We start from the raw sequence: 66,412 nt of genomic DNA, 5'->3' as shown, positions 1-66,412 counted from the left end.
GGTAAGCGTCATAAATTCTCCAAGCCAAGCGTCAACCAGTATGTGAACCGCTGAAATTCCAAGATGTTCAAGCTGCTTTTTAGAAAACGCAGAGGAAACCAAGAGTCACATGGCCAACATCTTTGTGATCATCGGAGAAAGCAAGAGAGTTCCAGAAAAACAACTCTATTTCTGCTTTATCAATTACTCCAAAGCGTGCTGCAGTGCATGGGGTTGGGAAAGCATCAAGACATGACTGAGCAACTGAACTGATACTCCAATAAAACAGCAAAAATTAAAAAAAGAAGGGCAGGTATAACAAATTAGTCTTGGTTAAGTTTCCATGACTTGAAACTAAAGTGTTGAAGCTATGGTTGTGGATTCAAACAGATATTTCAAAAGAGCCCAAATGTCTTTTCTCTTGCAAATCTTGCCTTTGGTCTATTCTACCCTCTTTCTTTCTGCCTCCACTTGGAGTCAAGATCTCATTCCTAACCATTGCCCAATAACTGGGCTACATTGGTCTTTGAGTCTCTCTCTCTCTCATCCAATACCAACTCCATACTGGTGCTAGGTTGGCTTTAATTTAACAAAGAAGGAAAAAGCTTTTTGGAAACCGCAGGCAGTCAGGATGCCCAATAGCAGGAAAACAATGGAAGCACTTTGGTTTATCCACGTGGGAGAAGTATTTACTGTATAGCTATTGAGGGCTCAGCTATGGAAGAGTTCTTCAATACCTGGGGAGTGGCCCTCATAAGGCACCTGGTGACAGAAGTGGTGTGGCTTATGCCACCTCAATCAAGTAACCTGAGCTCCAGGGCTTTCTTAGCTTTTCTAAAGCTTTTATTGCGACTTCCCCGGCAGTCCAGTGGTTAATACTCTGCCCTTTCAATACAGGCACCTCTGGGCTCCCAGGCATAGTGTTGACTTTTCAACCTCTGCTTTTGAAAACCCCACCCCAGAACCTGGGATGGACTTCTTTGGAATGCAGCTCCTTTTGGCTTTGTCAGGCCTTGAGATCTTTCTTCTTGGGTCCCTTACACTCCTGCGTGCTGGCAGTGACCCATTCAGCTCATGTTAGCTGGCCACTTGGAATGGTTTTTGGATGTGTGCAGTACACCCTCTTCATGTTAATGGCTCCGTGACATTTTTACCCCTCAATCATCAGGACTGCTGCTGCGCTGCTAAGTTGCTTCAGTCGTGTCCGACTCTGTGCGACCCCATAGACGGCAGCCCACCAGGCTCCCCCGTCCCTGGGATTCTCCAGGCAGAACACTGGAGTGGGTTGCCATTTCTTCTCCTCCATGCATGAAAGTGAAAAGTGAAAGTGAAGTTGCTCAGTCATGTCCGACTCTTCGCGACCCCATGGATTGCAGCTGCTACCAGGCTCCTCTGCCCATGGGATTTTCCAGGCAAGAGTACTGGAGTGGGTGCTGTTGCCTTCTCCAATCATCAGGGGCTATAACACCCCAAATTCTGGAGATTACCAAGCATCTCTTAATGGGCTGGACAGGAATGGATGGATCAGGAGTTCACACTGAGGGAAGAAAGCAGGGCACAGCCTGAGAGACAGACATCACAGGGGAGACGGACATTCATCACTGGCAATAAGCAATGCCCTTTGCACCGTGTCATGTTGAGCTTCCCAAGGGACTAAGACTAGGTGTCTAAGGGAAAATGCAGAGACTGGTGGAGTTGTGGTCCTCTGTCTTGAGGGTTTCAGGAAGAGCCTGGGGCAAAGATCCCGGCTCTGCTTTGTGCCTCTGAACAAAGACACCCTGGGGAACAGATGGGCCCTCTCCCCCCTTTCAGCTGAAGATGTAGCACAAAATGGTTAGGGAAAATACTTAGGAGCCAGGAGGAGTAACTGGGGCTTGGGTTTGGCAATGTTCAGCACAGAAGCCATGAGAAGATGTAGAGTGAAAGGTAAGAAGAAGGAAATTCACAGGATGCAAGTGGAGTCTCAAGGACCCTCAAATTGTCAGGGCGGAAATGAGTAGTTCTGGGATTCAGATGAATTTTGAAGGTTTGGAGTGTGACTGGTACTCCTCACTGTAATGAACTTGTTTCTTCCTTTGGGGCATGACCCAATGCAAGCTACACGTGGAACAAACCCTCAATCGAGGATGATCTCTCCCCTTTTTTTTTTTTTTCTATTCAAGGCCCATCCCTTCCCAAAGATGAAGAAAAGAACATCTGCTTTGCCGTCTCCATTTCTCCCAGAGGTGGTATACTTTTGAGCAAAATGTGTGCCCCTGGACTTCCCTGGTGGCACAGTGGGTAAGAATCCGCCCGCCAGTGGGGGGACAAGGGTTCAGTCCCTGGTCCAGCAAGATTCCACATGCCTCTAGCAACAGATCCATGCACCACGGCTACTGAGCCCGTGCTCTAGAGCTTGAAAGTTGCAACTCCTGAAACTCAACGTGCCTAGCCCCTGTGGTCCGCAACAAGAAGGAAGCCAGCACAATAAGAAGCCTGCACACCGAAACTAGAGAAAGCCAGCACACAAAGACCCAGTGAAGCAAAAGGTAAAGAAATAAATTGTTTTTAAAAGATCTTGTGTCCCTTACAGCAGGTAGGATTCTTCTATGACACTAATTGAGTGAGATTATTTCTTTTTCCTTTTTTAAAATTGTCTTGAGATGGTATTTATTCACTTGGCTGTGTTGGGGCTTAGTTGCAGCATGTGGGTTCTGTTGTTGCAGCACATGGGCTCCCTAGTTGTGGTGTGTGGGCTCAGTTTCCCTGTGGCTTATGGGATCTTAGTTCCCTGACCAGGGATGAACCTGAATCCCCCGCACTGCAAGGCAGATCCTTAACCACAGGACCACCAGGTAAATCTCCGGTGAGACTGTTTCTGTGCATTGAAAATCAGAAGCAGATCAGTTGACTCCAGGAGAGGGGGATGGGAGGACTGTGGCCCAACCTTAACTGATTAGAATGACCATTGCTAGGATCCAGGTGCATGGAAACGCACTCTTTCTCCTGGGTCCAGGTTGTACCAGCAGGCACTCAGGCCCCATGACCTCAAAGAAGTCAAATCATCCTCTATTCTGCTTATAGAGTGAGTGGCATTGTCCCTTATATGAAAGCCATGATTTGTTTGTTTGTTTTTACGTAGACAATGAGCTTCTTGACCATGAGGTGAAGAATTAGTCTCATGTCATTGGCCTCTAGTCTTCTTCCCTCTAAAAGTTAATGGGTTGTTATCTTTGGTTTTCACAGTAATTCAAAGCAAAGACATTCATTCATTTCACGTCTTACAAATCGAGCATTCTTGACTCTGAAATGATTTTCTGGGTTCAGTGTCTCAGAACCATAATAATTGAGTTGGCAATATGAAAAGTCATTTACAATGAAAGTGTGATGAGGCTCCTCTTCATTTGATACTAGAAATGTCTTCTATAAATCCAGCTTATTAAAATAATGAGTCTTTCATAATATCCATGCAATTTTTCAAAAGAGATGGTCATAAAATTGTTATAAAATAATTAAAAGGTCTGTTCTCTGTTGCATCTGCTAACCCCAAACTCCCTGTCCATCCCTCCCCACCTTTCTCCCCTTTGGCAACCAAAAGTCTGTTCTCTATGTCTATGAGTCTGTTTCTGTTTCATAGATAAGTACATTTGTGTTATATTTTAGATTCCATATATAGGTGATATCATATTATACTTGTCTTTGACTTATTTCACTTAATATAATCTCTAGGTCCATCTGTGTTGTTGCAAATGACATTATTTCATTCTTCTTTATGGAGCAGCTCAATTCTTGATGCTGAGTCAACCTGGAGGACAATGCTCTCAGAAGATCAAGGTGGCCCCAGGCCCGTTTGAACTTGGCGTTGACAGCAGCCACAAGGCAGAGCGGTGAAAGTCCTTCCCTTGAGGGGAGCAGCCTGGTATATGTAGGGTGGTGCTCAATAGACTGAGCCCAGATCCCTCGGTTTAAGTCTAGGTCAGGAACTTCAGAAGAAACACAAAGCCCTAAAAATATTATGTGCCCCTCTCCATACATATATGCTCTAATTCAAAATAAACTCAACTTAAATTGTAGAAATAAATACAAGGAAGCATAACAGAATTCTGAATGGTTCCATAATAACAACTTCAATATTTGAACTGCTTGTCCCCAAATTAATACTCCTGCTCTGCCTAGTGCCCCAAACACTAGTCCTGTTAGCATTCCTACCCCAGGATCTGCCACTTGTTTATTCCAAGTTCATCAGTTGATCTCTTTTGGCTCCAGTTAAAATAGCAAAGGAAGTTAAACTAGTCTAGACCCTAGACTTCAGATAATTGCTATGATTACTTCCAGCTCTAAGGTTCTGTGATTCTTCCTGCTCTATTAACCAGCCCTGATGTTGGAGGATGAAAGCCTTCCCCAAAGAAATTCTCAAGGTGCCCACGGTAGGACACACTGCTGGCTTCTCACCAGCAGTTGGAAACTGTGGGTGTCCAGTCCACCTGCCCTTGGTGCTTCCTTCATTCCCATCCTAACTGATGGCATCCAAATTCAAACACTGCAGCGCTTTGCCTGAGATCTTCCTCTGACTCTTGACAGCCTGTATGAGGCAGGCTGGAACTACCATGGAGTTAATATTCCCGAGAGCAGCCCTCAATCAACAGCGACTGAGAGTTGGTCTATAAACACCCCTGTTGTCTGACCCTCAGTTGGAGTAACTCCAACATGTTTGCTCTCCACTATCTCCCAGAATTCCCCAGCAGGACTGAACCTCAGTTAACTAACTTGGCAATATACTCTCTTTTGGCTTCCTTCATTTCCCTATCTTTGCTCTCTCCTCCCCAACCAATATTTCCTGAGATCACCTCTCAATCCTCAAATCCTTGTTTCAGAGTTTGTTTCTGGGGGACCCAAGCCAAGACACTACTAGCCATTCGTTTCCACACTTTCTTCTCCCTCTAACCACACCTTGTTTTGGTTTAGCTGTCTACCCTGCAAGAAAATGGATTCCTACATGATAAATTCAGTCTTCTTCCCAGTGATGAGGTAGGATGTGATCCAGTGCTAGCTAATGAGATCTGAAGGGAGGACTGGAGGATTCTGGGAAACAATTTCTTGCTCTAAGAGATGTCTCCTGTTCTTCCACTAGGAGTTGATATGTCTGAATGTGAATGCCCCAAACTGCAGCCACCAATTTATGACCAGGGAAGCCAACCTGGAGGGAAAACTGACTCACTTAACATGGAAAGTGGACAGATGGCAAGATCCTGTCTCTTTTCAAATTATTTATTTATTGGCCACACTATGTGGCTTGTGGGATCTTAGCTCCCTGACCAGGGATTGAACCTGGGGCCCTGAACAATGAAAGGGCAGAGTCCTAACCACTGAAGATCCTGCCTCTTTGATGTGTTTGAGCTTCTGGAGCCCACTAAATCTCTGGACTTTTTACATGAGGTAATAGATTTTGTGGTATTTAGACAAATTTCCGGGGATGACAGAGGACAAGATGGTTGGATGGCATCAACAACTCAATGGACATGAGTTTGAGCAAGTTCCGGGAGATGAGGAGGGACAGAGCAACCTGGTGTGCTGCAGTTCATGGGGTCACAAAGAGTCGGACATGACTGAGTGAACAACAACTGTAGGAAAATTCTGTTGCTTGCAGTTAAAAATACCCTATCTGATCAACCTTCCCAAAGATTTCAGGAATAAAACCAAAGTTTGTTTTGGAACTTTGCCGCTTGAGAAATTAGATCCTGCATAATTTCTAACAGATGCCTTAATAACAAGGACTGGTTCAAGAAATTATGGCACATATTATACATCCATGAAAAATTCTCCTTTAGGAAAAATAATGACACAAAATTATTTCAGTGTATTTTTAAGTTAAAAAGCAAGTATGGTATAAATGCACTGAAAAAATGTTAAAGTCCATTCCCAGAACCATTAACATTTAATTTTTTTTATCCACCAAGTTTCTATTAAGATGTATTGCTTTTAATACTTGAAAAAAAAGGACAGGATATTTGAAAAAGTAACCTAGACTCCTTCAAGTGTTCCTTCTCTTTCCTCTCCATCAGGTAAAGAAGCAAGTGTCCAGCATCAAAGTACACATTGAAAGCAGAAAGTGATCAGAACTCTTTAAGAACCTAAATTTCAAAAGGTCAGCTTCATGAGCTGTTCAGAGCAGAGCTTTCACAGAAGTCATAAAAGATAACCATTTCTCTTGCTACAAGGGTTACAGGCAATGTAGAATGACTTCCAAAAGCCTGTTGGAGATATCTAGGTTTGCATTCTTGCCTGAGCCACTGACCTTTGGGAATACTACAGATATATAAGAAAAGAATACCTGATCACCTGGTTTCAGGAGAGGTGGCAGGGTTTGAGGAACATCTTCTAGGAGCTAATTTACTAAAGAGGAAGTAGGGTTCTGTTGGGTTTTTTTTGTTTGTTTTTTGGGTTTTTTTTTTGCAGGATGAAAGGAACACATCCAAAAAGGAAGCCAGAATAAAAAAGCAGAGAGAAATCAAAACCAGCCTCACGAGGGTGATGGTGAATGGAGAAAAACAACACAGAGGGAAGCAGGAAGAGAAACAACAGCCAAGAAGCCCAATGGCTGGCAGCCTCCCCTAGGGTGAGCCCTGGACATCTGAAGTTGCTGACACTTCATGATAACATACAGATAGTCACAGGCACCAGCAATTCATGCATTGGTCCCGATGAGTAGAGCAAAGACGGCACAGGCTGGTCCCACATGATGGATTCAGAAGGATGCCGTGTTCCTTGGGTATATGGCCAATGTGGAAAGCCTTCTGAGAACCCAGTGCTGCTTCTGCACATTTGGGAATGCAAGTTAGACTCCCTGAAACCATCAGTACAAACTCAAACCACATCTTAAGAGGCCTTGTCATAGAGAAGCTGGTACACTGTGTTACGCTTCAGAGGAGCTGAGTTCAAGCTTCAGGTCTGATATGTACCAGCTGTGTGACCTTGGTTGTCCACTGTGTGTGTGCATGTGTGAGTGCTGAGTCGCCTCAGTCATGTCCAACTCTGCATGACCCCATGGACTGTAGCCTATCAGGCTCCTCTGTCCATGGGATTCTCCAGGCAAGAATATTAGAGTGGGTTGCTGTGCCCTCCTCCAGGAGATCTTCCCTACCCAGGGATCAAACCTGGGTCTCTTATGTCTCCTACAGTGGCAGGCGGGTTCTTTACCACTAGCGCCACCTGGGAACCCCTAGTTGTCCATTAAACATCTCTAAACCTCAGTTTCCTCATCTATAATAATTATTATTAGCTTTGCATCCTTCATAAGTTTCTTGTAAGAATCTAGTGGAATAATACATGTGATAGTGCTTTATAAAACTACAGAAGTCTCCACACTGTAAGGTACTATTAGTGATTTTGAAGTCCTAGTCAGGAAAATCTTAAAGTGGGGAATTAGGGATGGTTAACATGCTAAGGGAAAAAAATTTTTTAACGATGGTCATCCAGAGAAGAAACACAAACATATAGATCTACAACCTTGGAGCAGATGGTGCTGACAGAGAGAAAGCTGAACACCATTAAGTTGTCATGTTTTATATCAAGGGAAACAATTTTAGAAAGAATTTTGAGAAAAGAATCGAAGCCCAAGAGAGCTGAGGGAATTATGAGATCTCTTCCTTGGGACTTCGTGTTAAACAAATTATTTTTGTTCTCCCCCTACCCTAAAAAGAGAAAAAACTTAGACATTTGATCCTAAGACCAATGTCAGGAGAGCATAGAAGAATCACGTTTGTGTCATTTGGGCCCTCCAGGAAGCAGACTCTGAGAAGCAGCTGAGAGTGCATGAGGTTTATGGATTTGCAGATGCCTGAAGGGAAAGATAAGGGGAGAGGAAGCAATTTGGGGCAGGGAGCACCTCAAACCATAATGCATCTCTGACAAGGCCTCAGCCACCCCAACAGGGAGTCCTGGAGCACAGATTTCCCCTTTAAAGGAATTCTGATGGGCAGGGGCAGCCAGACCTTGCTACCTTCACTGTGCTCAGTCATTGACTAGGGGCTGCCCAGAAACAATGTAGCCTCAGCTCAAAAGTTGAGCTGGATTCTGAAGTGCTAATAGTTGATAGGTTCGATCCCTGGGTTGGGAAGATCCCCTGGAGGAGGGCATGGCTACCCACTCCAGTATTCTTGCCTGGAGAATCCCATGGACAGAGGAGCCTGGCCAGCTACAGTCCATGAGGTCACAAAGAGTCAGACACGACTGAGCGATTAAGCACAGCGTAGCAGTTGGAGAGCATCAGCTAACCGCACTCTTCAGCATGGATCTGCACTCTCTTTCATGAAAAGAGATGGAGCAGTGCATCTCCACAGCTGCCACAGTGCTGACTAAGGGAGATGCCAAGAGATCAAAGATATTCAGATACACTGGGGTTTTTTTTAGGGTGGCCTCTGGAAAGTCTAGACTGGACTACTGAGCAAAACTACTGTTTGTGAGCACTTAACAACAGGGAGTGGAGATCAGTAAAGGCCAATAGGGTTCATCAAGAAAATACCTACACCCATGGCTGATTCATGTCAATGTATGGCAAAAACCACTACAATATTGTAAAGTAATGAGCCTCCAATTAAAATAAATAAATAAAAATTTAAAAATACCATAATAGCTCATCTCACTGTTTTGTTGTTGTTGTTATTGTTACTTGTTTCTATTGATTTTTATTCTTAAAATATTTTTTATTTTATATTGCAGTATAGCCAATTAACAATGCTGTGATAATTTCAGGTGCAGGGCCGAGCAACTCAACCATACATATGCTTGTTTCCATTCTCCCTCAAACTCCTCTCTCATCCAGGCTGCCAGGTAACATTGAGCAGAGTCCCCTGTGCTATACAGTAGGTCCTTGTTGGCTAGCCATTTTAAATATTGTTTATTCACTAGGTCATGTCCAACTCTTTTGCTATCCCATGGACTGTAGCCCGCCAGGCTCCTCTGTCCATCAGATTTCTCAGGCAAGAATACTGGAATGGGTTGCCATTTCCTTCTCCAGGAGATCTTCCGGATCCAGGAATCAAACCTGCATCTCCTGCATTGGCAGGCAGATTCTTTATCACTGAGCCACCAGAGAAGCCCATTTTAAATATAGCAGTGTGTATATACCGATTTCAAACTCCCTACACTGTTGGTGGAAATGTAAATTGGTACAGCCACTATGGAGAACAGTATGGAGGTTACTTGAAAAAATAAAAATAGAGTTGCCATATGACCCTGCAATCCCTCTCCTGGGCATATATCCAGGGGAAACCCTGGCCTGAAAAGATGCATGCACCCCAATGTTCACTGTAGCACTGTTTACCACAGCCAAGACACGGAAGCAACCTAAATGTCCATTGACAGAGGAATGGATAAAGAAGATGTGGTGCACATATACAATGCTTTGGGGTTTTTTTTGTTTTATTGGGTTGTTTTTTGTTTTTTGGGCAGTGCTACACAGCTTGCAGAAACTCAGTTCTCTTACCAAGGATGGAACTCAGGTCCTTGGCAGTGAAAGCACAGGGTCCTCATCACTGGAATGCCGGGAAATCCCCTCATTGACTGTTTTTTACATCACTAGTCTGACACGCATACATCAGGCGAATGTGAATAATACAGTATAACCAGATTTCAGAAAGATATTTACTGAAATCTAAAGCCATAGCTTTATCATCAAGATGGAAATAGGGGAACTGGGTAATAATTTAGTTGGGCACATTCTGATATTCTAAAGCAATCATGCCCATTGAGATCGATTAATAAGACATACATAAGCAGTTAATGTTTTAAATTCAAAGATCCCAAACCAGGATTTTTGTCTTCCAACACCAACTCTTCTTCCTCAATCGTGACATCTGTCAAGAATATTATATTTTCCCAGACATCCATGTATGAAAACTCTGAAATTCCGTGACTTCTTCCTTCTCCCTTGTTCTCTTCATTGACTCAGTTTCCAAGTCATGAAGACTATATCTCTTATGACCTCTCACATTCATCCTTTTGCTTTCATTCCTTGGCCTTGAGCACCATTTCTTCAAATCAACTCCGTGTCATGGCCTGCCCAGTGTTCTTCACACACTAATCCATCCCACACCATTCACACTGACCTTCCATGCCACTCCAAATTATTGGCTTGCTAGCCAGGGCCCCTTCAGTGGGGTCCTTCATTTATGCTTCTCATCTTACCATTTGCCCATGTGTCCCACCCCCTAATGGCTCAGCTGGTAAAGAATCCGCCTGCAATGCGGGAGACCTGGTTTCCATCCCTGGGTGGGGAAGATCCCCTAGAGAAGGGAACAGCTACCCACTCCAGTATTCTGGCCTGGAGAATTCAGTCCATGGGGTCCATGGGGTCGCAAAGAGGCGGACATGACTGAGTGACTTTCACTCACTCACTCCCACCCCTGGGATTAAACAAATCAAAGTACTGCTCTTACTGTGCCTCCTGCTGGCTGTCAGCTGCCTTGCAGATTTCTTCAATCCTGAGTCACACATTTAAAAAAAAGAAAAAATCATCAACGTTTCTGAAATTAGGAAGCACCTTATATTCAAGATCATACAAAACTGTCAGCCTCCGAATTAAGGCAGAAGTGATGACAGGCTCCTTGCTGCCTGTGACTGAGAATTTCGCAATATGTAAAAGGGATCGGTTCATCTAATTGTCATTGCAGCTGTATATTAACTTTGGATAGCTAATTTTTACTTAAAATGAGGCAGCATATGCTATAAACTGCTCTGGATACTTGAGGCAAAAGAAGGGAAGATCTCTGCCCTGGTGGAGCATATGTCATGAAGAACTGTTGCCAGGTTCTGAAGACTCTGTCACAGGATCTGGTGGACTTTTAAGAGAAGATCTTTAACTACTAGTGACAAATAACTCAATTAGGGGAAAAAGTGAAACTATGGTTCCACCAAATAAGTCATGAAGCACCATCTGTTATACTTTGTGTGACAGAAAATCATTTGTAGACAGTAACCTGTGTTTTGTTACCCTTGTCCTTTCCTCATTCTTCCCCTCCCACCAGTTCAAGCAGAGAGTTAGTCCCTTTCTCATTTACTTGGAGGGAGAATATGGCAGGGAAGAAAGCAAATATGGCCTAAAAGAGAGGGAATCTTGGCTCTACTTCCTGGTGGTACTAGGAACAAAAGGGTAAAGTGAAAAAGTGAAACTGTTAGTCGCTCAGTAGTATTTGACTCTTTGTGTCCGCATGGACTGTAGCCCTCCAGGCTCCTCTGTCCATGGAATTCCCCAGGCAAGAATACTGGAGTGGGTAGCCATTCCCTTCTCTAAGGGATCTTCCTGACCCAGGGATTGAACCCGAGTAAGGGAGTGGCAAAATTCCAGAAAGAAAGTGACACTCAAGGTACATCTAAAGGCGTGATGGGCAGTCTTGCAGGCTAAAGCATGTGTCCCAAGTAGAGTTTGAAGGGATTAAGAAGAGAAAGTGGTACCAAATATCTCCATCCAGTGGCTGAATGTTGAGTAAATCCCACGGAGCCAAAGAGAAATTCCAGAGAAGGGAAAAACTGAAGAAATAACCATGCTAAGTTTTTCCAGCAATCCAGAATGGAAAGCTCAAAGTAGAAATCAGGTTGAATTATAAAATGTAAAGTTGTATGTCTTCACATCTGAACAAACAAACTGAAAATCTTACCTGCTATACTTGCCATGTCACTGAATTAAATGTACCAAAGAGACCGAGAATCATGTGAACATTATGAACAGCAGTGAGTCCATGGAAACAGCAACTCAGGAAAATGTTCAGACTCCAAATGTGAAAAACACTTTCAAAATTTGGTCAGGATTCGAAAAAAGGAAGTAGCAGATATTTAAAGTTATAAGGGTAATCTCGATCATTTTTAAATGGATACTTGATATCATGTTTCTTATATTTTTCCTCTAAAAAGCTGCTACTTCAACTGATACTGGATATTACAATTCATGGCATTTTCGAAGGGAGGAAAAAAATCTGTTTTTCATCATTCTGAGGAATTTCTGCTGTCGAAATCCTACCCATCAGCAACCAAAGTGTCAAAAACAGGGGATTTGTTAAATAATTGCACTATATCTATATAGTGGAATAGAGTATTTATAAATGGTCTCATAGAAGAATATTTAATGAGTGAGAAAATGTTAAAGTTAACTAAATTTTTAAAAACCTCTGTGTGTGTATGTGTGTGTGTGTGTGATACCTATAGGTCTGCTTCCAAAGTGTCTCTCAAGACCTCCAACCTTTAATGTTATCTTTTAGTCTAATAGCCAAATGGCACACCTGAAATGTCATCTCATATACCTCGTATGGGAGGTCTACCAGTACTAGGGTGATCAATCATTTGAGTTTTCTCAAGATTAATGGGTTACCTGAGATTTCAGGATTAATATCAGGACAGCCCTGGGCACACTGGAACAGCTGGCAACTCTAATCAGTGCCTGATATCAGGAGCTGAATCAAGCCCCTGGTGTAGCAAGTTACTGCTGTGCTATCCATGACCAACTTTCCTGAGCTCTTGGTCCCCCTGCTGCTGATACCATCTGCAGGACCTAAACTAAAGCCTTGAGGTAACAGTAAGTACAATATGAATGTGCACTCAGTTGCCCATGTCTTTGCGACCCCATGGACTGTAGCCCGTCAGGCTCCTCTGTCCATGGGATTATCCCAGCAAGAATACTGGAGTGGGTAGCCATTCCCTTCTCCAGGAAATCTTCCCCACCCAGGGATCAAACCCATGACTCCTGCATTGCAGGTGGATTCTTTACCACTGAACCACCAGAGAAACCTGGTGTAAGATATATTTTGTTAAATCACATTGAATCTAGAACATCATTTCTAGCACTTTCTCCAGGGATCTGTACTTAGCCCTGTACCATGTTTGGTATTTCTGTACCTTTTATAAATGCAAAAGACCCTGTTAAGAAGATGAAAGACAAGTTACCACCTGGGACAAAATATTTGCAAGCCACCTAACCAACACAGAACTAGTGTCTAGAATATATAAAGAATTCTCACAACTTCACAACAACAACAACAAAATGACATTTCATTGAGGAGGATATACAGTTAGCTAATAAGCACATGCTTAACCATCAGAGAACTGCCCTTATCCTGCTCTTTCTACCAATCTTTAGCAAAACTCCCCAGTTCTTCAGAGGCCATCCCCAGCCTCCTCTTGACTCCCTTTTCCCCTCTCTCAACCCAAGCCTGCCTTAATTAGCACAGCCATCTACTTCATGCTCTGGACCTTATCTTGGTGTCAGGAGGAAGGCCATCCTGGGGCATCCAGTCCCACCAAGTCAGCCTGGCCACTAAGAAGGGAATGAAAGTTGCTCAATTATGTCCAACTCTTTGCGACCCCATGGACTATACAGTCCATGGAATTCTCCAGGCCAGGATATTGGAGTGGGTTGACATACTCTTTGCCAGGGAATATTCCCAACCCAGGATCAAACCTAGATCTCCTGCACTACAGGCAGATTCTTTACCAGCTGAGTCACCAGGGAAGCCCAAGAATACTGGAGTAGGTAGCCTATCCCTTCTCTAGTGGATCTTCCCTACCCAGGAATTGAACCAGGGTCTCCTGCGATGCAGGTGGATTCTTTACCAACTGAGCTAAAGGAAGAGGGATTTTCAGGTAAGTGGGGAGAAGGGTAGACACAGCTGGATGCAGGCACAAGGATCTTTCTGGTGCTTTCCCCATCACACCAGAGGCCATCAGGTCCTTTCCCCTCCTTCCTTCTCAGACAGGCAAGAGGAGCTGAAGCATAAACTCTATTGAGTTTTTCTGTTTCCTAAGCCAGAGGTCCCCAACCCTCAGCCATTGACCAGAACTGGTCCATGGTCTGTTAGGACCTGGGCTGCACACAGGAGGTGAGCAGCGGGTGAGCGAGCAAAGCTTCACCCATATTTACAGCTACTCCCCATCACTCTTGTCACCACCTAAGCTCGGAAAACAAGTTCAGGGCTCCCATTACAGTGAGCTGTATAATTATTTCATTATATAGCACAATGTAATGCTAATAGAAATAAACTGCACAATAAATGTGATGTGCTTGAATCATCCCCAAACCAGCCCCCAACCCCCGTTGTCCACGGGAAATTTGTCTTCCATGAAACAGTCCCTGTTGCCAAAAAGTTTGGGGACCCCTGCCCTAAGCGGTAAAAAGGCTTCACCTTTCAAATCAAAATGTGCTGCTTAATGGTTGGTGAACTGACTTCTAGTTCTTTCATAGCCAAATATGGCTGGTGAAGGGGCACGCCAAATTATCCATGGCAGGGGGCTGGGAAGGGGTCGGGGTGTGTGTGTGTGTGTGTGTGTGTGTGTGTGTGTGTGTGTGATCCATAGGGACAGATACACCCAGAATTAAAACAGTGGAGGGTGGAGGCCTTCAGGATCCTTTAAAACTCCCAGGTGGAAACCAGGTCGGACATGCATCCTGCCTGGACCTTTCCTGCACAGCCAGGATATCCTGTGTTTGTCAAAAGGACTGCATAGGGAGGCCCTGGCCATTGTCCATCCCGAAATCTGCCCTTCAGCCCCTCCCCAGCCTGTAGCAGCCGCCCCGGGGCAGAGGAAGAGTAACTCTGGAAACAGTTTTATCAGCATCCTCCACGGACTTCCTCACCTCCTCCCCAGCCTCATTAGCCCCAAGGTCCTTAGCATCCTCCAGCAGAAACCTGTGAAGCTGGGATGGGGTCAGCGCCCTAAAGCCAGCCCCTTCTCTTTTGCCAAGACCTGCCTCTGCACAGCCCTAAGTGGGTACAGCTGGAATCCTGAGCCTGCGATGGAGCCCCGACTGGGGCCCAAAGCTGCCGCCCTCCACCTGGGCTGGCCGTTCTTGCTGCTGTGGGTCTCCAGCCTGAGCTACTCTGTCTCTTCACCGGCTTCTCCCTCTCCTTCTCCGGTGTCCCGAGTCCGAACGAGCTACAATTTGGGAAGGACTTTCCTCGGTCTTGATAAATGTAACGCCTGCATCGGGACATCTATTTGCAAGAAGTTCTTTAAAGAAGAAATAAGGTCAGAATCTCAGTTGGATAACTCTGAGGGGCAAAATGTTGTTCCCTTCATGTGATGAGGTCCAGGAATTTCTTGAAAATAAGTCAGGGTGTAGTTTTTGGGTGCGAGCTAAAGCAAAGCCATTTAATTATAGTGGTAATAGGTTAAGGTTGGGATGGAGAGGCGGGAAGGTGTGAAGTCTAATTCCAGCTCTAAATGCTAAATCCAACACTTCCTTTGGAAGTGAGAGCATAAAGTTTTAAAGTTTTCTTTTCCATGAATGAAGTAGCCCGGGACTATCGAGTTTACCAAGTTCATTTCTCATAGTAGCAGGGAAATAAAATTTATAGAAAACTTACTATGTGACGAACGTTTTTAAGCTATTGTTATTTTCGCCTCACAACAATCCTGGGAGTTAGTGATTCACACCCATTATTCAGATAGCGAACGGAAACCTAGCAAGGTTCAGTGACTGGCTCAAGGTCACCACCGAATAAGTGGCATATCTGGGACTCAAACCAAAGCAGTTTGCTCCAAAGTTTCTGAATGAGTTTTCTGTTGTGAACTGTTACCTCGATCAGAGGAAAACCTAAGTTCAATAAATCTCATGCACATGGCTCTCCCCAGAGAATGGTACCATGCTCTGGAATCAACCCTGTCAACTCATGTGCAATGAACCTTTACTATGGCCAAGGCCCAGGACGTGCTATAATGACATTGCTATAACTCTGGTCCTTGCCCTCCAGGGGTTCAGGAGGTAGGGAACAGTGTTACAAACAGCAATAAGGCCTGATCTGAGGCAGGCCAGAAGTGAAGTGTGAAGGACCTCGGGGAATTCCAGGGAGAGAATATTAATTCCAAATGGGGACTAGAGAAGGGCTTCTGAGCACAGCCATGAAGGATGATGAGCTGAAATTAAGTGGGAGGAGAGCAGCTTAAGGTAGAAGGATCAACTTAAGCAAAGGCCCAGAGGTGTGCCTTCGTGGCTGGAGCATGGGGCCCATGTGGAAGCATGGCACAAGGAGGATGTTGCAAGGGGCAGGGGGCCTTGAATGCCATATCAAGGAATTGGGACCCTAACCTGTGAGCCAGTGGTCTCCAGCCTTCTCAATATCAAAGACACTTTGTAATAGACCTCTTCTCTTATGCCCTCCCTCAAGGCTCTGCCCCTGGCTTGTAAGGTTTGGTGACCAGGCAGAAGGCATTAACTGACAATAATTTTATTATCTATATTAACCAAAACTTGAGTATTCCACTGAGTTACTAAACAGAAATAACAAACAGAAAATACCAATAAAAATGTTGAACTTCTTTTGTGAGATGGTAGATATCACAGGGAGTTGAACTTTTCCTAGTAGACTGTTTTTTAAAAATTTTTATTGGAGTGTAGCTGATTTACAATGTAATGTTAGTTTCAGGTAAATAGAAAAGTGCATCAGTTCTCTATACACATATATTCATTCTTTTTTAGATTCTTTTCCTTTATAGGTTATTACAGAATACTGAGTAGAATTCCTTGTGCTACACAGCAGATCCTTATTAGTGATCTATTTTATATATGGTAGTGCATATATATGGGTTTCCCAGGTGGCTCAGTGGTAATGAAAATGCCTGCCAAGCAGGAAACACAGGAGATGCAGGTTCGAGCCCTGCATTGGAAAGATTCACTGGAGGAGGAAATGGCAACCCACTCCAGTATTTTTGCTTGGAAAAATCCCATGGACAGAGGAGCCTGGCAGGCTATAGTCCATGGGGACACCAAGAGTCAGACACGACTGAGCACACACACACACGTGTGTGTGTGTGTGTGTATATATATATATATATATATACATATGAAAGTGAAAGTGAAGTCGCTCAGTCGTGTCCGACTCTTTGCGACCCCATGGACTGTAGCCTATTAGGCTCCTCCATCCATGGGATTTTCCAGGCAAGAGTGCTGGAGTGCGTTGCCATTTCCTTCTCCAGGGGATCTTCCTGACCCAGGAATCGAACCCAGGTCTCCCGCATTGCAGGCAGACTCTTTACCATCTGAGCCGCCAGGTAAGATCATATATATATATATATATATATACATATATATATTCTATTATCATTTTTAAGGCATTTTGAATGTTGAAAAATTGAAAGACTTCCACTTATAGGAGTTCTGTAGCAGGCAATGGTGAGGGTGTTACATAGGGTGGGGACAAGATGAGGCCAGTATTTGGCAAAGATCTTCTGGAAAGCAGTGTGCAGAATAGCCAGGTGATGCAGACCAGTTCTCCTCGTCCAGGAGAAAGATCATTGAGAACAAAGCTGGGCAGGAAGGATGCAAGTCAATTTAGCTGGAGACTTATTTTGTCGATCAACTCAATGTGAGAGGAAAAAAGATGGCGATGTGGAAAATGAACTCAAGAATTCCCACCTAAGAAATGGGACGAATAAAACCAGTAACACAGGGGAAGTGGGTGGGACTGATTCCTTAGAGAAAGAAGGCAGTGAAAATAGGGACAGATTTTAAGATAGGAGGGAGGGAAATTAAGGGATTCACCTGAGGAAGAGCTCCAGATTCACCTCCCCCTCCAGATAAGTAAATAAGAATATATTAATCTTACAGTCAACTCTTTACCAAGTGGAAAGAAATGAGGCTTTTCTCATCAGGCAAGTAATGGCCAAATTCAGGAAGCATTTCCCCAAATAGGTCTGTGTTCCAGTTTGAGTTCAGGATATTACTTCAGCTCCCTCAGAATTCATTTTCCACATGTGCCTGCCTGAAAGGGAAGCGTGCAGATCCAAGCAGGAAATCACCAGGCAGGGCAGGTTGGGGTCTGGAATGCTTCACGCTGAGAAGTCACATTCTCAATGCAAGGAAACTGAGGCCAGTGAATGGGTCTGGAAATGTAGCCTTGTTTATAGTCCTTTTCTCTACATTGTAAATAGTTATTTCCTTATTTTAAAAGTGATATATCTTTATTTTAGAATCTTCAGGAAATATCGATTAAAGAAAACACAAAATAAAGATCTCAGACAATTCCTCACCAAGGATCACCGCTTCATTAACGTTTTGGTGTATGACCCTTACTACCTTTTTGCTAAGTGTGGATTAAAGTTTTTTTCAACAAAAATGTGAGCATATTATGCACTCTTTTGGAAACTTTTATTTAACAATATATCGGTAAGATTTTTCCACATTAACTATTCCCCACAATTTGATTTTTAGCAGTTTCATGGTATTCGATTGCATCAGTCAATCCTAATTTATTTAGCTAAATCACTGTGGTAGGACAACTAGGGTTTTTTGCACTTTATGTTATTAAAAACAGTGCTATGTTGAACCTCCTCCTATGTGATGTGCATATCAGTAATTAATTCCTATAACAAATTCTAAAAGGTAAAATTTCTGGGTCAAAAAATATAGTGACTTTTTAGAATTTTGAGACATATATATATACATATCCAAATGGAGACTTCTTCCTATGGAGTTTACTTCTTGCATACTCAGAAATGTTTACTATTACTATTATTTTTGCTTTGTATATTCTTCTGAGTTGAGCCCTTTTTTCAGACTTTCTGGCCTTTTGTATTTCTCCTTTGTTAAATAGTCTGCAAATTCACATCCTTAGCCTCTCTTTCCAAAGGTGTGTTTGCTCATCTTGTTCTTGTCCATCTCCAAACATTTCTCCACTTTGAAAAATGATCATGATGCTACCTTATGAGAAAACCCATCCCAGGCTTTCAGATGGTAAGCTGAAATGCTGTTGCCAGACAAGCATTAGCACTCCAGGACCTGTCCTCATTAAGAACTGGACAATGCTTGTTGTTCAGCAACAGAGAGTGAGCTCCTGAGGCTGACTGGGTAGGCTGAAGACACATGATTGGTGGATGATGTCACCTTTCCTTCTTTCCCTATCTGTTCCCTATTGCTTCCTGGGTCAGGAAGATCCCCTGGAGAAGGGATAAGCTACCCACTCCAGCATTCATGGGCTTTCCTGTGGCTCAGACAGTAAAGAATCCATCTGCAATGCAGGAGATCTGGGTTCTGTCCCTGGGTAGGGAAGATCCCCTGGAGGAGGGCATGGCTATCCACTTCAGTATTCTTGCCTGGAGAATCCCGTGGACAGAGGAGCCTGGTAGGCTACAGTCCATGGGGTCACTAAGAGTCAGACATGACTGAAGGGACTTAGCACACAGCTATAACCCCTAATAATGTTACCAGTCTGTTCCCAAGAGCTAAGTCATAAAATGGATGATAAAGGACTAAGTAGCAGCAAAGTGGTTTAGAGTACAAGCTCTGGAGCCCTGAAGGCTACTTCCTCCATTTCCTGGCTGTGTGACTTGGAGTAAAGCACTTAACATTTCTGTGCCTCAGTTTCCTTATCTGCATGATAACAGCAGCGCTGACCTCATAGGTTTGTTGAAAGGTAAAACTGAATTAGGGTACATAAAGTGTTTAGCAAAGAGATTGCTAAAGTGATTCATAAATGTGTGTTGCTGCTATTGTTATCTAAAAGAGCCATCTGGTTGTAGACCCTTAGTTACAGGCCTTTGGGGAGAAGTGGTTTGAACCCGCATGAACAAGAGCAGTTACAGGAAACAGACAGGCCTGCCTCAGGGCCCTGCTACTGCTGCTAATTCACTTCAGTTGTGTCCGACTCTGTGCGACCCCAGAGACGGCAGCCCACCAGGCTCCCTCGTCCCTGGGATTCTCCAGGCAAGAACACTGGAGTGGGTTGCCATTTCCTTCTCCAATGAATGAAAATGAAAAGTGAAAGTGAAGTCGCTCAGTCGTTTCCGACCCTTAGCGTCCCCATGGACTGCAGCCCTTCAGGCTCCTCCGTCCATGGGATATTCCAGGCAAAAGTACTGGAGTGGGTTGCCATTGCCTTCTCTTCCTTATCCTCCCAGTGTGGAGGATCAATTCCCATGATTGTCCTAAAAATGCCAGTAAAATTGATTCCTTGCAAGTTTTTGGCGTTTGGTCTTTTTAAACAGATTTGTGGCAATGTCCTGGAATAGAATTCTGTGTGCCTATTTCCATTGAAGTTTGAACAGTCCAGTATCACAGAAGGTATTGACTGACAGTTTCTTAGAGCATCTTCTTAGAAAAGCTTGCAGTCTCTTAGGGTAACTGTGTCATGTAAGCGAGAAAAAAATACAATGTAGGGTGTGGAGCTAGTTCCTCGAAAACTCATTATCATGAGGTTGCCCAGTAATGCCCAATAATAAGAATTTAAAGATTCTTATTGAAATTAAGTTAAAAATTAGGTCCTTCTGTATAGCACAGGGAACTATATTCAATACCCTGTGATAAATCACACTGGAAAAGAATATGGAAAACAATGTATATACACATGTAACTGAATTACTTTGCTATACAGTAGAAATTAGCACATTGTAATTCAACTATACTTCAATAAAACAATTATTTATTTTTAAAAAAAGAAATTAAATATATAACATATATACCTAATTTTCATTTGCAGTATAACCCTCAATAATAATGAAGATACACAATTTTCTTAGTAATTTTTCATATATGAACGAGAAGAAGATCTAGCATTATTTCTTGATGGAAATGTTGGCACACAGCTAGAGAGATGACTGGAGAAAAAGGTCACTGTGGGTTGGGCGTAGAAAATCAGCAAATGGTAATAGGCCAGTGCCTCTCCCCCATTGTGTGGAATCACACACCTCCTGGATCCCAGATAGCTTTGAGTCTGCTGACCCTTTAACAGCCACTGTTCCCTGAGACTTGGCTGGGACCACAAACTTAAATCTTTGGACTGAAAGAAAAATTGATGGGGCCGTTTGGGGTTGGATATGAAGGGGCCAGAGAACTAGATTCCGCACGCCGCAGCTAGAACCAGGGTAGCGAAGGAGAAAGATCATGGGTTTTGCTGACAGAGAGCCCTGGGTTTGCACCCCTGCTTAGCCACATATTATCTGACCTTGGGCAAGGCACTTAAGCTCTGTAAGCCTGCTTCCACATCTGTTAAGTGGGGATGGGACATGAGGAGAATCAAAGGTACCAGAGTGTGTAAAACTGCTGCCTTCACAGAAAGCCAGTTAAGTGAAGAAGATAAAGTTTGTGTCCAGTATGCAGATCCCTCACCTTTTCTGATATCACATATAAACTTCCTTAAGCCTGAGAAAACAAAAATAGTCCTTTGACAGAAAGAGCCTTGAGCACCCCAGGCTAAGGAGAAGAAATGGATCCGGGCAGATGTGGGCCCCTATGTCCCTGTCCCCAGGCTCTGCTGGCTCTGGCAGTATGACTGGTCCCTGCCTAGTTCCTTCTCTCCAGCTCCCAGGCTGATCTGAAAATGGCTGATCCTTTTTCAGGTTTGACAACGGGCTGGCCTTACACCTCGGACCACCTCCTGACGACTTGCCTTCTTACTCTGCAAATTACTCAGATGATTTCAAAACCTGGCGCCCAGTGGAGATCTCGAGGCTGGTCAGCAAACAGCAAAACAAGATCTCAGACGGGAGAATCTGTGCCTCCGCAGCTGCCCCCAAGACCTGCAGTATTGAGCGTGTCCTGCGGAAAACAGGGAGGTTCCAGAAATGGCTGCAGGCCAAGCGACTCACACCAGACCTGGTGCGGGTGAGTGTCCTGGCTGTGAGGGGCAGGAGAACAGAGGGTACCATTGCCAGCTTACATCTCAGTCTGTCTGGGCAAAAGCAATTGTAGTTTGTCTAAAGTGGGACAAAGCAGTGTCATGAAACAACATGGCTTGTGACGAGATAAGAACTAAAGAGGTTTCCTGATGGCCCAGACAATAAAGAGTCTGACTGCAGTGCAGGAGACCCAGGACTGATCCCTGGGTCAGGAAGATCCGCTGGAGAAGGAAACGATAACCACTCCAGTATTCTTGCCTGGAAAATCCCATGGACAGAGGAACCTGGCAGACTACAGTCCATAGGGTCACAAAGAGTCGGACACGACTGAGCAACTTCACAAAGTGGTTTAGTTGTAGGGACTCCTCTCATTGTCATTCTCCATTCTCTCTGATGTGACCCTGAGGGACTCTTTGGGAAAGAGTTCCTAGCTGCCATCTCTGGTCTGAACATCTGACGGGATGACCCTCACGAACATTGCCCCCTCCCCCAAAAGGGATTAGCTCACCTACAATGTTTGCTAACCCCTAACCTGTCACTGTTCTTTTTTGGAATATTCATAACGATTTTATTTTTAATTGAAGGATAATTGCTTTACAATATTGCATTGGTTTCTGCCATTCATCAACATGAATTAGCCACAGGTATACCTATGTCCCCTCCCTCTTGAACCTCCCTCCCACCTCCATCCTTTCCCACCCCTCTAGGTTGTTGCTACTAAGTCACTTCAATCGTGTCTGACTCTGTGTGACCCCAGAGACGGCAGTCCACCAGGCTCCCCCGTCCCTGGGATTCTCCAGTCAAGAACACTGGAGTGGGTTGCCATTTCCTTCTCTAGGTTGTTACAGAGCCCTGATTTGAGTTCCCTGAGTCACACAGCAATTTTCCGTTGTCTATCTTACATATGGTAGTGTATATGCTTCCATGATTCTCTTTCCATTCATCTTACCTTCTCCTTCCTTCCCCTGCCCATGTCCATAAGTCTATTCTCTATACTCCATGTGACTGTCTTAGAATCTTCCATATACATCCTCTTTCATGATCCAGAGACCCTACTCTGAAAATCAGCTTCCTTTTTCATCTCCCACCATAAAGAAGAACCAAACCTAAGTCACTGTGAAAGCAGACTCCAATAACGCAGCTCCCTCCTCCCATTCAAGAGTTCCGACCCACTCCCATGAGCAGACTGCCTTCAGAGCTTTGGCACATTGCTGGTGACATCTTACCCTGTGTTTGTCCCCTCCTGCACTGTCATTGCTGGTATCATCTGATTTTTATCCAAACCAACATAGTCATGGACCTCCATGCACATCCAGCCCAGCCCCTTAGGGCAGGCAATGCCACCTCAAAAGACTGAGGAGCCACTCACCTTTAGCAAAGATGAGAAAGAAGAACTCACCTCAATCTTCCTGCCATGATGAGGCTGGAGGATTTGGCATTCCTCGGGGGCATGCCAAGATTGTTTCTCGAAGTCCCCAGACCACTAGCCACTTCAAATGGGCACATAAGGCTGCCCAGGTAAATTCTGAGCACTAATAGACCTTCCCTTTGGTGTGTTCAAGATGAGTCACCCAGAACAAAGCAGAATCACTGGTCCCTAGATATCTCAACCACGTGGCAAGACCATGTGACTTTGCTTTACGGTTGTGCGGAAACTGCTTAGAAATCAAGAGGAATCAAGCTGCTGGTAACATGGCCATCATCTGACACTGAACTTTACATGTGGTCCTTTTGTACTCTGTACTTTACAAATCTCACTGTCCTGGAATGCGGAGAAAATAAGCCAGAGGAAGTCAAGCTATTCCCAGGCTGGAGAGGTGGTGGCAGGACCCAGCCTAAGGGTCTTGGAGTCGGTGTGGGAGATAGGAATTGGAGACTCAGGCGGGAAGAACCTTATGGGAGCTGCTCAACACTGGGCAGAAACATGAAACAGAGGGCAGATATCAAAGCCCACACCATGGTACACACCCTAGATGTAATGGCTGTGTGCCTCTTTCTGTGCCTGCAGACACATCCTCTGCCTGCAGAAACACCCTCCCTGCACTGGCCTGGGGTACCCACCATCTGTCATTGTCAGGCTGGCCACATGGGAAGGACTAATATGAGACCTCCTGGGCTTTGCCTCAAATATGTGCTCAAGAACAAATAGGAGTCCCCAGGAAGAGTAAAACAAGATACACAAGGAATTGTTTCAGAACCCCTTGAAAATCCCATCACTTCTTCCTGCTCTCATTGTTGTCTGTTCCCTTGCTGGCAGGCACAGTTCTCCCAAGCCACCGGCCTCAGGCTATCTCCACCTGGGACCTGGACCATGTACCGAAGGAAAGAACTTCCTGGTGCATAAGATACATTTGGGATTTCACAGAAAGTGACTAAACTGGTCTTGGGCTTTGAACTAAGGAAGACTCCCTCTTTCCCTCATTTCTAGACACTTCATAATGCAGTGGAGATTATCCTAGGGGGGCTAAAAAGTCCAAAGCAACCTGCCAGGTACATCTAGTGTCACCTACCTTGATGAGTATAGATGCTGTGGTAAAAGCAGAAGATCCCTGGGGACTAGAAACTGTGGTTGAGTCCTGAAAGTAAAAGTATTAGTTGCTCAGTTGAGTCCAACTCTTTGCAACTCCACAGACTGTAGCCCACTAGGCTCCTCTGTCCATGGAATTCTTCAGGCCAGAATACTGGAATGGGTTGCCATTTTCTTCTCTAGGGGATCTTCCCCACCCTGGGGTCAAACCCACGTCTGTTGCATCTCCTGCATTGGCAGGTGGGTTCTTTACCATTATCCCCACCTGGGAAGCCCATCCATATTGTAGTCATTGCCACGTGCTGAGAGGAGAAGAGAATTAAGAGTGACTCTTTAATAGATACACAGTATCTCTTGGGGTGATGAAAATTTCTGGAGTTAGATAGTGGTGATAGTTGTACAACTAAAAGCCACTGAATTGTTCACCTTAAAATGGTCCAAATAATGAATTTTACATGATATAAAATTTACCTTAATAAAAAAATGAAAAATAAGCCATTTACAAAACTTCACCAATCCTCTGACTCCATTCCCTTAGAGCCCTGACAGGTGACAGGTGACATTAATAATTTAATTCATGCCAGGATGTTAACAGGTAATAGCATTTCACTGTAGCCCTCTGAGAAACCATATGTGTGTAAAGTCAATATTAAGATGCTCCCACCAGCCCATCCCATGACTATCTCAGACCTTCCTAATACCTCCATGCATTATTTCCCCCACAAAACCCAGATGTGGCCCTGGAATTCTCCTCAATAGTGTTCCATGCAAGCAGCCTCTGTCATGATTTCAGCTGGACTATGAGGTGACATCTATGTAACTGCCGATTCATCCCAGACTTGGCCAAATAGCTCTATTCTATTTTTCTGACAATTGGTCAGACATGAAGTCCTGATCTCTAATTTAGAAATTATAGTATTTCTCTTTTCACATGGGAGTTTTAGGAGTCAAGTGGAGAGAGATTGTAGAATGGATGGTAGGGAGACTTGCCTCATCCTTCAACTCTATATTCAATGGCCTGATGCCAACTCTGCCTATTGGCAAAGGCCATTCAGCACATGGCTTCAGTGTGCTTTCTCTGAATTCCTCAAGAGCCACTTTCCCCCAGGGATATAGGCCAGGACCCTCAAGTGTGCGTATTTGAGTGAGGATGTGCTGATGTGTGTTTGGAGGAGACAAAAGGAGCCACAAGAAACTGATGAGTTGGCTCAGAAAACTGGCAAGGCAGGGAAGGAAGGAGAAATGAAGAAATAAAAGAAAATTGGGAGGCAGGAGGGATCTGACTGGTGCAGGGCCCTCAGAACCTGGACTGTTGGTGTTGCTTAGAAAAGTCGACTTGGATGAAAAGATCCAGTGCTCCCCATCAGATGCCAAGTGCAATTTTGTATTAATACCAAGGACCCTCTCTTGAGCCATAGGCAATACACTGCAGCTAAGGGCTGCCAAGGAGGGTGGACTGGACCAGGAATCAGCAAAAGGGTGAAACAATGCAATGTGTGTGGGTGTATGTCTGTGGCACTTATGCTAATAAAACCATGACTTTTCTCCTCCAAAACCTGCATTGTTCTGACGGGAATACCCCACAGCCTAAATTACTAGCCCACAAATAGAGCCGTGGCCAAGGACAGCACCCAGAGTTTATCATGATGTGCTTGTTCACAAAACCACAAAGAAGGTTTCCTCTGCTGCTACGCAAGTGCCAAGAAGTAACCACCCTCAGCAGCACGTGGCTAATCAGAGGAAAAACAGTTCCTCCATCGAGTCCTCCTCCCATCCCCTCAACTGCCATCCACTCTGAACCTTGTTCTAAACACTAACCCTGTTCCTTGTCAGGTGGGAAGTGAAGTTTTTTCTCCCACTAGATGGTGGTATAGAGTGGTCAGGAAGCTTTGTTTAAAGCAAGGTGCCTGGCAATTTTACTTCCTTTGTCTCAATTCCTTTTTTTACATAAATACAATAAGAGATGGGTTTCCCAGGTGGCGCTAGTGGTAAACAACCTGCCTGCCAATGTAGGAGACGCAAAAGGCACAGGGGGTTCAGTCAGTAAAGACTCTGCCTGCAGTGCAGGCAACCCAAGTTCAATCTCTGGGTTCGGAAGATCCCCTAGAGAAAAAAAAGGCAGTATTCTTGTCTGGAAAATTCCATGGACAGAGGAGGAGCCTGGTGGGTCACAAGAGTTGGACCCGACTTAGCGACTAAACCACCATACACATATATTAAGAGAAATAAAGTAACCAAAGTGCATATTAACCATTTAATCAGAATATAGTTTTACAGGTAACTGCTAAATGAATGATAAAATTTCTTTTTGTTTAAATTTTATTTAAAAAAAAAAAAACATTGAAGGGGTATGGGTAGGACATATCCTAGACCCTAGGAGGGTATAAGCCTGTCTAGACAAGGCTCCTGCACTCTGAGAGATAACACCCCAGTGGGGGAGACAAAGCACATGCAATAAAGTCTGATAATTCAGCAGTGTGTGTATGCGTCATTGCTCAGTTGTGTCCGACTCTTTGCGACCCCGTGGACTGTAGCCCATCAGCCTCCTCTGTCCATGGAATTTTCCAGGCAACAATACTGTAGTGGATTGCTATTCCCTTCTCCAGGGGGTCATCCCAACCCACGGATCGAACCCAGGTCTCCCACACTGCAGGCAGACTCTTTACCATCTGAGCCACCAGGGAAGCCCTGGTGAGCCATAAATAAATAAATACAGCAGTGTGTACATGTCAAAAATAAATAATTTTTTTTAAAAAGAAACAGGACTCATAGATTATCCAACGCATCCTCGAAAATGACTCCTAAATTATTCTTGATCTCATGAATGAAAAGGAGACAGTGAAAGGTTTCCCTTGACACAGACAGGTTCGGAGAGAAAAACGGAGGCAAGAGAAGACTCAGGAAAGGTAGACATGAGTTGCCAGTGGCTCCTTCCCTATGAGTCTCAAATGCAGATTAGAGGCAGTCCCCAGAAAAAGCATTACTGAAGGCTGGACAGTCACCAAGACAGACCATCAGAGCAGACTTCATCTTTCCGGGGCCCTCAGCTTTTCCTGAACTTAGATGTTAGCCAACCAAGCCCCTTCTTAAATCAATCAAGCCATCCTTTGTTCTTTCTATGACGTCTTTCCTGGCTATCTAGCTATCCCTATCACTATAGCAACCTACTCTGGAGCAAACGCTTTTGATAGAGTGTAGCTTGTCTCAGAGTCCTGGGGATTGACTATCTACATAGTATATAATATATAATCTATAAAGATATTTGCTTGAAAAAATTGGTAGATGTAACTGATACATGTGCTACATTCTAAAAACCATTTATTAAGCCACAGAAACATTCAATACATTTTAAAAAGTAGAAATGCCAAAGGCCAGATCAAAGAAAAATGAGTTATTCTAGAATAATTCTGTTAAATGATTCCCTGGTAATGACTTAAGATCATCTCTTCTTCTTCTCAGTTTAGTTCAGTTGCTCAGTCGTGTCCGACTCTTTGCAACCCCATGAATCACAGCACACCAGGCCTCCCTGTCCATCACCAACTCCCAGAGTCTACTCAAACTCATGTTCATCAAGTCAGTGATGCCATCCAGCCATCTCATCCTCTGGCGTCCCCTTCTCCTTCTGCCCCCAATCTCTCCCAGCATCAGGGTCTTTTCCAATGAGTCAAATCTTCGCATGAGGTGGCCAAAGTATTGGAGTTTCAGCTTTAGCATCAGTCCTTCCAATGAACACCCAGGACTGATCTCCTTCAGAATGGACTGGTTGGACCTCCTTGCAGTCCAAGGGACTCTCAAGAGTCTTCTCTAATACTACAGTTCAAAAGCATCAATTCTTCGGCACTCAGCTTTCTTCACAGTCCAACTCTCACATCCATACATGACCACTGGAAAAACCATAGCCTTGACTAGACGGACCTTAGTCGGCAAAGTAATGTCTGTGCTTTTGAATATGCTGTCTAGATTGGTCATACCTTTCCTCCCAAGGAGTAAGCATCTTTTAATTTCATGGCTACAGTCACCATCTGCAGTGACCATCTACAGTCACCATCTACAGTCCACCATCTGCAGGAGCCCCCCAAAATAAAGTCTGACACTGTTTCCACTGTTTCCCCCATCTATTTCCTATGTAGTGATGGGACCAGATGCCATGATCTTAGTTTTCTGAATGTTGAGCTTTAAGCCAACTTTTTTACTCTCCTCTTCCACTTTCATCAAGAGGTACTTTAGTTCCTCTTCACTTTCTGCCATAAGGGTGGTGTCATCTGCATATCTGAGGTTATTGATATTTCTCCCAGCAATCTTGATTCCAGCTTGTGCTTCTTCCAGCCCAGCGTTTCTCATGATGTACTCTGCATATAAGTTCAATAAGCAGGGTGACAATATTCAGCCTTGACGTACTCCTTTTCCTATTTGGAACCAGTCTGTTGTTCCATGTCCAGTTCTAAGTGTTGCTTCCTGAGCTGCATATAGATTTCTCAAGAGGCAGGTCAGGTGGTCTGGTATTCCCATCTCTTTCAGAACTTTCCACAGTTTAGAGGTGTACAAATCATTTTATTAATACCTTGTCAGTAATATTTCCTATCATGCAGTACTTTGCAAAATCTATCCTCTTGCTCCTTTGAATATCAGAAATGAATTTTTATGCCTTTTCTGTTTTCCCCTTTCACTGCCCAAGATTCAGCAATATTGTTTGCAAGGTCTCTGTGAATCTTCCAGGTGGGAAAACTCATTCCAAACAATGAAAGCTTCCTTTACACATTCTGGCACCCCATTCCTGTTCACCACTGTTTTGCTCCACCCTTTTCAGATCAAAGGCCAAATACATGTCAAAGAAGACAGGCAAACATTATGAACATTGGGCCTTCATTTTGTTATCCACCAAAATTCTCCCCATGGCCCTGGTCTGTAGTTTATTTTCACTTAATACTTTGAAAAATAGAGTTCTTTTCTAAGTTTTTCAATCAAAGTATAACCTATGTACTTAAACGTGCATATATAACATGTAGAGCTAAATTTTTACACATGTGTTCATTCCTGTAACCACTGTCCACATCAAGATACTGAACATTTCCAGCCCCTCAGAAGGCTCTTTCATGTCCCTTCCCTAAAAAGACTGCCTCTAGGGTGACTAACCATCTGATTTTCTTGACACTAAACTTGTTTCAGCCCCGAAAGTCTCACATTCTGTGAAACCCCTCAGTTCCAGGAAAAATGGAACAGTCGATCACCGCACCCCTTCCCAACAGTAACCATTCTGAACTAAATCCCCATAAATCAGTTTTACCTGGTTTTGAACTTCATTTAAATGGAATCACACAGTACATCCTCAACATGTTGTCAAGCTATTTAACCATACTGTTGCATGAATCAGTAGCTTGTTTTTCATTGCAGTAGACTAGCCCATTATATGATGAAGTCAGTTTATTCATTCTAATGTTGATGAACATCTGTGTTGTATTTAGTTTGGGTTATTGTAAATTAAAACTTCTGCAAACATTCTTATCTATGTCAGTTGGTGAACACAAGCATACAGAAAGGATAATTTTGGGTTATATTGTGTACCTATGGATTTAGTCAATACTGCCCAACAGTTTCCTAAAGTAGTTGTACTGATTTCTTCCTATAAGCAATGGAAGACAGAGTTCCATGGTTCCACATCTTCATCACACTTGATATTTTTAGTTTTTCATTTTAGTCATCTTGGTGAGTGTCTACCAATAGCTCATTGTGTGAGCTGAATTTGTATTTTTCTCATAACTTACAATATAAAGATCCTTTTCATACACTTATCAGCTACTCTGATTTCATCTTTTGTAAAGTGTTGGCATATGTTGTTTGTCCATTTTTTATTGGGTCGTCTGTCTCATTGCGAAAGTTACATTTATATTTGGGATACAAGACTTTTTGTTGGATATATGTATTACAAATATCTTCTCCCAGCCCATGGCTTGCCTTTTCACTGTCCTAATGGTACCTTTTGATAAATTGACATTCTTAATTTAAATGAAGTCCAGTTTATTAATTATTTTAAATGTCCTAATTATCCTATGGCCGCAAACGTATTCGCCCATTTACTTCTGAAGTTTTCATATATTATCTCTCATACATAGCTCACTAATTTTATGTTCTGCTCTGCCCAGTTTGGGGTTAAATCCAGTCAGTAACTTCGTAATTTCAGATACTGTATCTTGTATTTCTAAACACCAATTTAACTTTTTTTCATGGATTCCAATTCTCTATTGAAATTCTCTCCCTTTCATTATTTTTGTCTGTCTTTTCCTCCATTTTCTTGAAATCTTAATCTTAGTTACTTTGACTTCTATACTTGCTAGCTTTAATATCTGGCTTATCTCTAGTTCTACTTCTGCTTTTATTGGTTGTTTTCTTTTTTCTTTATTTTGTTTTATTTTTAACCGCGATGGGTCTTCATTGCTGCATGGGCTTTTTTCTAGTTGCGGCAAGTGCGAGCTCCCCTTTGTTGCGGTGCACAGGCTTCTCCTTGCGGCGGATTCTCTCGTTGCTGAGCACAGGCTCTAGGCATTTGGGCTTCAGTAGTTGCAGCGTGTGGGCTGAGTAGTTGTAGCTCGAGGGCTTGAGAGTTGGTCTGTGGCATGCGGAATCTTCTCAGACCAGGGATTGAACTTATGTCATCTGCATTGCAAGGCAGATTCTTAACCACTAGACTACCAGGGAAGCCCCTCTTTTTTCTTGATTATCGGAGAAAGGCTACCCACTCCAGTATTCTGGCCTAGCAAATTCCATGGACTGTTTTTTCCATGGGGTCACAAAGAGTTGGACACGACTGAGTGACTTGTACTTTCACCATTGGAATGGGATGGAGGGGAACAGAGTACTCATGTGTTTATTACTCTTAAATCTCATAGTCTAATAGAAGTGAAAGAAAGAAAGTGAAGTCGCTCAGTCGTGTCCAACTCTTGGCGACCCCATGGATGGTAGCCTACCAGGCTCCTCTGTCCATGGGGTTTTCCAGGCAGTAGTACTGGAGTGGATTGCCATTTCCTTCTCCAAGGGATCTTCCCAACCCAGGGATCGAACCCGGGTCTCCCACATTGTAGACAGACGCTTTACCGTTTGAGTCAAGTGAAGTATATAATAACTGTAATACAGTGAAGTAAGTGTTCTTTTTGGGTAATTTTTCATTATGTGCTGGATTTTAAGGATAACACATGGAAGAGGCTCTAAATTATGTTATCTTCTCCTAAAGACTACTGAGCTTTGTTCTAGCAGCCAATGAAGTTAATCACCTAAATCCAGGGTTTCCCAATCTTGTCACTCTTGACTCTTGAGGCTGGATCATTCTTTGTTAAGAGGATAGGGTGGGGGCTGTTCTGTACATTGTAAGATGTTTAGCAACATCCACAGCCCTCACCTACTTGGTACCAGTAGCATCACAACTCCCAGTGGTGACAATCCAAATTGTTTCCAGATGTAGTCAAATGTCCCCTGGGGAACAAAACTGCCCCTAGTCAAGAACTGCTGCCTTAATTCTGTTGAGATTGGGTTTGGGACTTTGTTACTGCAGGTCTCTCTCAGTTTCGTCCTTACTCCTAGGACATAGTCCTTGCTGATAAAACATGAGCCTTACCACTAGAATGTGGACTTTTTGAGGTCCAGTCAAAAGCCCAGGGTGCCCACTGAGAAGTCTAGCCCAAACCCCCACCTCTCCAGCACTGTGTGGCCTCTAAACTCTGCTCAGTGATACAGCCATCTAATGTGGCCCTAGAGTCCCACCTTGCTCCTGTGCAGTTTAGGAGTTAGCCAAAGATCTGAAGGAAAACTTTCACATACTTTTTAGGTGCTCCTTCTCTGTGACTTTTCCTGTATAGGACCTTGCCCCCCAGCTTCTAGCTACTCAAGTAGCCTCAAATCCTGCTCGCTGGTTTTTCTGCCTAGCAGGACCCTGCAGTGCAGCTTGGAAAGTGTCCTCAGGGGAAAAGACCCAGCTCATATGCATCCTTTCTCTCAAGGATCACTGCCTTATATTGGTCATGGTCCAATGCCCACAGTCGTCTGACATATTTTGTCCAGGTGTTAGAGCCATTTCCATCACAAAGGTAAGCCTGATACCGCTTACTCTGTCATGACCAGAACTAGAAATCTCAAGATGATTTCCAGGAGAGGAAAAAGCTAGTGCTATTGCATTCATATATCCAAATCCAAATATAACTATGAAAGCCATCTTCCTTTCTTTTGAAAATCTCACCTATTCTAAAAACCTTTGGCATTTTGGATACTATTTCAAGGCTGAAGAAAGCCTGGGGAATACCTGTGGCTTTCAGCCCAGCACATGTGAAAGGAATCAAGCCTGTCACGGGAGCCAGTGGAGAATCTGACTTAATAACACAATTATAGCAGACCAGAAAAGCACTTTTTATAGAGTCCATGGCATTGGGTTTTTTTCTCTTTTCTTTCTTTTTCTTTCCTTCCTTATTTCCTGCTTTCCTCCCCCACCCCTTCTTTCTCTCTCACTCTGTTTTTGCCTCTTCAACCAGACAGAGGGCCACTTGAGGGTAGGGACTGCATCTTATTCATCAGTGTCTTCCCTCACACATGTCTGACATGGAGTAGACACTTCATAAATCTTTGGGGAATGAAGGAGTGATCAAATCAGTGAATGAACAAGACCTCATTCACCAACCATTATTCATGGCCTCAGGGTGACTCTCAATCCACACCTGCACTAACTCCCCAGTCGATCAGCTCTGGAGGCCATCAGATTTCAGAGTCTCGGAAAGTCAAGTCTTTCCCCAAGAGAGCATTTTTCCTGGCATGACTCAGGTGTTAACAAGCCTGAAAGTCCCATGGTTCCTACTCCTTGGAATATGACTCTTGATACCAAAAATGTCTACCTAATTTGGGTGAGGAGGGATGGTGACACAGTTATCTATTAGCTTCTCTAGGGTTTGATCTCTCCATAGTTATCTTGGAAGAGAGACAGCTGAGGCATTTTGACCCAAAGCATACAAGGGAGAAATAGATGGTGGGCCTCTTGCAGAGAAGGAGGAGGAGTGGTCCCTCCAGAGGCTTGTCTGTTAGGCTGGCCCAAGCACTTCTGAGGACAGCACCTCAAAGAGAAGGTAATATACCAAATACATTTAGGATGGTTGGGGTCCAGTGAAATACTTCAGTCAGGTTGAAGAAAAGTCACCAAGAGAGAAGCAAAGAAGCCAAGGGTGATGTGGTACCTTTGGAATGTATCAATATGACCAAGCAAAAGTCGTTCAGTCATGTCCCACTCTTTGAGACTCCATGGTCTGTCCATGGGATTCTCCAGGCAAGAATACTGGAGTGGGTTACCATTCGCTTCTCCAGGGGATCTTCCTGACCCAAGGATTGAACCCGGGTCTCCTGCATTGCACGCTCCTCTGTCCATGGGGATTCTCTAGGCATGAATACTGGAGTAGGTTGCCATTTCCTTCTCCAGGGGGTCTTTCTGACCCAAGGATTGAACCCGGGTCTCCTGCATTGCACGCTCCTCTGTCCATGGGGATTCTCTAGGCATGAATACTGGAGTAGGTTGCCATTTCCTTCTCCAGGGGATCTTCCTGACCCAGGAATCAAACCTGCGTCTCTTACCTCTCCTGATTGGCAGGCAGGTTCTTTACCACTAGCACCACCTGGGAAGAGGTGAATCTTCCTATAATGTAGGAGAACCCAGTTCAATTCCTGGGTCAGGAAGATTCCCTGGAGAAGGGATAGACTACCCATTCATATTCTTGGACTTTTCTGGTGGCTCAGATGGTAAAGAATCCGCCTGCAATGTGGGAGACTTGGGTTCTATCCCTGGGTTGGGAAGATCACCTAGAGGAGGGCATGGCAACCTACTCCAGTATTCTTGCTTGGAGAATCCACATGGACAGAGGAGCCTGGTAGGCTACAGTCCATGGGGTCACAAGGAGTCTGACACAACTGAGTGACTAAGCACACACACACACACACACCAGGACTTCCATTTCATTGAGTTTCTATTAACCTCTCCCCACTGGGAAGAGCAGCTGGGGCTAAAAACTAGCCGGGTAATCCCTCCCCCCAGGCAAGCTTGAGGCTGGATTGAAGGTTTTCCTGATAATCAGAATTCTATCTGGGCTTCCTGAACCACTGGACCTTTGCACAGCAGAAGCCACTGAGTTTCAGTGGAAATTTATGCAAGTTTGCATGCACAAATGAGTTGTCAGAAGCACTTGGCTTCATATCTTTTGATTTAAAAAGAAAGAGATAAACAAAAAAACAGCAACCTATAAGATGAAATGGCCCAGTGGAGAATTATGACCAACCTTGGCGTACCTGAATCAAAATGACAAACCATGAAATAATGTGTTTTACTCTGTGTCATCTGCCCTGCCTGTCCCAACTATCAGCTGAATTGCCTGCCACAATGATTATTTCATCTGCCACAGTAGAAATCTTGGAGCAGGCCACAAAGACTTCAGTGGCAAAGCCTCTGGGACCCTGGAATGCAGGAAGATGGAGGACAAGGTGGGAAGAAAGAGATAGACTCTTATAAGAGGAAAAAGCTAGTTACTGCTTCCACCGTGTTGACTACCTCATAGAAGAAGAGGCCAGGATCGCCACCAAGGGAGCCTCTGGCTGCCAAAGGTTTAACAGTAAGAGACACAGTAAGGGACAGTAAGCAAGAGGAGGTGGCCCTGACCAGGGCAGATCTGCCAGAGAATAAATGAAGAGTGTCTGGGCAAAGCCATGAAAGTGAGAATAAGATGTAACTGTGAAAAGTGGCAAATGTCACAACCCATGATTATAGCATGTGTCAAGAGCAGTGGGTGGATGTAATGGTAGGTCTGGGGCAGGGGGGTGGGAGGCTACATTTTATTCTGTAAGACAGTGGTTCTTACACTTGAGCAAGCATCAGAATTCCCTGGAGGACTGGTTAACACTGGCATTGCTGGGTCCTAGCCCCAGAGCTGCTGACTCAGAAGGTCTGGTACAGGGTTTGAAAACTGGCATTTCTAAAGAAAAGTGATTTAAAGACAGTGGCTCTTTCCTTGAATGGGACCTAAAAGTGGTATGCGAGGTGGATGGGCAAGGGGGTGAGGTCAGTGAGGCTGTCTGGCAGAAATAGGACAGGACCCCCAAAACACAGCTGCTGGTGAAGAAAGTAGGGAGGAGAGGTTGAGTTTCAATGTGAGAAAGCAGTACCATCTGACCTGGAACTTAGGCCTGAGTTCAAATCCTGACTCCACCACTAAGTAGGGTTCCTCAGTGGAAGACAGCTCGTAGTCAGGAGCCTGTTAGGTGGGTGCTGATCTGAGAGGAAAATCAGCTAAGTGAGCTTTAGTGGCCTGGCCACCTGCCCATGGGTTGCAGGAGGCCACGGGCTGTGCACCCTCTTCCCCCAACCACAAAACCAACTCCCGACCCTTGGATTTCCTGTCTGAGTGCCCAGTGTAACCAATCTGCCAAGACATATCTGCTTGGCAACTCCAAATAGGGGACAAGATGATAACACTCATTCCCCGACCCTTCTCTCTGAAGTTCCTTCCATAGCTCCCTCACCAGAGTTTCTTGGGGTTCCCAACTGTTTTTTCCAAATTTAAAGACAGTCCTGGGTCAACCATAGTCACAGCATGGAGTTCATTTGTTTGACCCTCCAAAGGCTACCTTGTTTCCTGCTCAGAGATCCAACTTATTGTGAAATTTAGGGAAGGGGAATATTACCATTGACCCTGTTGGTCTCTGGAACTGATAACACTATCTTATGTTTACAAAGCACTCCACAGTGTGTAAAACAAAATGAGATGTTTATCATGCTTTCAGGAAAGTCATATCAGGTATCTACAATGTCCAGAGAGCCAGTTAGAGCCAGGCAATGGAGTGCTGTATCTGGACCGTAAAGAAAGCTGAGTGCCAAGCAATCGATGCTTGTGAACTGTGGTGTAGGAGAAGAGTCTTGAGAGTCCCTTGGACTGTAAGGAGATCAAACCAGTAAATCCTAACGGAAATCAACCCTGAATATTCACTGGAAGGACTGATGCTAAAGCTGAAGCTCCAATACTTTGGCCACCTGATGAGCAGAACCGTCTCATTAGAAAAGACCCTGATGCTGGGAAAGATTGAGGGCAGGAGGAGAAGCGGGTGACCAAGGACGAGATGGTTGGATGGCATCACCAACTCAAGGAACATGAGTTTGAGCAAACTTCAGGAGATGGTGAAGAACAGGGAATCCTGGTGTGCTGCAGTTCATGGGGTGGCAAAGAATTGGACACGACTTAGCGACTGAACAACAACAACCATCATACCCTCATGAGAGATGAGGAAACAGCCTCAGAAAGAGAAAGAAATTTGCCTAAAGGCATACCCTTGGGTCAGCTAAGCCCAGGGGGAGCACAAGCTGGGGGAGAGGTGACTGAGATCACAAATAGACGCAACATAACACATGTTGGAGATCACATTGATGATTGCACAACTTGACATGGTGAAACAAAGATGGAAGAGACCAGCTATTAAGATAAGAAAGTCAAAAACAGCTCCAGATATTCTAACTTGGAAGACTGGGAGAAGGGTCACTAACAGAAGTGAGAAAACTGGGAAAGTTCCTATCTTTGGGGTAAATAATAGCAAATAGTCATAGAGCCCTTCCCATGTGTCAGACACTTTTCCCAAAGATTTGACCTTAGCAACACCCGATGAGGTGGGTACCATAATTATTAGAGTAACCATACATTCAGGTTTGCCAGAGACAGTCTCAGCATTTACCAGCTGTCCTGATCTAATAACAAGTATCCCTTTCAATCTCAAAAATATCCAGGTTTAGAAGATAAGTCAAAAAGTCCCCTTAGTTATTATCCCCCAGTTACACATGAGGAAACTAAGGCATAGACCATTTGAAGAAATTTTTCCAGGTCACGTGGCTGTTAAATGACAGAGCTGGCGTTAGAGGTAACTTGCCTCTGAAAAACATGCTTGTAACTGTTTTGTCATGTGCATGCGCTAAGTCGCTTCAGTCATGTCCTACTCTTTGCAAACCCATGGACTGTAGCCCTCCAGGCTCCTCTCTCCATGGGATTCTCCAGGCAACAAGAAAACTGGAGTGCCCATTCCCTTCTCCAGGGGATCTTCCCAAACCAGGGATTGAACCCACGTCTCTTATGTCTCCTGGATTGGCAGGCAGGTTCTTTAGCACTAGTGCCACCTGGGAAGCCCCACTGCCTCTCAAAGTTGCTACTGAGTCTGGTTTGTCACCTTTGCAGTTGGGTTGCCACCTATCCAGGCAAAGACCCCTACCCAGGCCAATGGATTCCAGGATGAAATGGGGGGGGAGGGGGAGCCGGCAGTGGCCTGGAGAGGTTAGATATGAAGAAGGTCCACCGGGAGGTGCTGCTAGAAGCAGGAGACAGGATGAAGCCACATAACCACCCAAGCGGGGGCCCAGCGGGGAGTCTGCATTACTCCTCTCCTGGGAATCCTCTCCATCAATTTAAACAGCACTTCTCAAACATCCCATCAGGGCTCAACCCAGACACTCTGCGGAGTATCAAGAATCTAAACAAACAGAAACCCCACCCAAAGAAAGGATGTTGCGGAGCTAGAGGCTCAGTTTTATGTGGAAATGAGAGCTCTGTCAGAGACAGGCGTTCCTGTGCAAGGGAAATGTTTTATAGCCCTCGCCCCGCCCAACCAAGTCTGTTTAGTTTTTGATTTAATGTTGTTTTAACATCTAGTCACCCCTCCGAGGTATGTTATCCACTCTGAGGTGATCTAAGGTAAACTCCAGATTCTGGATTCATTCTTGGCTGACTCCCTGTCCTTGCTTCTACCCTTTGTGACCAGCTTTCCTTCAGGGACTAAACTGCAGGGAACCTAAATTGATCTGTAACAGAGAGAAGCTTGGGCAGGGGACGGCGGGGGTGGGAGGGCAGCGGGAAAGGGGCCTATTGTAAAGCTACCATAGCTTATGGATTTCAAAGAAAAACTGAAATGATTTGGGGACCATTTATTGTACAAGATTCCCTCCCTCCTCCAGTACCAATAACAGCGGCTGAGACAAGCTGTGTCATAAAGTAACATAAAAGGTTGTTTTATGAGGAGATTTTTGGATGCTTTAATCATCCGTATGTTTTCTCCAAGATAATCACTGTGGTGGCCAGCATTTGTAGAATGAAAAGTTAGCAAACCAAGAAACCTCACATCAGGTCTGTGTTTCAAATTAAAAAACAAAAACAAAAACAGGAAGCTCTTTAATAAAAGGTGAGAGAAAAAATCCATCTACTGGAGTAGGAAAAGAACCATGAGCTGTTTCTCTTAATATCATAAACCAAACAGGGATTTTCATGGTTTTGAATACAATGAAGCTTGAAGAATTGTTCAAGCAACTTTCGGCTTAATTATCCACAACCGATACAGTTATTGAATTGTCATTGTTCTAATCAAGACACACTGATTAACTCTGATACATAATTAACCTAACCCTGCTTCACAAGCATATTTAATAACTAAATCATGTGAAAAGTGTTGAGTCGTGCAACCAGAAAGACAACTCACACGTTTATTAGCCCTAGAACTTTCTCTTCTCCCTGGGTGCTAGGAGCTTGACAAAAATAAATTCACTAAATGTAAAAACTCATTTGTTCAAGATTTCCCTCAGCTTTCCAAACTGAGTTGGCCAGAGAAACCTTCTTACTGAAAAAGCTAACTTCAGATCTTTTTTTTGTTTTTTCCTGGCATCACTCCATGTGTGTATTCATACATACCCACACAGAACAATGGTGGCCTCTGTGATTTTTTTTTTTACTTTCACTCTGTATACTTCCATAGTGTTTGAGTATCTCACAATGAACATACTCGAGATGGCAGACTTTGGAAATGTCTATCGTCTTGGTGCATGGAAAAAAGTACACAGGCTGACCATTCTCTACAGACAGCGTGGGCACTGCCTGTGTTCTGATCCACTGATGGGGAAGATGGTGGTAGCCCTTACCCTTGGAAAGAGTAAGGAGGGGAATAAAGTGATTGGAGCCAGCACATCTGATATCATCTTCAGATGTGTGCCATAATTTGCAAACATAATTTTTATTTGTCTTACTTTTACATTCTTTAAAGCCTTAGGACCAAAGAACAGATCCTATCTGAGAAGTGAAAAAGTTGTATGCGTCCTTGGAAAGAAGCTCAGATTCCTGAATTAATTAATTCCTGTGCCTTTAGTTAGCACTGTGACCATAACTTGCTGACTTCCAGTCTTAAAGGGAAGCCAACTTCTTGTCTTAGGTTTTTCTTTCTAAGAGCAGCTAGTGTTCTTTCTTCTACACGTTTATTTCGATCAGAACAAGTGTATTCAGTGGTGGTAAAATTTTTGCCTTTTTCAAAAAAATAACATCGGCTATGTTCCCTGTGGCATATACAATGTATCCTTGTAGCTTATTTTATGCATAATAGTTTGGACCCTCTAATCCCTGACCCCTGTATTGCGCTCCCTACTTCCCTCTCCCCACTGGTAACCACTAGTTTGCTCTATCTGTTTCTTTTTTCATATTCACTATTTTGTTAATTTTTTTTAGATTCCACATGTAAGTGACAAATCATGTAGTATCTGTCTTTCTCTGACTGACTTATTTCACTTAGTATAATGCCTTCCCAGGTGGGAAGTATAAGCCCTTAGTATAAGGGCTTCCCAGGTGGCACTAGTGGTAAAGAATCCACCTGCCAATGCAGGAGATGTAAGAGACACAGGTTGTATCCCTGGGTCAGGAAGATCCCTGGAGAAGGGCATGGCAACCCACTCCAGTATTCTTGCCTGGAGAATCCCATGGACAGAGGAGCCTGGGGGGCTGCAATCCATAGGGTCACACAGAGTCGGACACGACTGAAGGGACTTAGCACACAATGCCGTCCAAGTTCCTCCATGTGGCTGCAAATGGCAAAATTTCATTCTTTTTTTATGGCTGAGTAGTATTACATTGTGTGTGTGTATAACCACTTTATCCATTCATCTGTTGATGGACACTTAGGTTGCTTTGTAAATCTTTGCTTTTCAAGTAGCATTTGCTTTGGAGAAACAGCTAAAAACCATCCAGAACCAAGTGAGATCATTAATATGGGAAATGAACTTGAGGATAATATGCACCCATAAGCAACATGGTCTTTAACAAGCTACTTCCCTTTCTTGTTCCTTACCTTAGTATTCTCATCTGAAAAATGGGAATATTTTTCTAGATCCCTTGATAACGCAGCCAACCATTTGCACTGGCCAGCACAAGGTGCAAAAATTAATGTTACTGCATTTCCAACAAATCCTTTAAGCTCTTTTCAAAATCAATCACTTTAAATTTCCAGGAGCATCACAGAGCAAAAGAGGACTAAAGGCTGAGTCCTTGTATGCCGGGATAATGTCTGCGAAAAGGCTTGCCATATGGCCTCACACTTAGAACTTCCAGAAAATGTTACCCTCCTTTCCCGAACTGTGTCCCACCAACCATGGCTTGGAACTTCAATCCTAGGGCAATTCTGGCAAGGTTATTGAAGGTACACATAACTTCTAGGTTGTGGCCTGCTTTGAGGAAACCCCCTTCCTGCTCCCTTGACTCTCTTATCTCTGGCTCCTAGGGAGGAACAACGAGCACAACTCTTAACCTTTTAAGGACCTCCATCAGAGTCATAAAGTCATTTGTCTAGCAATTTCGCTTTCATGCTTTCGTTCTGGTAAGAACCCTTTACATGAGGACACCGCTGATTGCTGGTGATTTTGTTGAGCAAACAGTGGCAAAGATGTGGATTTAAGCCAATTGAAGGTCAAACAGCTCATTGGGGAAGTTACTTCTGGTGTATTCAGATTTCACTAGAAGCTTCAAAAGTGAAAGCAAATCTAGATTTCCTTCTCAGTTGCTATTGTTTCCGCAGAGAGCAAGTGCTTTTCCCTTGGCACCAGTGTATAATATGTGTGTGTATCTATTATATGTATGTAATGCATGTATTGTATTATGATAGTATATTATACAAATATACAATATTAATAATTTGTTAACCAATATTAATACAGTGTAAATTATTAATTAATATAATAAATTTTATATGAAATAATTATATGTAATATAATTATATATTACATATATGATATATTTGTGCATACACACACACACACACATATAAACAGATTTATTTTAAGAAATTAGCTTATGAGATTGAGGAGACTGGCAAGTCCAAAATCCATAGGACGGGCCAGCAGGATGGAGACCCTTGTGCAGGACCTGATATTACAGTCCACACGTGGAATTTCTTCCTTTTCAGGGAAACCTTAGTTTTGCCCTTAAGGCCTTTCAACTTCTTGGATCAGGCCCATTCACGTTATCAAATACAATCTCACCTCCTTTAAGTCAACTGACTGTAGATGTTAACCTCCTATACAAAGTTTCTTCACAGCAACACCTAGATTAGTGTTTGATTGAATAACTGGGCACCACAGCCTAGCCAAGTTGACACATAAAACTGACCATCACACTGATATACCCATTCTATTTCATTGATTGTTTTATAGACTGTTAGGGACTGTGGTAGAGAAGCTTGACAATCACTCAGTACACCTTGCACTGAAGTTCCCTGTAAAGTGACAATGCAGCAGAGCAAAAGCCCAGTCACTATCATTGCACCATGAAGACCCTGACCTACCAATGGCACCAAACAGGAAATACAAGGATGAGGAAGCTGGGCATGAGGAGGGAGGGGCAACGGAAGCTCAGGGTTTGGTTTTCTTTTTGTCTTTCACTGGAAGGTGATGTGTTAGCCCTGCTGCCCGTGTATAGAGAATGGAGTAGTGACTTGGAACCTCCAAAGTAATGGGAAATCCATAGAAAGTGTGTATTTCCAATAAAATAATGAGTCATTATTGTATTGGAAATGTTTAGTGTCCTACTCCTGTTTGCCGTTGGCCAATATCATTGTGGGCTTGCACTTGGCCATCACACGACAAACAGAAGTTTACAGAGCCTCACTCTGTGAGTGGGACCTTGGGAAGCAGCTGCCTCCACCTTTAAGGGAGATTGGGGTACCAGATGGTTTTAGAGCCTCTTTTGGTGGTAATTCTAGAAGTGGCCCTGAACCTTTTCAGCAAATATATCAGTTATTTATTGCTGAATAATGATCCATTTCAAAACTAGGGGCTTAAAACAACAGCAATCATCAGTTTTCCTCATGAATATTCAATTTGGGTAGGGCTTGGTAGGAAAACTCCCGAGGCCCCACACAGCATCAGCTAGGACGCTCAATACAGCATTGGAGGAGCCATTCCCAACACGGCTCAGTCGCTTGTCTGGCAAGTTGGGCTGGCTGTCAGCTAGGTACTCAGCTGAATGAGGGCTAAGGATCTTGCTTTTTCTCCAAGTAGCCTGGGTTTCTGTACAGCATGGTGGTTGGGTACAAGAGAGAGCCAAGTAGAAGTTGTATCTCCTTTTATGGCCAAGGCTCAGAAACCATATAGCATCACTCCCATAAACTTTCCAGTCACTGGAAGTGAGTCACCAAAGCCAGTCCATACTCCAGGGGAGGAGAACCAGACTCCACCTGGATGGGAGGCATGTCTAAGAGTCTGTGAACATGTTCTAAAATCATCTCCACAAACAATACCTCTGGTGTCCACCCCCATGTTGACTACTAACTCTGACACCTCCCTTTTCTTTGGCCTCCCTCTCCCACTCAGCCAATCACCAAGAGTTGTGGATTCTACTACCTACAAATACCTTCAAATCTTTTCATTCTCTCATCACACAACTGGACCACTGCACATTCTTAACCGATCTTGCTACCTCCATTCTTTTCTTCTATGATATTTAGGATTAGGTTCAGCTGCATGTGAGAAAACTCCAAGTAACAGTGGCTTAAACAAGATCAAAATATACATCTCTTTTACGTAAAAGAAATGGATACATAGCTGTCCAGGGCAGATATAATGGCTCTGTGATTGTCAGGCATCCAGCCTACTTTCATTTTGATGCTCCACAACCCTTAGCATGCCCTGGTCCAAGATGGCTGCACAAGCACCAGACATCACTTCCACAGTCAGGAAAGGAAAAAGGAGTTAGGAAAAATACACCCACTCCCTTTAAGGGCCTTTCTCAAAAGTTTCTATTTATTGTACAATCCATCACCCCCCTTCCCCTATGCATTAAAATTCCTCATTTATTCCCTTTCCCCCTCATATTCCTTCCTACTCTTTTTCTGACAAAAATGAGCCTTTTCCTCTTTGTGACTCTACGAGTGTTCTGCACTGGGGAAATCACCCCCATCCAGGACCTGGCTCCACTCTTGGTTTCTCTGGTCTTCTGCTCTTTCCTGGTGCTCTTTTTTGTCAGTGGAGTGTGGGTAATAGAACAGTCATGGGCTTTGGGGGAACTTTAACTGTTTTGCTTTTTCCTTTTCATTTATAAAAATAATAACATTCAATTTCAGAGAACCAAAAATCCCACCTTCCCACCAAACACTACTAAGGGGCTTGGCTTCTGCTCCAAACCTCTTCTGTTTTTCTTTCTCTCTTGGTAATGCTTTTAAAAGCTAATGAATTTCTTTCCTCCACCTCCCACCCTTTCCCACCCCTCTAGGTTGTTACAGAGCCCCAGTTTGAGTCCCCTGACTCATACAGCAAATTTCCACTGGCTATCTATTTTACATATGTTAGTGTATATACTTCCATGACATTCTCTCCATATACCTATAGCTAATTTGTGTTGCTGTATGGCAGAAATCAACCCAATATTATAAACCAATTATCTTTCAATTTAAAAAAATAAATTATAAAAAAACAAATGAATTTCTTTAAATAAATAAAGTTTTTAAAGTGTGAAAGAAATTTCTTAGAAATCCCAAGAATGGAATCTTTATTCCATGCTGTCATAGCATCACTAAGGTTTTTGCACATCTTATTCCTTCTGTACAGATACCCTCCCCCACTCTTTGCAGGCTCACTATACGCTTGCTTCAGGCCTCCACTCAGACTTCACTGTCTTCCAAGAAGCCTTTGAGGGGCCCACAGAAATGTTTTGATTTCTTTCAAAATCAGAAGAAAAATAATCTTTTAGGTCTAAGAACATGTTTGAATGTATAATATTAATGTATGTATCTTTATACCAATGCAGTTGTAAAATATCATTTTGAGCATTTTTTTATGGAGAAAGGGGCCCATGAAAACAAAGGATTTTGTACCAACACTTCCAAAAGCTTTAGTGTGGCCCTGCATCCATGGGTTCCCACAGCTCCCTGACCTCAGGCTGGTCATTAGCACTCCCTGCACCATATAGTAACTCCTGGGCATTTGACAGTCTCCCCCACTTGGTGGCTCAGATGGTAAAGAAACTGCCTGCAATGCAGGAGACCTGGGTTCAATCCCTGAGTCAAGAAGATCCCCTGGAGAAAGAAATGGCAACCCACTCCAGTATTGCTGCCTGGAGAATTCCATGGACAGAGGAGCCTGGTGGGCTACAGTCCATGGGGGTCACAGAGAGTAGGACATGACTGAGCAACTAACAACTGTCAACTGCCCAGTTGACAGGCCTGGAAGGGCAGTGTCTGCTGTGGTCCCCCTTACATCTGCAGTGCCTAGAATACAGCCTGGTCTTTGGTGGATTCTCTGCAAACATTGGTAGGTGAATGAATGAATGAGTGCTCTGAGCTTACTTAAATACAGAGTTACAACCCCAGTGAAGATAAGGATGCAGGTCCTACCTGGGTCCACCTACCTACCTCTCACCTGGAGTACTGTCTGTCTTAGTACAAATACTAGGTATGTGTGACCTGAGGAAAGTCACTTAATCTCTCTAAATCTCAGTATTGCCATCCACAAAATGGGAGCAGTAGTAGTACCTACCTTATTAGGTTCTTGTAAGAAGGAAATGAAAGAACACTCTACCTGTGAGGGTCTTAGAACAGCTCCTGTTGTATAGTAAGCACTCAATAATTATTACCTACTATTATCATTGCTTTATGGCCAATACCTCTCCCAGAGGTATTTTTTATTTATGAATCAGCTCTTGGAAAAGAGAAGAAGAAATTACTTACCTCTAACCCTAACCACCAGGCTTCTCAGGTGGCTCAGTGGTAAAGAACCCGCCTGCCAATGCAGGACACATAAGAGACATGGGTTCAATCCCTGGATTGGGAAGATTCCCTGGAGGAAGGCATGGCAACCCACTCCAGTATTCTTGCCTGGAGAATCCCATGGACAGAGGAGCCTGGTGGGTTACAGTCCATAGGGTCACGCAGAGTTGGACATGACTGAAAGCGACTTAGCACACACACGCACACACACAACCCTAACCACCACCCCTGCCCCAACAATGACTATCTTTAATGGCAGAATTTCAGGCTGTGAAGGAAAAGATTATCAGAAGCAAAGAGATTGTCTCATAGCTTCAAATCATCTTCTATGGTCTCCACCTGGGTAGCTTATCAGGTTGAAGGAAGGGTAAGGCCTACCACAGGGGAAAAGGCCTGGATATTAGCATCTATCAGATTGGGTTCTGTCCTAGCTTGGGGTGTTGTAAGAGAAGACCATAGACTAGGTGAGCTAAAAACAAAATTGTATTTCTCACAGTTCTAGAGGCTGGGAAATCCAAACTCAAGGTGCTAGCCAATTGATTCCTGGTGAAATCTCTCTTGCTGGTTTGCAGACAGCCATCTCCTCATGGTCTCCTCGGGGTGCTGGAGAACAGAGAGAGGGAGCAAGTTCTCTCAGGCCTCTTCTTGTAAGGTCACTAATCCCATTCATGAGGGCCCCACCCTCATGACCTGGTTACCTCTCAAAGGCCTCACCTCCTAATACCATCACATTATGGATTAGGGTTTTCAACACATGAATGAGATGCAAGAGAGGGGCAAACATGCAGTTCATAACAGGTTCAAATCCTGAATCCAACCCTTCCAACACTAACCTGCAAACTTCCAATTTCTGAGTTGCAAAATGTGTGTGGAGACACAGAAGCTTCGAAACTCTTACTAGGAGTTTGCTAGGGATGTACTGCCTGCCTAGCACCCTCCTACATGACCCCAGGATCTCTCAGTCCCTTCTCCTCAACGCCAGCTCTCACCCATGTACCCCACTCAGGCCCCTCTCACTCCACTTCCTAGGGGTACTCTGCTCCATACCCTCCGGGGGTCTTTTCCCACCCCAAGGCCCACTTGACCCCCACAACCCAGGGATCTCCCCCACAGCAGAGCCTGCCATACCCAGTCCTGCCAGCCCCCCACAAGCACTCAGCACCTTTTCCTCCTTCCCGATCTCTCCTGCCCCGCTGCAGGGCCTGTCCAGTCCTCTCTTGCGCTGCCCATCACAGCGACTCCTGGATCGCGTGGTCCGGCGCTATGCAGAGGTGGCTGACGCTGGCAGCATCTTCATGGACCACTTCACGGACCGGGACAAGCTGCGTCTCCTCTACACGCTAGCTGTCAACACGCATCCTGTCCTTCTACAGGTATGCAGTGACCCTGCCCTGGAAAGCCTGTCCAGGGAGGGGATTCACATCAGGCTCTGAGGGGGTAGGCCCTGGGTTGAGCATTCTCTCCCATCACTGGATACCTTGGGGCCACCAGTCCATGTTATAATAGAACCTCTATGGCACTCAGTAAAAATGTGTTGTTGTTTTAGAGGAAAGAAGTGTGGGAGCTGGGAAGGAGGGGGCACAGCTAGGAGTGGGCATTTCATGGCCAGAGAAAGCCCTGAAAGGCTTTGTGGAGGAGGGCAATTTTGACCAGGTGTCTTAAAGAGTAGAAAGGTATGAGCAAGCTCGGAAGGTGGGGAAAAACCAAAGGATGACCCAGTCAAAGGTGTGCTGTGCAGCTGTGCTTGGACAAGATGAAAGGATGGAAGTAACCTAAACCTCCATCAAAAAGGGAATGGTCAAATAGGTAAGGATGCTCTAGAACACTGGTCAACAAGGCAGGTGTGCTGGCCCTGCCTTCATGCAGCTTTCGGTCCAGTGATAGAGACAGTTCTTAACAAGTCAACATCTATAGGACACCCATTTCTCCCCAATTCCAAGAGTCAGGACACTTACTCAGTGGGCACAAAGGAAACTAGGAAATGGGAGGGAGTAGCAGATTAAGGAGGGAGGAAGAGAGAGGAGAGGAGGAAAAGAAAAAGGAAGAATAAGAGGCAGTGGGAGAGGAGGAGAGGGAGGGGAAACAGAAGAGAAGGAAGAGGAGAGAGAGAAGGGGCAGGGAGAGGAGGGCGTGGAGGAAGAAGAAGCACCATAACAATTAATATTGATTAGTATTGTTATCAAGTATAATTATTTATTATATAATATAGTGATATTGATGATTATAATAATTATATTACATTGATATTATGATCGACATTATATTACTATATTTTAATTATTTATAGTATTGTATTAATATTCATACTTATAATTAATTATTATATTATATTATAATGATTTGTGTTATAATTATTTATAATATATTTTATCCTGGTTATACTAATATAGTATAATATATACTACTATATAGTATATATTAGTATATAATATACTAATATAATTTATTCTATATAAATTATTATATAGTATATATTAAACATACTAATATATTTAATATATATGTTGTTATAACTATGAGATATTACATAAGATAATTATATATTCTTTTTATATATGATATAGTAATTATATATTATTGGCCAAAGGGTGATGGGTAAGTACATAATAAAAACTCATTTCTCAGCATTGTGTTGAATGCTGTACATCATGATCTCATTTAATGCTCAGGACAAACCCCACAGGGATATTATTATTGTCCCCTCTTTCAGATGAGGTAAGTGGAGCTCAGAGCAGTGAAGTGACTTGCTCACAGTACCTTAGCCAGTGTCAGTAATAAAACCCAAACCCAGAGCTGTCTGATGTCAGAGTCCATGCCCGTTCTGCTAAAAGCCGCCTGGTAATGTTGGCATTTCAAATCCTAGAGGAGAAGAAGGACTTGCTGATTCCTGCACCCTCAGAGGTCTTCTCTCGTTGTCCTACTGTTGGTGGCTGAGGCGGATGATCTGACTACTTCCAGCCCTAGCTCCTGACAAGCTTGCAACACAGGGATGACTCCATGGCCACACATTTAGACACTGCCAGGGGACCAGGGACCTTCCTCTGTGGCACACAGTGGGAGAGGTCCCGGTAGACAGAGAAGAAAAGGTTTCACAACGTGGCAAGTGGGCTAAAGTGGCAGGAGGCCACAGAACATCATCAGGAAGGGGGATGACTTTGTTTTTTTAAAGAAGGAAATAAGAGGAAAAGTGCCAAGTACTTATATTTCTGTCATTTCTCCCATAAAGAAACACCATTCTAGATATAGCTGCCTCAATAAATAGTCAGAAAAAAAAAAGACAAGCCAGGATTCTCTCCTCCTTTTTTTTTCCTTATTGAGATATAGTTAATTTATAATGTTGTGTTAGCTTCAAATATATGGCAAAGAGATTCAGTTACATATATATATATATATATGGGCAGGTGGCGCAGTGGTAGATAATCCACCTGCCAGTACAGGAGATGCAAGTCATGCAGGTTCGATCCCTGGGTCGGGAAGTTCCCTGGAGGAGGAAATGGCAACCCACTTCAGTATTCTTGCCTGGAGAATTCCATAGACAGAGGAGCCTGAAGGACTATGGCGTTGCAAAGAGTCAGACATGACTGAGTGCACACACACATGCACACATGCACAACTGAGCACACACACACACGTATTTCTTTTTCAGATCCTTTTCCTTTATATGTTATTACAAAATATTGAGTAGCATTCCCTGTGCTATACAGCAAGTCCTTGTTGGGTATCTATTTCATACATACACTAGTGTGTATGTTCATCTCATGCTCCTGGAGCCCTTACAAGGAGACGGAATTGGCTGGAGCTCTGTGCTTCCCTGGACCAGTGTTAGGCTGTCAGAACATTCCAGTCAGTTGTGGAGTCTCTGTGAATATGTAATTATCCTAGCCAGGCAGATTCGCCAAAGGCCAGTGAAGTGGTTCCCAAAACTTTTTACCCAAGGGTCATCTTCATAATTTTTGCCCTATCCCAGAACTTACTAACTGTACTGTTATTTTTTAAAATATTTTTCTTTAAATCAGTCTTAAGTTGACCCTTTTCCCCTCCATAGCCTCTTCCTAAGCAGACATATCTGTGAAATCTGAAATGAGAGTCATATTTTTTCAAATATACAACTCTGAAAATAAACACATTCCCCTGACGCCTGAGTGCATGCATGCGAACTCAGTCGTGTCCAACTCTTTTGTGACCCTCATGGACTGTAGCCCACCAGGCTCCTCTGTCCATGGGATTCTCCAGGCAAGAATACTGGAGTGGGTTGCCATTTCCTTCTCCAGGGGATCTTCCTTACCCAGGGATCAAACCCACGTATCCTGTGTCTCCTACATTGAAGATGGGTTCTTTACCACTGAGCCACTGGGGAAGACCCCTGACGCCTGAATGCCCTCTAAAATCATGGCAAGTGCATCAGCGCTCTCTTACCTCGCTTGGGGCAACTATGTTGACATATAATCCATCGTATGGAAAGAAGAACTTTATTTTATGAATCCTTCCATCAAGAATAGAATAATAACTGGTCGGGGGTGGTGGGGGAGCAAGCAATTGCCATGTTCCAAGAGGTATAAACAAGGTTAAGAGATGCTTTGCTGATGTCTTGAGACAGTAGGTACCTATGTAAGGCTGATTTTTCTGTGTGCTCTTGGTGAGAGAGAACAGAGAGGAGGGAGGAGAAGGAGAGGGAGAGAGAAAGGGAGAGAGCTGCCTCCAGGAGTTTTTTCTCTCTAATCCTCTCATCTCTCCTCCTCTTGGCTTGGCAGATCTTCCCGGGTGCTGAGGGTTGGCCGCTTCCCAAGTACTTGGGCTCCTGTGGTAGATTTCTGGTCAGTACCAGCACCAGTCCGCTGCAGGAATTCTATGGTGCACCTCCAGACCAGGCGGCTGACCTAGCCTACCAGCTCCTGGGTGTCCTGGAATCTCTGAGGAGCAATGATTTGAACTACTTCTTCTACTTCACCCACGTGGATGCAGGCATGTTTGGCATCTTCAACAACGGGCATCTGTTCATCCGGGATGCCAGTGCACTGGGCGTGATCGACAGGCAAGAAGGTACCCAGCAGGGATCTGACTGAGCAGCTGTCAGAGGGAAAGTCGGGGTGACAGGAGTTGGGGGGGGTGATGGGCGGTGGAGTGGGGGTATCACATCACTGGGCTTGACCAGTGTGTCATATTGAGAGCAGCCCAGGTTTGGGAAGAGGAAGGGTCCCTTTCCCCTTTTAAGTCTCTGCTCCAGTGCCAAAGCAGAGTTGAACTTGACCTTGTTACTGCAGGAGAGGAAGATTAGCATGGTGATCATGGAGGTATGGCCCCAGCGGCACCCTCTGTGGGCACTGCCATTGCCCAATGCGTCTGTGTGGTGCGGGGACCTGCTCAGCCCCTCCTCACACATGGAGAACCCCTTACGCCATATCCAGCTCCCCTTCAGAGCCTTTCCCATCACTGCATTTAGCCTTTATCTGAACAATCTGGCAGATTCACTGGTACATTTCACAATCCATTTGGGACCCTTTGTTTGTGTAAGAGCTTCCATGGTGGCTCAGATGGTAAAGAATCCGCCTGCCATGCAGGAGACCTGGGTTTGATCCCTGGGTAGGAAATATCCTCTGGAGAAGTGCATGGCAACCCACTCCAGTATTCTTGCCTGGAGAATCCCATGGACAGAGGAGCCTGGTGGGCTGCAGTCCATGAGGTTGCAAAAAGTCCTCAAATTGAAAAGCATGGCACCAACGGAGGTGTATAAGTGAATTGTGTTTCTCATGATGTGCACAGGTTCAGCCAGGGTTCTAGAACCTTTTGAACACTCCAGTCCTTAATAGTGACCAGATATTCTGAGCCCTGTAGTAGGACAGAGGATTTTAATCTCAAATTTCTGATTTTATTTATATGAGAAGGCTTACAAAGATAGACCAATTAAGCCACACTTACTCCTTTCCTGATTTGCCTTTATTAAGAAGAATCAAATGAAAAGAAATGAGGGTGATTCCAGAATATTCAGAGATGTGACTCACTGAATGTCAGTCCCACTCCAATCAGTTGAAGGCATATTCTGGATTACCTGTTCTTTCTCCCAACTTTGTGTTTAAAAAGAGCAAATGGAACCAGTCTGAGGAATCTCCTCAGTGTTCCCGAATTCACTAGTAATCATGGGAGAATCACAGCATGTATGTCTGCCATACAACTGTTGTTCAGTCACTCAGTCATGTCCAACTCTTTGCATCCCCAGGGACTGCAGCACACCAGGCTTCCCTGTCCTTCACCATCTCCCAGAGCTTGCCCAAATTCATGTCCACTGAGTCCATGATGCCATCCAACCATCTCATCCTCTGTCGTCCCCTTCTCCTCCTGCCTTCAATCTTTCCCAGCATCAAGGTCTTTTCAAATGAGTCAGCTCTTCGCATCAGGTGGCCAAAGTATTGGAGTTTCAGCTTCAGCATCAGTCCTTCCAATGAATACTCAGGACCGATTTCCTTTAGGATGGACTGGTTGGATTTTCTTGCAGTCCAAAGAACTCTCAAGAGTCTTCCAAGAGTCTTATAATTAGAAGGCCAAGTTCTGGTATGGAGAAGTGCATTTCCCTGGCCAGCTCATCTTATTTTAGCAGAAGGAGCTCCCCGACCCCCACCCCGGGGTTCTCAACAGGGCCTGTCGTGTCCCTGAACCCTAAATCTCCTGGGGACTGGAGATACTAGGAGGCTGAACCACTTTGCCCAGCAATTCTCATTAGAGGCACCTCCCCACAGGGAACAGGGGCTGTAAGGTATATAACATCTTCCATCTCTTGTGTAGGCAGCCAAGCAGCCTCCGGCGCAGGAGACAATAAAGACATCTTCAGCTGCCTGGTCTCTGGCTGCCAGACTGAGCTGCCCTCCTGTGACACCATCCCTGAGAAGCAGAACCTGGTGCTGGTGTGCAGCCAGGTGTTGCCCCTGCTTCTCCAGGCCAAGTTCCCGTCCCCAGTGCAGGAGGAGATTGACGCCGAGCTCACTCGCTGTGCAGACGGAACCCGGCCAGACCCGGAGGTCCTCGGGGCTGCCAGCCGGCTGAAGGACATCTTGAGACCCCTGAGAACCTGTGACCCCAGATTCGCCTACCGCTACCCAGACTGCAAGTATAATGATAAGTTCTGAGGGGCTGGAGCCTTGCCGACCCACATCCTTGGAACTTCCACGGCCCACTCGGCTCACTGCATAGTTGAAAGAAGCTGCTCCCTTCTAGCCATTAGGAGAAAGGCACTTTGGTGTCCCAGAGACAGAGGAACATGCTAACCACCAGAGGACAGTTGGGCCAGAGGGCAGCCATGCTACCTGTCCCCTCGACCCCTAGCTGGGACATCATGGAAGAGCCCAGGGTTGGGCATTGGAAGACCTGGGTGTGAACACTCACTCAGCCTCTTTGAGCCTCAATTTTCTCTCTTCTCCACAAGACTCTTGAGTTAGTGAAAAATGCCAGAGATGTGAAGGGCCCAGGACACACACTTCCTCCTCCCAACCCAGTCAGTTACAAAGAATGTTCCAGAAGCATGCATGCCCAGACAGGGTAAATGAGACATAGCCATGGAGGTCAAAAGAGTGACATGGAGGAAAGACTTGGCCCCAGTGCTAGCCCTCCTGGAACACTCCCCATACTGCCAGGGGGTGAGGAGACTGAAGGCCCAGGGGACACAGAGACAGGAGGCACTTAATGGCGTGGGAAGGAGGCAGGGGTAAGAAGAGAAGAGTGCTGGGCTGGGGGCCAACATGTTTGTCCACATCCTCTGAGAACCAGATGTCAAGACAGGATTAAGTGGGCAAGGATTGTATTGAGGAAGATGGCTGTGTGGGAGGAAAGGAGGGAGGAGCCGAAGACCATGGGGAGAATCATAAGGCCAGGCTGGAAGGCTGACGCCCCCTCCCCTGAGTGAAGGCAAGAAGATCAGATGAGAGCATCCCAGACTCCCCTCTGCTCAACCAAAATAAGATTCAGCAGGGCTGTCAGGGTGTCCTTGAGCTAAAGCCAGTCATCAGAGCAACTTCCCAAGCAAGGATGGACGGCTCTTATATTCCTGCTGCAGGGAACAGCCCATGGGAAGCGTGGCCTTAGCCCAGCCACAAAGATGGATTTCAAAGCACAGTGCAGGGCACTTAGCCAGTTGAGCTCCCTGGAGCAGGAGGTCTGTGAGTAGAACATTCTTCGTAGCCATAGCCGAGGACCAGGGCCAGGTCTCTCTACATAACTTCCTCTAGGGCAGGACTCTAAGGAGTCTGAGAATTTTCATTCAAACTTGGCCTTATGGGTCATTCTAAAAAAACTTTTTCAAGGTCAGCCAACAGAATATATTTTATTCAACAGTTTGCGTGTTTTATACCTTTCAAATGATTAGCCACATGGTATGTGGGTTTCCATGTATCCTTTTGCCCAGGCTGCAAACATTAATGGGGGTTCCTTGGACTTTTGCCCAGTCACCCTGCCTGCCCTCTACCTTCAGAGACCTCTCAGTTGGCCTCCTCTTTTGGGCTTCCCTGGTGGCTCTGACGATAAAGCGCCCACCCGCAATGCGGGAGACCCAGGTTTGATCCCTGGGTTGGGAAGATCCCCTGGAGAAGGGCATAGCAACCCACTCCAGTATTCTTGCCTGGAGAATCCCATGGACAGAGGACCCTGACAGGCTACAGTCCATAGGGTCACAAAGAGTCAAACATGACTGAGTGACTTCACTTTCACTTTTCTACCTCTGAGTCACCACCTTTAAGATAAAATGCCTTGCGTAATAGGCTTCATGCAGCAGATGTGGAAACTGAGGCCCAGGGAGGCAGAGTGACTTGCCAGGATAGTTTCAGAACTCCAGCGACCAGTCCAGGTTCCTCTTGCCTTCCCTTTCAGCCTTGTGTGTGGATGCTAAGTTGCTTCTGTCATGTCCAACTCTTTGCAAGCCTATGGGCTGTATCCCACCAGACTCCTCCATCCATGGGATTCTCCAGGCAAGAATGCCGGAGTGGGTTGCCATTTCCTTCTCCAGGGGATCTTCCCAACCCAGGGATCGAACCCAAGCCTCTTGGTCTTCTGCATTGGCAGGCAGGTCCTTTACCACTAGCGCCACCTGGGAAGTCCCCTTCAGCCTCTGTCCTGCCCAACTTTGGTCCCTTTGTTGACATTTAAAGATGAGCCAAGGAAAAACATATTTTGTTGTACACTGCAATGCAGTTGGGGGTCTCCCTTTTGACTACCTCTGGGGCAACCATGACAATGAGGATGCTGAGACAAGCTTCTGGAAGGGCAGGTTTGGGCTGCCTGAGAATTTTTGAGACAGTTACTTCCTGGCTTGGTCTGGAAGGTGATTTCCCAACACCTTGCTTTTTTAGCCAGTGAAACTGATCTTAAACTTCTGGTTTTCAGAACTCTCAGAGGATACATTTCTATTGTTTTAAGCCACCCACTTTGGAATAATTGTTATAGCAGCCACAGGAGACAAACATATCTTGAACTCATCTTAATGTCTGCTTGCAGAGAACCCAACTTGCAATACTCCCCAACTCCAGTCTATTCTGATGGATTCAAAAGCCAGACCCACCAGGAGGGAGTTATTATGTATCCATATCCAAGTCTGAGGCTTGGATGGTTCTGCTCCTCCAGTTACTAAGCCCCAGGCATCTTAATTAGACCTGAGTCCTACCTGGACCCTAAGCTTTTCCTGACAGCCCAGTCCCCATCAAGCCCTTTCTGAATCCCTCCTCTGTACCCCTGAACCCCAAGTCTGTGCCTATATGAGGCTAATCCCAAGGGTATTCCAGAGAGATATATGCCCCTCCTTCCCATCCAGCTGGGCACTCCTTGAAGGTGGCAGTGGCACAGAGCTCTGCGTTCCCTGTCACAACCAGCACCAGGCTGAGCATAGAGCAAGTGCTCAGAAAATGTTCTTGCTAAGAATAATGACTGTTTTTCAACCCTGGTGTTTTTCATACACCATGTGCTCTAAACTGATTATTTGTGTCCCCCTCCAAAATTCATAGGTTGAGATCTTAACTCCCAATGTGATGGTATTTCGGAGTAGAGTTTTGGGGAGTCAACTATTAATAGGACATGAGGGTAGAGCCTTCATGAATGGGGTGAGTTCCTTTATAAATGAGACCCTAGAGAGCTCCATCACGCCTGCCTTGTAGGGACACAGCAGGAAGATCCGGTCCTGGCTGTGAACCAAGAAGCTTGTTCTCAGCAGACATCAAATCTGCTAGCACCATGATCTTGGACTTCCGAACCACCGGAACCGTGAGAAATAATTATTGGTTATAAACCACCCAGTCTGTGGTATTGTTATAGCAGCCAGAACAGACAAAGACAGCATGCTGGACATATACAGGATATAGCCACTTCCTCAAGAACAGCCAGTTCTTCCTCAAGTTCTTTCCCCTTAACAGCCAGGAGACAAGTGAGTCAACACTCTAGAGACTTCAGTCAGAATAAAATCATTGTAGTGGAATCTGATTGGAGACAATAGAGTATTTTTCTGGGTTTCATCAGCCACTGTCTTTTTGCCTGCAGAACCAGCTACATAATTTGTGGGGCCCAGTGCAAAATGGAAACATGGGGCCTCCTGTCATTGAGAAATGCAAGATGGCATCAGCAGAGCATTAAACTAAGTGCGGGTCCTGTGTAACTCTATGTTGCATGCCCACGCAGCCAGCTCTGACTGCCTGAGAATGCTGATTAACCTCTTGAGATTAACTGGGGTCTCACTTGACTTCCACAACCAAAAGGAGTATCTGTGGAACCAGAGGTGATGTAAAATATTTACTAACCATCATGGCAAAGTGAGCGAGTGGTAGACGCTCAGTCGAGTACCCATGGCCTATAGCCCCCCGGGCTCCTCCATCCATGCGATTCTCCAGGCAAGAATCCTGGAGCCGGGTTGCCATTTCCTCCTCCAGGGGATCTTCCGGACCCAGGGATTGAACCTGGGTCTCCTGCACTGCAGGCAGACTCTTTACTGTCTGAGCCACCAGGGAAGCCTTATCATGGCAAAGGAACTGACCTAGGAGAACAGACTTCACTGGCTGCGGTTGTCAGGTCGGCATCCCCACAGCCCTGTGGGCAAGTCTTACTTTTCAAACAAGGAAACTGGTTCAGCAATTTGCTCAAGGCAACAATTTTCAGGTCTCCCACTTTCCTGGTCCTCCCGTGTAGCGTCTGACTTCTGCTGATAAGCAATTGCAGGAGCCTGAATGTTTCCTCTAGAGTTCAAATAAATACTTTGTGGGATTTGTGTCCATTTTGGAAAAAAGTAGAGCCCTGGAATCAGACAGACCCGGTTTCAAATCACGACTCTGCTGGTTACTCGGTAACCTTGGGCAAGTTGCTTAACCTAAGTCTCACTTTCCTCATCCATAAAATGGTGAGGAAAAGATTTACCTTCATAGGGTTACTATCCCATTTAAATGACTGATCGTTTCTCAAGGGCCTGGCACATGTGGGCATTCTGTATCTGATGGCCTTTCTTTAGGAAAGGGCAGAGGGTTTCCTGGCAGAAAGGGCTCCTCACACAGCCGAAGTGAGTGCTGTAGCCTCTTGGGAGGGATCTTGACCTCTGTCCCAAGGCTCTGCTCAGACCAGAGGAATCATGAGAGTGCTGCAGGCTGCCAGACAGTGTGACAGGGGCCATTTTTCTTCCCTTCCGCTCTCCAGACTCTGGGTTGATCTTGAAAGGCAGCTGGGAAGCCAATACTCTCGCATCCCCAGACTGGCCCTCCACCAGGCTCAGGAGGGAATCCTCCTCAAGCAGGTAATTTGGGGGGCCTTGGGAAGTCCATCCATGCTCAGAAAATTCTAGTACCCTCTTGGCCCATTGAAAGCTCCTGGCTCACTGTCTGTGCATGGTGATATGGCTTTTCTGCCCACTTCGGGCCTGTTGTCCACAAATATTGGCACAGCTGAGCTCACATGCACACAAGTATACTCTGGTCTGTCTGCAACAACTTTGTGTCATTGTTTAAAAGTGGTTGTGACTGTGGGTTGTGCGGGAGGGTTAACACCCAGGCAGGGGGCCCCAAATGTGCAGATATAATGACCCTCCAAGAAGGCAACTTAGAGGAATAGGCCAGCAAAGGGGAACTGAGCAACCAGGGGCCCACCTGTTGGAGCTCATCGTAGAAGCAGACAAGGAGAGGGAGAAGCCCCAGCCCACTAGGGTGATCAGGGCATCATCTCAGCCCTGAGCTACCTGTGGAGGCAGTGTGGCCCCACAGACAGAGTGGCAGTTCTGGAAGCTGAGTCATCTGCCTTCAGATCTTGTGCCAGCCCCTCTCACAAAACTCAGTGCCTCAAAGCTATTGATTGCAGCATTGTTCATAATTGCAAATATCGAAAACAATTTCAATGCCATGGGAGAGTGATTGAATACGCCGCAGCACACATCCACACAAAGGAGTGCTAGGCAGCTCTACAAATGAATAAAGAAGATCTCTAGGAACTGATATGAAGTGATTTGCAAGTTATACTATGAAGTGAGAAAAAAAACACAGAGGTGTGTTTATAGAATGCTACTTTTCATGTAAGAAAAAAGATACAAGAAAACATTTATGTGTCTGCCTACCTGTGATGCAAAAAAAGATATATATACACACACACACACACACAAGTCTGTGGGTGTGCAGCTATATAAAGAATAAACCAGAAGCTAATGAGATTGGTTCCCTACAGGGAATGGATGTCAATGGAGTGGAAAGAAGAGAGGAATAGGAGTGAGCCAAAGGAATGGAGAGGGAGTGAAACTTCTGAGTGTACCTTTTTTTTAGAATCATGAGAATACCTCACACAATCCACAAATAAAGAACCAAGATCAGCCAGGATGTGGGTTGAACTAAAATGAAATACAAAGAATAACAAATGGACACAACTGTATTGAAAAAAAAAAAGAATAAAATAACTACACAGAGAAACTAACCTGGGTAACTTGGAAAGTAAGCCTTTTGACAACATAGTATAAGACAACAAACAAAAAGAAGTCTACACACATTTTAAAATGGTTAATTTTATAGTATGTGAATTCTACCTCAATTTAAAAAGAGTGGGGGAAATCCATTCACAAAAACTCTGCTCTGGTTAGTGATTATTTTTCCTATGAGAATCTGGGTTAGCAGTTCTGAAATTACTTTAAGTCTTGAGCAAGAATTGCTTGGAGGAAAAAGTTACAAGTCAGGAAGCACAGAATTTTGTGCTCCTTCCAATTTTGAATGTTGTGATGTTAGACTGGAATTGGAAGTATCACTATGAACTCACGATTTTTTTTTTTCTGGTCACAACTCAAGGCAGGTAGGATCTTAGTTCCCCAATCAAGGATCAAAGTCAAGCCCCCTGCAGTGCAAGTGTGGAATTTTAACCCCTGAACCACCAGGGAAGTCCCTGAACTTGGGATTTTTTAGGTATATATACACAGATGGAGAGATATAGGGATAGAGATGTGAGTGTAGAGAAGTGTGTAGAAATATATTTCCTAGCTTTATTCTCTGAGATGGCCTATAAGAAGTGACACTCCAGTAGATAGTGCCTAGGTCTTGGTTTCTTCAGTAAAAGAAACCAGAGCTCTTTGCAGAAATGGCTGATTCTGAGACTAGATAGGGAAAGTACAAGATGAGCCTGTAACACTCTTGTGCTGCCAGAAAGGGAGGACGTGCTAAAAAAATTGGGGGCATGTTAAAAGGACACAGGAACCACCTTGAAGGGGCTCCCATAACCAAATTTGGGACAATTTGAATATTAAATAAGTAATGATACAAATAATCCATAGAATAAAATAAATTCTTATGAGACCATACTGATACAAATAAATAACCAGAGAAGTAAATAAATGGGAAAGGCAAGAGCTCTTCTTTACAGCAGAATTCCAATAAATGCAGAAGAAATGATGCAAGTGGAAAATCACCACTTGGCAAACACCAGATTAATAATGATTGCAGGCAAGAATCCTCAGTGGGGGCTGAAACTGGTTGATCAAAGTAGGAAGAAACAGGATGCTTGCATGATCTCAAAGTTATCTTGCCACAACATACCCATTAATTACAAAGAGGAAAAAAAATGGTAAATTTATGCTTGAAGAAACCTGGCAGACACTACTGTAACCAAGTGATCAAGGTCAACGTCACTTGTCATAAGTCACATAGACATCGGGTACGCTCTGATATGATGCGCTGAGAAGGGTATTTTTGCCCCACATGCAAAACTTCGATTGACTCATGAGATAACATCAAACAAATTGAGGGACAACCTACAACTGGCCATGAGAAACAAAGAAAGAGTGAGGAATTATCATGGATTGCCGGTGCCTAAGAAGACAGGAGAACTACATACGACGTGGGGGCCTAGGCTGGGTCCTGGAGCAGGAAAAGGACATCGGCAGTGACAACACTCACCAGCCCAAACTCAACAGCAACAGAGCTGTAGTTGAACCAGTTGAATTTACCGCTCATCAAAACAAGGGAGAATGGGCACCATGGAGCAACATGAAGCATCTCAGTAAGAGGGGGTTAGAAAGGACTTCGAGATTTGGGCTTATTAAGTGCTTTGGGGGAGAGTTCAAGAAAGAAGAGCTTTGCTTTAGATGGAATGCTGTCAGTAACAGGGGTAAATCCATAATTGTATGCCTCAGTAAATCTTATCTTTAAAAGCAGGAGGAATGGCGCAGGTTAACTCTGTAGTTAGGAAAGAAGCAGTCACTCACAGTAGCCAGGACAGGGTGTATTTGGTCATTTTTATTTAAACAATGCTCATGATGCTGTTTGTGTTCAGACCTGAATGGCCTTGTTTTCTGTCTTGATTCACCATGGTCACAGAGTGGCCTTGTTTAACGTTAGTGATCTGAGAAATGCTTTAGGTTCAAGGAGAATGCAAAGGCCCAGCTACTGTGAGCCACGTTTCTCTTTCTCAGTGGGACAACTGGTGAAATTCTAGGATCTAATTATAAACTGTGGAAAATTCTGAAAGAGATGGGAATACCAGACCACCTGACCTGCCTCTTGAGACACCTGTATGCAGGTCAGGAAGCAACAGTTAGAACTGGACATGGAACAACAGACTGGTTCCAAATAGGAAAAGGAGTACGTCAAGGCTGTATATTGTCACCCTGCTTATTTAACTTCTATGCAGAGTACATCATGAGAAAAGCTGGACTGGAGGAAACACAAGCTGGAATCAAGATTGCTGGGAGAAATATCAATAACCTCAGATATGCAGATGACACCACCCTTATGGCAGAAAGTGAAGAGGAACTAAAGAACCTCTTGATGAAAGTGAAAGAGGAGAGTGAAAAAGTTGGCTTAAAGCTCAACATTCAGAAAACTAAGATCATGGCATCTGATCCCATCACTTCATGGGAAATAGATGGAGAAACAGTGGAAACAGTGGCTGACTTTATTTTTCTGGGCTCCAAAATCACTGCAGATGGTGACTGCAGCCATGAAATTAAAAGATGCTTACTCCTTGGAAGGAAAGTTATGACCAACCTAGACAGCATATTAAAAAGCAGAGACATTACTTTGCCGACTAAGGTCCGTCTAGTCAAGGCTATGGTTTTTCTAGTGGTCATGTATGGATGTGAGAGTTGGACTTTAAAGAAAGCTGAGCACTGAAGAACTGATGCTTTTGAACTGTGGTGTTGGAGAAGACTCTTGAGAGTCCCATGGACTGCAAGGAGATCCAACCAGTCCATCCTAAAGGAGATCAGTCCTGGGTGTTCATTGGAAGGACTAATGTTGGAGCTGAAACTCCAATACTTTGGCCACCTGATGCAAAGAGCTGATTCATTTGAAAAGACCCTGATACTGGGAAAGATTGAGGGCAGGAGGAGAAGGGGACAACAGAGGATGAGATGGTTGGATGGCATCACCGACTCGATGGACATGGGTTTGGGTACACTCCAGGAGTTGGTGGTGGACAGGGAGGCCTGGAGTGCTGCGGTTCATGGGGTCTCAAAGAGTAGGACACGACTGAGTGATTGAACTGAACTGAATTATATCAGTACATAGTATTTTATCAGTGTTCTTTTCCTAGTTGAAGCATTAGTACTATGGCTATGTAAGGTGTCAACATTAAGGGATGTCAGATGGGGGAACTCTGTATATGATTTGGGAACATTTTTGTAAGTCTAAAATTATTCCAAAATAAAAAACTAAAAAAGCAACTCAGTGTATGAAGCAAAAATTTTTCAGCACCAGGTGAAGAAACTGCCTTGCATACTGGGGCTGGGTAATATAACACAAAAGACAAAACACAAAAGGATTATATGTGTGACAAGATGGTCCTAACTAAGAAGGGAAACTGAGTTGGATTAAAAGGAAGATTCAGATTACCTATGTGTATATAACTGAGTCACTTTGTTGTACAGCAGAGATTGGCACAATATTGTAAATCAATTATACTTCAACAAAAGAAATAAATAAATCAAGAAAAAGAAGATTCAGGTCTCTCGTTTAGGGCTTACTCCAGGGTGATGCACATTGAGTAGAAGCACCATTTCCGTTGTTCAGTTTGCCCAGCTGAATGAATATACCTGTACTGAAGTAGGGCTGCCCCTACCATTCTGGAAGGCAGTAGAGACCTGGGGCTCACATGTTCACTTCTGATTCCTTTCCTTCTACATACAAACCCTGGTGCCTCATGAAGAGAGGTGAAATCTGCCCTGCCCCCCCACCGCCGCAACCTCACACACAGTACCCTGAGCCCCTGGCCCTTTACCTGAATCCACCTTTCCATTTCGTGCTCCGACCTGCATCTTCTCTCTGAAAAAAATCATTCTTTAGGAGGAACTGTGCCAAAAGTGAGTTAATATTCCCCATGTCAAAATCACACGTTTCTTGTGCTTTTAAAATAATGCTACCCAAGGGAGGCAAAATTTTGGGAAAAGAGGCAAGTAGTGGGAACTTGGTGAAAATATAATCCTATCAAAAAGCAATTTGGCAATGTTCATCAAGAGCCTCAAAAGGACTGCACAGTCTACCCAATAATTTCACTTCTGGGACAATATCCAAAGGAAGTAAGCAAGAATGCAGAGTGATTTTTGCACAGATTGTTAAAAACCATGGATTAAACACATGTGTGTGTTAGTTGCTCAGTCATGTCCAACTCTTTGTAAAGCTATGGACTGCCCACCAGGCTCCTCTGTCCATGGGATTTCCCAGGCAAGAATACTGGAGTGGGTTGCCATATTCTTCTCCAGGGGATCTTCCTGACCCAGGGATCAAGCCTGGGTTTCCTGCATCACAGGTGGATTCTTTACCATCTGAGCTACCAGGAAAGTAACCCCTCCTAAAATGAGATTAACTGGAGCTTTTAATAGGTATTAACTACCACACAGGGGGAAATGAGAGAGGAGAAAAATAGAAACAAAATTTTGAAAGCTGGAAAGCAAATAACTAGGCAGGACCAAAAGAACAGAACCCTAAGCTGCCAGCAAAGGATGCTGATGACCACCCCAATTTATAGCATGTGTATGTGCTCAGTTGCTCAGTCATGTCTGACTCTTTGTAAAGCTATGGACTGCCCACTAGGCTCCTTTGTCCATGAGATTCTCCAGACAAGAGTGCTGGAGTGGGTTGCCGTTTCCCTCTCCAGGAGAGCTTCTTGACCCAGGGATGGAACCCGTGACTCTTAGGTTTCCTACATTAGCAGGTGGGTATTTTACCACTAGTGCCACTTGAGAAACTCCTCAATTTATATCACAAAATCTCTCAAAAGGTTGAGAAATTGATGGCTCTAGATCTCTCAGAAAGTGAAGGAGAGGGCTGAAATATGGGTGAGTTGTAAAAGGCCATTTTAAGAAGCAATTGGATCCCAGTTTTCTACCCTCACCCCGACACTTCACAGCCAGGTAATGGCCAGGTGATGGCCAAGCTCCAAGCGCCAACAAATCAGAAGCTTCATCCCTGAAGAGAGTCAATCCAAGGGTTTTCAGGGGCTGCAGAGAGACTAGCACAGCAGGTCACTCAGTTTTCAGGGGGCTCAAGGGCATGTGTGCACAGTGGCTGTACACGTCCCCTAAGGCAGGAGAACTGCAGAGTAAGCCTCATGGGAAAAAGCTAAAAGATCCCAACGTCGGAAGCCCCTCAAACACCTCACCCAGCCACATGAGGTCACAGTTGGCAAACTTCATTGGCTGTTCATTTCTTTCTCTTTTTTTTCTAATATTATTTTTAAATCATTTAAGACTTTCAGAAAAGTTGAAAGAAGATTACAAATAACTCCCATATACCCTGTGTTCATATTCCCAACTGTTAATTTTTCCCTATGTTTGCTTTATCATTTTCTCCCTCTCCATCATCCCTCTCTCCCTCTCTCTGTCTCTCTCTTCCTCTTTCTCCCTCCCCCACCACCCCTTTTCTCCATTTTTTCCTGAACACTTTTAAGGTAAATTGCAGATGTGCCCCTAAATGCTTCAGAGTTTTTATCCTAAAAATAAAGTAAATGCTTATATAACCACAGTACAATTCTGAAAACCAGGGGATTAACATTGATACAACACTATTATCCACCTACAGGCCTTATTTAAATTTGGTCAATTTCTCCAATAATGTCCTTCACAGAAAAAAATTTTCTGGCCCAGGCTTATATATTGCATTTAATCGGCACCTCTCTCTACTCTCTTTTAATCTAGAACAGTTTCTCAGCGTCGGTGTGCGTATGTGTTTCATCACTTTGACATCTTTGAAGAGAAAAGGCTGTTTATTTTGTAGAATTTCCATCAATTTGGATTTGTCTGTTGTTCCCTCATGATTCAGTTTAGTTTAGGTTTGTTTTTTTTTTTTTCATCTTGGGCAGAAATGCTTCAGAAGTGATGCTGTGCTCACTTCATTGAAGCCTATCAAAAGATACAAGAGGTCAATTTGTCCTATTTTGGGTTCACTTGGTTTCTCCACTGTACATTTACTCTGTAATTGGAGAGGAAATACTTCAAGACTATGTAAATGTCCTGTATTCATCAAACTCACACGCACTCATTTTAACATCCATTGATGATTCTTGCCTGAATCAATTATTACTGTGATGGTTGCCGCGTGGTGATTTTTTGTTTTGCTGTGCTAGCTCTTCATTACCACGTAGGCTTCTCTACTTGTGGTGCTCGTGCTCAGTGACCCTGCAGCATGTGGGATCCTAGCTCCCCAACCAGGGATCAAACCAGCGTCATTAGCATTGGAAGGCAGACTCAACCACGGGACCACCAGAGAAGTTCCCAAATGGTGATTTTTTTAAATTCTATTATTCCTTTCATATTTATTAGCTGTCATTCTATTGTTTTTTTTTAACAAACTTTTCTTCCCTCCTACTTACTTATTAATACATTTATATACATATGGACTTGGAGATTCTTATTTTATTCAATGGTTATAGTGTGTTATTATCATTTATTTTGGTGATATTATTTTGGTAAAGATATTAAGAAGAGGTGGCAAGAATACACAGAAGAACTATACAAAAAAGATCTTCATGACCCAGATAACCACGATGGTGTGATCACTCACCTAGAGCTAGATACCCTGGAATGTGAAGTCAAGTGGGCCTTAGGAAGCATCATTATGAACAAAGCTAGTAGAGGTGATGGAATTCCAGTTGAGCTATTTCAAATCCTAAAAGATGATGCTGTGAAAGTGCTACACTCAATATGCCAGAAAATCTGGAAAACTCAGCAGTGGCCACAGGACTGGAAAAGGTCAGTTTTCATTCCAATCCCAAAGAAAGACAATGCCAAAGAATGCTCAAACTATGGCACAATTGCACTCATCTCACACACTAGCAAAGTAATGCTCAAAATTCTGCAAGCCAGGCTTCAATGGTTATGTGAACCGTGAACTTCCAGATGTTCAAGATGGATTTAGAAAAGGCAGAGGAACCAGAGATCATATTGCCAACATCCACTGGATTATCAAAAAAGCAAGAAAGTTTCAGGAAAACATCTACTTCTGCTTTATTGACTACACCAAAGCCTTTGACTGTGTAGATCACAACAAACTGTGGAAACTTCTTAAAGAGATGGGAATTCCACCACCTGACCTGCCTCCTGAGAAATCGGTATGCAGGTCAGGAAGCAACAGTTAGAACTGGACATGGAACAACAGACTGGTTCCAAATCAGGAAAGGAGTATGTCAAGGCTGTATATTGTCAACGTGCTTATATAACTTATATGCAGAGTACATCACACTAAACTCTGGATGAAGCACAAGCTGGAATCTAGATTGCTGGGAGAAATATAAATAATCTCAGATACACAGATGACACCACCCTTATTAGAGAAAGTGAAGAAGAACTAAAGAGCCTCTTGATGAAAGTGAAAGAGGAGAGTGAAAAAGTTGGCTTAAAACTCAACATTCAGAAAACTAAGATTATGGCATCTGGTCCCATCACTTTGTGGCAAATAGGTGGGGAAACAATGGAAAGAGTGACAGACTATTTTTTGGAGCTCCAAAATCCCTGCAGATGGTGACTGTAGCCATGAAATTTTAAAAAAACCGCTTGCTCCTTGGAAGAAAAGCTATGATGAAGCTAGACAGCATATTAAAAAGCAGAGACATTACTTTGCCAACAAAAGTCTGTCTTGTCAAAGCTATGGTTTTTCCAGTAGTCATGTATGGATGTAAGAGTTGGACTATAAAGAAAGCTGAGCCCAAAAAAATTGATGCTTTTGAACTGTGGTGTTGGAGAAGACTCTTGAGAGTCCCTTGGACTGCAAGGAGATCCGACCAGTCCATCCTAAAGGAAATCAGTCCGGAATATTCATTGGAAGGACTGATGCTAAAGCTGAAGCTCAACCTCCAATCTTTGGCCACCTGATGCGAAGAACTGAGTCATTGCCTGATGCTGGGAAAGATTGAAGGCAGGAAGAGAAACGGGATGACAGAGGATGAGATGGTTGGATGGCATCACTGACTTGATGGACATGAGTTTGAGTAAGCTCTGGGAGATGATGATGGACACGGAAGCCTGGTGTGCTGCAGTTCATGGGGTCACAGAGAGTCAGACATGACTGAGTGACTGAACTGATTTTGGTGATCCAAACTTTTCCAGGTTTGACCAGTGGAAAAATTCCCAGGAACTAGGGCAAAACGTCAGACTAAAAATGAGAGAAAAAATTAAAATTTTTAAATTAAAAACTAATTAAATTAGTCCAAGAGGTCCATCATCCAATAATAGGACTTCCAAAGAGGACACACACACACAGACACACAGACACTACACAGTGACATAGGGACACACACAAACACATATACAGAGACACAGACCCATAGACCCAAACTCAGATACAGACACAAATATGGACACACACACTGGAAGAAATC

The 66,412-nt window shown here is 44.2% G+C and overlaps 1 protein-coding gene across 1 annotated transcript; it reads left to right on the top strand.

Annotated features, from left to right (window-relative positions):
- The first annotated feature begins 14,610 nt into the window (after window positions 1–14,610).
- Window positions 14,611–53,664, top strand: CXHXorf36 (chromosome X CXorf36 homolog). The gene is made up of 5 exons (XM_018043895.1): window positions 14,611–14,970; window positions 21,274–21,538; window positions 46,330–46,503; window positions 49,882–50,170; window positions 51,908–53,664. The coding sequence occupies exons 1-5, from the start codon at window positions 14,738–14,740 to the stop codon at window positions 52,246–52,248; spliced, it is 1,302 nt and encodes a 433-aa protein (XP_017899384.1). The 5' UTR covers window positions 14,611–14,737; the 3' UTR covers window positions 52,249–53,664.
- The last annotated feature ends 12,748 nt before the right edge of the window (window positions 53,665–66,412 follow it).

This window comes from Capra hircus, assembly GCF_001704415.2.
Source record: "Capra hircus breed San Clemente chromosome X unlocalized genomic scaffold, ASM170441v1, whole genome shotgun sequence".
In the NCBI taxonomy this organism is placed as follows: Eukaryota; Metazoa; Chordata; class Mammalia; order Artiodactyla; family Bovidae; genus Capra; species Capra hircus.
The sequence above is the reverse complement of the archived record's forward strand: the minus strand, read 5'-3'. Positions and strand labels throughout refer to the sequence as shown.

What these genes read in the sequence shown, in the direction of transcription:
- CXHXorf36 (XM_018043895.1), top strand. Translation starts at nt 14,738, where the DNA reads ATGGAGCCCCGACTGGGGCCCAAAGCTGCCGCCCTCCACCTGGGCTGG. An exon ending in TTCTTTAAAGAAGAAATAAG is followed by an intron (nt 14,971 to 21,273) that starts GTCAGAATCTCA and finishes ATCCTTTTTCAG; the next exon opens with GTTTGACAACGGGCTGGCCT. An exon ending in TCACACCAGACCTGGTGCGG is followed by an intron (nt 21,539 to 46,329) that starts GTGAGTGTCCTG and finishes GCCCCGCTGCAG; the next exon opens with GGCCTGTCCAGTCCTCTCTT.